General features: G+C 38.3%; 1 protein-coding gene and 1 non-coding gene across 2 annotated transcripts; one reads left to right on the plus strand and one right to left on the minus strand.

Annotated features, from left to right (window-relative positions):
• Positions 1-1748: 1748 nt before the first annotated feature.
• Positions 1749-2183, minus strand: LOC140036336 (uncharacterized). Its single transcript, XM_072077702.1, has one exon. The coding sequence runs from the start codon at positions 2181-2183 to the stop codon at positions 1749-1751; it is 435 nt and encodes a 144-aa protein (XP_071933803.1).
• Positions 2184-27071: 24888 nt separating this feature from the next.
• On the plus strand, positions 27072-27178 carry LOC140037430 (small nucleolar RNA R71). Its single transcript, XR_011841334.1, has one exon. It is a non-coding gene; the product is annotated as a small nucleolar RNA R71 (small nucleolar RNA).
• Positions 27179-72089: the final 44911 nt, after the last annotated feature.

The following is a 72089-nucleotide window of genomic DNA, read 5'->3' on the forward strand; positions in this document are numbered from 1 at the left end:
GGTTTCTCCAGGAGCACCAATGATGCTTAGGACCTTGCTCTGGCTGACCCCAGAAAAAATTTGCCATTATGCGTTCAAGGTCCCTGATCACCCCTGTGGGCGGATCCATTACTACCACCACGTGCGTAGGTATGGCGGAGAGAACGTGCTTAATTAGTATTAGCCGACCTCCCTGTGAGAGAAGCTTCTTCTACCAGCCAACCAGCTGTGCAACAAATTTATCGATTAGAAATTGGAAGAACTCCTTTTTTCGACGCCCTGCATATAGATTACACCCCAAGTAGGTGAAAGGGAAGGAACCATGCCTGAAATTAGTCAGCTGCTGTATTCTACGGATGTGGCCCGCACTACACCGTCTGGACACAACGAAAAAGCTCTTTTGATTGTTGACCCGTTGGCCCGCTCCCGTTTGATAGAGTGTTAAGAACCGGACCAGATTCCCCACGGATCGCCTATCCCCACGAGCAAAGATCACAATGTCATCAGCAAAAGCTAAGTGTGTGACCCCAATGCACCCTCTCTGCAGTGAGAAAGGGGCCACCCTACCATCCACCACTCGTGCATTCAATCCCCTACTAAGAGGTTTAGACGCAAGAATGAAAAGAATAGGGGATAAGGTATCCCCTTGCTTAATCCCCCGTGTTGCTTGGAAAAAACCCTTGGCCCTGCCATTCACCAATACAGAAAACTAGCTTTGAGAGAGGGTATTCAAAATGAGCAAAATGAATCTGTAATCAAAACCAAACTTCTGAAGGAGCCGCCTCAGAAACCACCAGGATACTCTATCATATGCTTTCATCATGTCCAACTTGAAGATGCAGTTATGCCCCCGGGTTTTCTTGTTAATGGATGCTACCATTTCTTGGGCCAAGAGGACATTTTCAGCGATATCACGACCAGGATAGAATGCGGATTGCTCCGGAGAGATAATGTCTGGGAGAATAGCCCGCAATCTATTAGCAAGCACTTTCGTAAAAACTTTGTTAACGAAAGTGCAAAGGCTAATGGGCCGAAAGTCAGCAAATGTAGCTGGGTTTGACTTCTTCGAAATCAGCACAATCAGGGTACTAGCGATTCCCCTCGGGATCGGGGTTCCGGCCAAAAAATCCCGAGTCGCTGCCAAAACATCAAGGCCTACAATGTCCCAGCAGTGGCAGAAAAATAGTCTAGTGTAGCCATCCGCACCCGGGGCGCTATCCTTATCCAGATCATAAACAACCCTTTTTACCTCCTCCATTGTAACATCCCTTAGTAAAACCCCATTCTAGTCCGCCGACACAAACTCCGGTATGTGGACCAGCAGCTCCTCGACATCCCTGACCTCCTCCGCTGTCAGAAGCCGCTGGAAGAAGCTGACTGCTTGCTGACCAATCTGTTCATCATCCTCAAGCCACGTCCCCCCCATCATCCTTAATGCGGTGTATGGCAAACCTCGAGCGTTTCTCTCTAACTAAAGTATGGAAATACCGTGTGTTGGAGTCACCATCTCTCACCCAGCATAAGCGCGCCTTCTGGCGCCAATAGTCCTCTTGGACACGTAAGCTCTGTAACAAGTGACCCTGTGCGTGGTGTAGGTCAGTCCTCGCCTCATCCGTTAGATTAGCTTCATACATAATCTCTTTTTGTTGCACCTCAAGCTCGCGTTGCAGGACAGCCTGAAAGATGTCCCCAAATTGTTGTTTGCTCCATTGTCTTAAACATGCCTTTAGACGCTTTAACTTGAAAGCCAACCGATACATACCATACCCCTATGTGGGCAAATCCCAGCTACTCTGCACTGTTGATAAAAGCTCTGGGTTCGGAACCCAGAACGATTGGAACTTGAAGGGCTTTGGAATGCTAGCATCTGCAGATCGTAGGCTCACTAGCAAGGGTGAGTGGTCGGAGGCGGCGCGATTGAGATGCTGGACAGAGGTATTCGGCAAGAACTCGAGCCAGTGTTGGTTGATTAACACCCTGTCTAATCGCTTCCAAATCCTGGTACCTGCTCTAACACCTGACCACGTGTAAGCACTTTCAGAGTAGGGAAGCTCCTGGAGATGGCAGCCAGATATTGCACCATTGAAATCCGAAATCGCTCCAAGATCTTGGGCCGCCCGGCCCGTATACTCAGCCAGCGTACTGATGATGTTAAAATCCCCCCTACCAGCCACGGCCGTGTGATCGAGCCAGCGAGAGAGCATAGCTCAGACCATAATACTAGCCTTTCGGCCCTGGTACACTTGGCATAAATGAACGACGCATTAACAGTCTCAGTCCAGGAGTCGTGACCCGCCATAACGTGGAGGATTTGCTCCGAGTTGTACAAAACATTAAAATGAAAACCAGAGCGCCAAAACACCCAGATCTTATTCGATGAGTTGAGCAAACAAAAATCAAATGATAACTTCGTACACAAGACTTCTATATTACTAGCTTCTGCCATAGGTTCCAAAAGCACTAAAATAGCAATGTGATGGAGGAGGAGTAAAGCTCGCAAACGACGTACTGAAGATTTGTTCGTCGCTCCACGAATGTTCCAAATGAGGACATTATTCATTAGAAAGAGGGTGAGGTGGTACCTCGATGGCTTTAGAAGCTTGTCGTGTCAAAATCTGTCGGGTTCGAGGGATATACACCTTCCGCTTCCTCGATTTCCTTGGTAGTACCATGGTGAAGCCGTCCTCATCTCGTTCAGCCGTTGGAGGTGGCATATGCGGCTCCAAGGCCATGCTAAACTGTAGGAGGGAGACGGCCAGCGTCGCCCTATCTAGTGCGGCCTCGGGCTGGCCTTCTCCATCTGAGAGTGATCCATAGGAGGGTTCCTTCTCCTGTGCACCCAAATCAACAAATGTATCGTCACAAATACTCCCTAAGGCTGGTGGGTTTGCAAGAATCTTTAAAAGTGCCTCTTCAGCAGCTGGGTCAGTATTCCTGCCATCACCATCCTGCTCCTGCTCGCTCAGACACGTAGCAGTGGAGGTTGGTGCAACGTTAGTCGTCAGCAAGGCTGGGGCGGCGTCGATCGTTGGTAGGAGAACAGGCTCGGACTCTGGATGCAGCGCCACACTCCTCCGCTGGCTGTCAGCCACGTTCCTCTCCTCTGGGGCTTGGGAAACCACAGCCCCGACAACGTCCCGTCAAGTCGGACCGCCCCTATTCCCTCGCCTGTTCTGCCGACAATCCAGACTGGAGTGTCCCTGGCGATTGCAAGTCGAGCAGTACGATGGTAAGTTCTCGTACGCTACCCATTGCCAGAAGCCATGGGTGCCTGCTCCAATCTGGATGCGACCAGGCAACTCCTTGGAAACATCAAGATCAATGCAGATACAGGCAACACTGGGTCGGGACAGATTTGCAGTCGCAGCGTCAACTTGTAAGAGGCTGCCAATAGCAGTGGCGATTGAAAACAGCGATGCTTTGTCAAAAAAATGGACGGGTAGATGTTCCAAAGCAACCCAGACAGGCACATGCGTGGATTCACTTGTAACCTTAAGGTCTGGTGACCATTTAAAAGTGCGCATGGGAAAGTCAGCGATGTTCCACAGTCCCTTCGTCCAACATCACAGATAATCCTCCTCCGAACAAAACCTTATGAGGATATGCTGTTGATCCAGAAGACCAATGGTGAAACTGGAAGTGAAGCCAATCGTGGAGAAAGCCTTACGGAAGGTATCAAGGTTCGGTCTTCCATGGGAGAACTTCCCCACAATAGTGAATCTGAAGGGTGTAGCCAGCTTCGCAATGTCCTCCTCCGAGAACATGACGGCTGGTTTCCCCTTGAACTGAGCAGCAGGTCTGACCTTGTTAGGGGATGGCGCCGGCTGATGCTGAAGAACGGCAGCAAAGGAACGTCCATCCCTTCCTCCTGGTGGCTGGTGGCCAGCCATTGGTGAAAGCCCTAACCTTCCCAAAATAGCAAAGCTGAGAAAGGAATCTCAAGTCCTAATTTCTTTTTTAATCGAACTTTTCTATACTAAAGAATTTTGTTTCAATCACTTAACTATGTAAAACCAAGTTAAGAGAAGAAATTTCATCAAACATGCAAAATATAGGCATAATTTTTCTCCACTTTACATAATATATTTTCCTATAAATACAACATTTATAATCACATAATAGCCATTTCCAAGTTACATGAGCAACAAAGTGCTTAAGTCACATATATTTATCTTAAAAGTAGAAGAAATTTGAGTTACTAATGATATGAAACTTGTTACCCTTTGGATAAAATTGAAAGATTTTGAAACATATTGGGGCAATTTTGTAACTTTGGATAAGATTTTGAAAAAATTTTGACAGAGTTTTCCCTTAAAATTGGACGAAACTCCCTGCCGGCAACCCCAAATTAACAACAATTAAGTGCAATTCATATTCCAAACATCAAGTCCAAACAATGAACACAAAAATACTACAAGTACCACACATTTCCTCCCCCACACTTAAAATACATATTGTCCTCAATATGTAAGGAAAGAAAAACAACAAAAGATAGAAAAAAATACTCCCTAGTGCAATGGCTGAGATCCAGACCAACCATGAATCACAAACCTTCGCCAAAACATAAACATCTACTAACACTGTCTAAAAGATGAAATGTAAAAGGAAAAGGGAAAGATTAAAAGCGATAAAAAAAATTAGGAAACAACAATAAGAGCTATCCTAGAGGTGTAGCTTCAATCATCATCTTCATCTTCATCGCCGTCATGAGGTGGAGGAATGCCTAGGTGATACTCAATTCTCTCCAAGCGAGTGTCTATTTTTCCAAACTAATACTCAATATCGTCCAAGCAAGTAAAAAGCCGCTGCTAATTCGATTATTATGGGGGAGGAGGAGGTGCAACAGTAGAAGGATTGGCTTCCTCTCGGCCATAATGTGCATTTTGTCTCCGTTCTTCGGCAGGCTGAGGAATGTTCTCTGTACCAATACCCATACGACGAAGGGAAGAAACTGATAACTCGATTCAAGGCTTAACAAATTCCCGAGATACCTCCTGCAAGTTAACGTCTAGACTCTCGAACACCAAAGAGAGCTGACGAGGAAATGCCAATTTGAACGAAGCAGTCTGCCACCTCACCATAGACCTTATGTAGCTAATGATGATGTTCGGCAATAGAATTCGAGTGTAGGAGGATTCCTGATTATGAAACATGTAATCAAGAAAATATATATCACTTTTTCGGACCTCCGTATGGCCCGTCTTTTTGGGTATGACATTGTGTGCATCATATAGATAATGAGACGATGGCGATGTTCGAAGACACTTGTCACCATTGTCTCCTTCCTTGAAGACCTAAAAGGTTGGTACTCAAAATCAAACCTATTCATGGCATGCGATGGATCCCACCGCCTATTGGATGCGACGAAACCCTTCTTTAGATCAATTGCCTGACCTTGGTTGCTACATCCCAAAATAGCAGCTAAGCGTTCTCGTGATAAAACAATTCGGCACCTACACATCCATGACTCCACCAACTCGCCACTGTGATGTGTTTTGTTGTCAATATTGGTGTAGAACTTGAGTACCAAGTCAGGGTAGTAGTGAGTCGGCAATGTGAGAATTGGCGCCCAATCAAGTTGGTTAAACGCCTTCAAGATATGATAACCCACCTCAATTTCCGGTCTTACATGCATCTCAAAGAGAAACTCTAAATTAGCATGCGCTTCATACCACTGTTGATTCCTAAGACTTGTGAACTTGGCACTATCAAAAACGGTAGCTTCGGCACTCCGAGAAGTGCCCTCCCCTTGTTGTGTCCTCACCGATTAGGGTGATGGTAACCTCTCTTTTTCACTTTTTTCAATATCCTCATTCACCTCCATTTCGTCACTACTAGAAGACGAATAGACAACTTGCTTTTTCCTTGCCATAGTACCTAAGAAAAGAGATTCAATTATCTACATGCACTAACACATACTTCATAATTTTGGCGATAACGAATCCCAATTTACGCAACTAACCACAAAAACATATCTCTATGTCATAAGAAATCAAATAAACATACTTAAACGACCACTATTATGACATACAAGAAATGACATAAAAAATATCAAAAATTGTTAAAATCACCAATTTATCAGAATAGGTAACAAATATATTCCAATTAATCAAATTATCAATAAGTTATAGCAGTCTATAATTAGCAACAATAATGCACAGTTAGCTATAAATATGTTAAACAAAATCATCCTAATAACTCACAAAATTTATCAAATCACTCTCTATACACAATGCACATGCTAAAACATCATCAACTAACCATTTTGAATCATAATCATCTATCACAAACGGCTCAACAACATTCCTAACTAATTTTCTATTTTTAGCCAAATATAGCAAATTAAAAATTTAAAGAACTAATAATCCATCAATTTGCTACATTTGAACGTGTAAACATGTTTAAACAACCTAAATAATCATAATGGAGGTAAAAAACATCATCAAAAGTTTGAAATTAGAAGATGTCAGAAAATTTAGGAAATTGAAAAATACCAACTTCTAAAATACAAAGATTTGATGAAGAAACTTATCTCAATCACGAAGAATGATGTTTGGAGATGATGATTATGCAAAAAACCCTATGAAAATCACTTCAATTGACCTCCAATTGATGACTTTAAAAACTACAAATCGTAGCCCCAAATTTCTTAAAAATCGATTTTGAGTTTTTTTTTTTTGGATTTCAGTCAGTTAAAAAAACTTTGTGAGGGCTAAATGATGATGGTGCGATGACCCCACCCCCCCAGGGCGTATCCAAGGGTTTGGTGGATCGTCTGCCCGACTCTCGCCAGGACTCACTCACTAACGTTCTTGAATAGCCTTTAAAGCCTTGAAGTTAACATAAAAGTTCCATTTCCAACCAGTAATTCAAACTTAATTTACAATCCAAAAGTAAAGCATAGGATAATATTTCCAAATATTCCAAATACGTCTCATCTACAAAGATACAAGTACATGAAAGTTATGCACCCTAGTTCATGTTTACTTGCTCCGGCCTCCACTCCTGTAAGGAAAACAAACTAATAGAATGAGCTAAAAACTCAATGAGGTTCCCAAACAAGCAATCAAGCGGGCAAACACAGAAACATTTACATTTAGCACTTTGCACACTTGGCACAGTAATAAGCAGTCATTCAAAATCAATCATTCATTCATTGAAAGGATACGTGCTCACTTGGAGCCATTCATTCAAGTCATTCATTCATTCGTTCGCCAACCATTTTCCTTATCCCTCCAACATTAGAAAACATTTGCAAGTGAAAACTCCTTCAGTGTTCATGCCATTCATTCATTGATTTCATGGCATTGAATTCACAGGCCAGTTCTCCACCAGATTTCGTGATAATACTCGAGTATACCAAATATTGTCCTAGGGTCACCAGCCACCCGACCGAGTCCGCTTCTGGCTGGAGTCGACTGGCAACGAAGGGCAAGGATCCAGTTTGATAAGTGACTAATTTACGTAATAATTGTATGACATTTTATTTTATTTTTAGTCACTTTGGTTACATTATTGGAAAAAAATGAATCATTTTGGCTATAATTAGTGAAAAATGCTTTTAAGTGATTAAATGAGGTTTTTATCACTTTTTACTTGGATTTTGTGCATTTTGATAGGTTTGACACATTTCATATTTCGGCTATAACTTGAGCTACAATGATCGGATTGAGATGATTCTTAAACCAATTTGAAGATAAGAGATTTATCTACAACTTTGATGAAGACATCTGAATCCAGTTTGAAGGTTTTCCAGGTCAAAAATCCGAATTACAGTAGCTAATTTCTATTGGTTGAAGCTGAAACAGGGCAGTGAGTAGTCAAGGGTATTTCGGTCATTCCTCAGCTTACACAGATCCAAATGAGGTGATTCTTGATGCATTGGAAAGCTAACTCAAAGGGCTACAAGTTTTATGTTTTGGTCAAGAGCTAAATCAGCTTTTATCATCAAGAAAAGTTTAGTTGAAGTTGACGTAAAATCGGAACAGAGCTCAAAATTGAACAAAAGTGCACCAAAATGTCACTGTAGCAATTCGGCCGGAACTTGGCCGGATTTGTGGCCGGATTTATGGCCGGATTGTGGTTAGAGAAGGCTGCTCTTTACGCAAAAAACTTATTTTCACCTCAACAAGTCACATGCACTGCCAGACATGTGAGAACTACTTTGCAGTTGTAAAAAGGTGGTGTAGGCCTCATTTTCTTGGCTTCTTTCATCTTTATATAGCCAAAACTTGCAAGATTGAAGGGAGAAGAGAGACATACAGAAGAGAACTTGGACTGTAAAAATATCGCTCTTCCATTTTTCTTAGTGTAGGATAGTAGTTTAGATAGTTCATTCAGTCTTGTTTATTAGCTAGGCAAAGATGAAGATGGAGGATGAAGAAGGCAAGGAGATGAACTCATGTGACAAGGGTTACATTCCTTCCAAACTCTTTATCTTTTGTACTTGATTCCAAGTTTAGTTAATATACAAGTTCTGGATTTTGTGTTTAATATGTATCTTTAAAGTTTATGCCTTGGGTTTGGTTGAACTTTCTATGATTGTTAGTGTTTATTATTTGGTTATTTGATTGCTATTATTTGAGCAAGTTATTTAGCACTTTGGCCCTTTAAATCATGATTAATCTGGTACCATTAATTGTGATTATCTAAGGTGTTGTTTCTGCAATGAAAATTGAGATTTAACACTGGTTCAAGAAGTGCTAAACATAGGGAGTACACTCACGAAAGTAGAGGTGCACCTATATGGTTTTAGTGATTAATTTCATGTAATTTCATTGAAGAAATGAACTTGTAGCTAATTTCATAACCATGAGAATAAGTATGGATTAGTTATGAGTATAGTTGATTCACTACGAAAGTAGGTTTCACATGTTTAAGGAAATTACACCATAACTAGCCTAGATAGTAGTATTCAATGATCCAAAAATGGCAATTGCATGAGTAGTTAGGGATACCATAACCTAAGGAGCTTTCATTTGATATTTTCTTGCATAAGTTCAGTAGGTTTTACTTGTTATAATTCATTAATAGTCTAAATAATAGAGAAGCTTTATTAGTGCCGGTAATTGCAATCTTCCTTGTGGGATCGACCCTTAATACCCTATACTCGCTCACGATTCGTATACTTGCGATAAATCGCGTGTGGGGTATTTAGGAGTTTATAAATGTAAAACTTGATTAGGATGAGCTTAAATGTTATATGTATACCCTACGCCCGTCAAGTTTTTGGCGCCGTTGCCGGGGAAGATTTGGCAATATCGGTGTAAAGAGCAACTTTATTAGTTTAGACATTTTATTAGTTATAGTGTGAATGATATTTTCTGTTATTTTAGTGTTTTATGAGTGTATGTGTTTTATCACCTATTTTTCTTACTAATTTTTCTTTTAAGTTGTTTAAAAGTAATTTTAAGTAATGAGGAGGGTAGGTCAATTTGGAGGACAATGCTTGAAAAATGGAAGTTTGGCAATGGATAGTTACCAAGTGCAAAGCTCCTTCAACAGAGGTAACCAAGAATTTACTGAATGTATGTCTTTTGAAGATGGTTTAAGTTGCTTAAAGACTAAATTTGATGTTATGATGTTACAAGTTCAAATGAACACAATTATGCATGAAATTGAGTAAGGGAGGAATATCAATTCTTATATACAAGCACAAAATGTGGATTATTATGATGAATTAGAGCATTACAATCCCTGTTTTGATCGATATAGTGCTAATTGGAGCAATTCTCCTGCTTATGGTTGGGATAATCAATGTACTTATAGTGATTATTCATATTTTTATGATTACCAACCTGAAAGTGTCCAATATGAATCAAAACCATCTTGGGAGTTGGCAATAGAGAAGTTAGCTAATGCACCTCTACCTTGGGAGTTAGAAAGTGAACCAATAGCTAATGATTCTAATGCATCTTGGGAGCTAGCTATAGAAAATTTTTCTAATCAATTTGATTTAGCAATAGAAAAGCTAGCAAATGCAACTTCCGACCGTTTTGATAGGATTGAGGAAAGAATAGATGAATTAGCTTCTCACTTTGGTAGAATACATGAGCAATTGAATGCATTGTGTGAAGTTATTTCTTCTAATAATTTGCAAAAAGATCCTAGCATGAATAGTGGGAATGTTGTATGTGAAAATGGGTTGCATTTTGATCAAAATGATGATTCTAACTTGTGTTTCAATGAGGAAATGTCCATTTCACATAATAATATCTTTGGACCTAACTTTGAATCTCAAGAGGTGAGCTTTAATGACTCATTTTTCACTCCTCTTGAGGAGTGTATAAAAAGTACAGGTTTTAAAGGTATTCCTGCCCAAGATACTCTCATGGCATTTCCTTTGGTGAATTCTCAAGTGATGCATATTCAAGGTAATATCTATGAAACACTTGGAATAGGTAAGTCACTTTCATTTCTCACATCATTAGATCATGTGGCTTTTGCTATAAAGTCACCTTTTAATGATCCACTACGGCCTAAAATGGTGGATTACTCGTTAACTAAACCTTCTTGAAAAATGAGGTGATATAATCAAGCTAATGACTAAAAAGAAGCGCTTGTTGGGAGGCAACCCAACGATTTCTTGTTTTTAGTAGTTTTTAAGTAGTTTAAACTAGTGTTTTTGTGTGTCTTATAGGTGGCAATGGCAATGGTTTATCCAAATTGTTCAAGTGCAAAAGAGATTAGAAGGAAGCAAAAAGGGAGTTTTCATATTCATTTGATGCCTTTCATATATTTAAAGTGCTTTATGATAAGGTTATATTAATGCATGGTTTCATGTTTCGAAAGGCAATTGGTTGAAAAAGAGCATGTTTCACGTTTAAAGTGCAATTTTTCTTGAAGAAAATGAAACAAGTGGAAAATAGGGTGAGTTAAAAACTTGGTTGAATGGAAAATGGAAGGAAAAACTGCAGAAATAAAAAAATTTCTGTAGCAAATCCGGCCTGAAATCCGGCCACAAACTGGTCGGATACTTGGCCGGATTAACAGGGGAACAAAACACGGATTTTTGAGGCTACTGCCTTGAATCCGGCCGGATATGTAGAAAATATTAAAAAAAAAGTTTGTTTGCCGGATATCCGTGCACGGATTCCCCAATTTTCTTCTTCCTCTCTTCTTCAACCTTCACACACACTCACACCTAAAACTCCTAAAATCCATCTTTTCACTCTCAAATCTCCAAACTAAATACACCAAAGCACTCCCCTTTCTCTTAAGAGTTGATTCCATAGTTTAAATTCTTTCAAAAATAAGTTCTAATTCAGATTTGAGCAACTCAAGAACAAGGGTTTCATATTTTTGAACTCTCTATTTGAGGCCGAATTGGAGTGAAATTTTTAGGGGTTTCTTCACCATTTGCATCCATAATCATCAACAAACAAGTTTGAGGTAACAAATCTTCACCAAATGTTGTTATTTGAATTTTGCCATTTATCACTTTTTCTAATTTTTGGGCAATTTCGAATTTTTTTTTTCATTTTGTGAAGTTTGGAGCTTTACATTGTGCTTATTGAGCTTATTGATGATTATTGGTGATGTTTAACTCAAGGGTTTGTGATTATTTGGTGAATTTAGCAATTTTTAGCTAATTTTGAGGATTAATTTGATTTGATACTTATTAGCTAAATTCTTGAGCTAATTGGATTAAAGAAAAATGTAGGAGATTAATGGATTGCTCTAGGATATTTACATGCTAAATTTATGCTTAATTAGCTCATTCTTTGATTTTTGGCATGTTTATTCTAGAAATTTTGGTGAAAGGTGAATTAATGATTTTTTTAAGTCTAAAACTCATGGTTAAGGTGTTTTTTAGCATTTCATTAGGCTTATTTAGATCATTAAGTTGGGAGTGAGTTGTGTGATTATATAATTGCTTCCTCCAATTATTTGGACATTATATGCTTAAATGTTTTATTTGGGAAAATGATAGAGCACTTGTTGTTGATAATCAATTTTGATACTTACTGATCGTATTAATTCTACTTGTTAAGTAAGTAAGTTGATAAGTTGTCTCTTTAAAGATAAAGATAAACGTGAACAAGTGTTTGTTATCATTATTTAACAATGTACCTATTAAATGAAGTTAATGTTTAATAATTTTAATTAGGTACAATGGCTCGCACTAAGAAAGGTGCGGTGAAATCTCCTCCTCCCAATAGGAAAGGAGAAGCTTCAATGTCCAGACCACCGTGCATGAAAAGAAAAGCAAGTAGACGTCTAGCGCTTGAGGACGAGCCATCATCCGAAAAGGAGACTCAACAATAAGAGGAACAAAAGGCACAAGAGGACCAAGAGGAGCAAGTCTCATATGATAAGTCGCGCTTCACCTCCGCCGAAAATGTAGCATGGTATAATTCTAGGAGGGGAGCTAAGGTATTGGTGGAGAAAGATGTCACTCCGGATGTTGAGGAGGTCAACCATCTCAAGGCATCGTTTGCCAAATTGGGATGGGAAAACTTCTTTAACATCCCAAACTTCTATTATGAGGAGCTTGTCCGAGAATTTTATGCAAATGTGGAGGACAAGAAGGTTTTTCACTATGACACGAAAGTGATTACTTGTACAGTGTGAGGGAGAAAAGTTCGAGTCCATAGAGCTGATTTGGAGCGCTATCTTCCTGTTTCGGATGTGGGGTATAAGGTAGATTTGAAGAAAGCTTTCAAACCCAATGATTTGGACTCTTGGAACATGCTAGAGGCACTTGTACGCTTGGAGGTTGAGTACAAGGCTACTCAGAAGACCGGGCGGTATTCAGTATTGACTTCATCATTTTCGGAATCGCAACGTCTTCTAATTTACCTGTTTGCCTCCAACATTATTCCGGGGGCAAGTGGAACCAATGAATTGCGCACAAGTGATATCTATTTCTTGGATAAAATGGAGCATGGCTTAGGAAACATCCAAGGCATTCCATTGGGAAGCATTATCACCAACCACATGTGGGCTGTGGTTCGCAGTAACGACATCAAACATGCTTTCTCATATCCTCGGTTCTTGACCTTTGAGTTTCAAAGGGTTGGAGTGAATTTTTCTAATGCTATCCCTACAAGTTTCAAGAAAAAGGATGTCTTTGCACTGGATTTTTGCAGGTTTATTTTGAAGAGTAAAGACGTAGGTGGTCCTTCGACTCAAGGAGGTGCTCAGGGAGACATTAGGCATGAGGAGGAAACTGAAATTGAACAAATTGAAGAAGCTCAAGGGGTTGAGACAACCACCCCACTAGTCTCAACTGAGCCGTCTTCCTCACGTCGTCCATCCTCACCTCAAGACACTCGGTCGTTTCTGAAGAAGATAATGGATAAGCTGCTTTGCGTTGAGGCTGAGGTGAAAAAAAGTCGACAAGAGAACAAACGGAACTCCGAACGTCTTCGTCGCATTGAGACCAAGCTGGGTATTGAAGCTCCTCCAACTCCACCCTCTTCACCTGACCAAGCGACTACTTGAGGAAGTGCTCGTCACCACTTGACATTGCCGCTAGTCTTTTCTTTTATTTTCCGTAGTGCTTGTGATGTTTACTTTTTAGTGATTTTCTTTATTTTTTTTGTGTGAACTAATCCAAGTGATCTTCATCTCTGTTGTGGTGCTAGTGATTCAGACTTCTTAAGCTTGGAAATTCATCACTTGGCCATGGATTTGGATAGCGCAAATTCATATGAGTAGTATTTTCTTTACTCTTTATTTATTTTCCTTTTCTCACATTGAGGACAATGTGACGTTTAAGTGTGGGGGAGGAAATATTTGAATTTGCATTTTAAATGCTATGTGATGATATTTTGTGGATATAAATGCTTAGAAATGTTGGAATTGTGTTTGAATTATTTGCCATGTGGATAAATTGCTTAAATTTGGGTATGTTGGCAGAGAGTTTTGTCCATTTATAGGGGGAAACTCTGTCAAAATTTTTCTAAAATCTTTTCCAATATTTCATTATGGCTAAAAACTTCTTCAATTTTTTTTCATTTTTATTTCAAAAAGGGCTAAATTGTTCCAACCTTAAGTGTTTGATTCTTCCAATTGTTGAAACTTTATGTGTATTTTGGAAGGTTTAGTCCTCATTTAACTTGGAAATGATTATTATGCAATTAGAATTTTTGCATTTTAGAAAGTATATTTGGTAAAGTGAGGAAAATTATGTCTATAAATTTTACATGTTTAATGAGATTTCTTCTCTTTACTTAATTTTGCAAGTAAGTGATTGATATAGTCGATAAAGGTTATACTCCTCCTTTGATTATTTCTATATATTTTTCTATGAGGGAAAAAAAAGAAAAGAAAAAAAAAGAGAGAAAAAATAAAAAAAAAAGAAAAGAAAAGAAAGTAAATAAAAATTGTTCTACTCCAATGATTCTTGTACCAAGTAACCGGGGGTTGGCATCTACAAATGTCAACTTTCGCGTAAAAAGGTATTTGAATTAAGAGTATGCATAGCAACTTGAATAAGTGAAATGTTGAGTAACCAGGGATTTTCACCTAAAAGTATCGATTTTCGCGTCAAAAGGCATTCTCACTATTTAAGTAAAATTAGTGTGAATAAATCCCTCTTAGTTGTAAAATTTTGAGAAAAAGATGATTATAGGAGGAGGAAGGCTATAAATCGACTATGTGATTTGCTTATTTGTGAAATTAGGTTAGGGTGAGAGATTAAGTTTAACTTGTTGAATTTAGGGCATAATTATCTTTCCTTTACTTGATATTATGAGTATTTAGTGTAAATTGAACAGTTATATAATGATTATTTGCCAAGTCATGAGGAATTAAATTTGAAAAAGTGCATATATTGTTTCACTTCTTGTAGTTGATTATGTATGGATTGCTTGAGGACAAGCAATGATTTAAGTGTGGGGGAGTTTGATAAGTGACTAATTTACGTAATAATTGTCCGACATTTTATATTATTTTTAGTAACTTTGGTTACATTATTGGAAGAAAATGAATCATTTTGGCTATAATTAGTGAAAAATACTTTTAAGTGATTAAATGAGGTTTTTAACACTTTTTACTTGGATTTTGTGCATTTTGACAGTTTTGACACATTTTCATATTTCGGCTATAATTTGAGCTACAATGATCGGATTGAGATGATTCTTAAACCAATTTGAAGATAAGAGATAGATCTACAACTTTGGTGAAGACATCTGAATCCAGTTTGAAGGTTTTCCAGGTCAAAAGGCCGAATTACAGTTGCTAATTTCTATTGGTCGAAGCTGAAATAGGGCAGTGAGTAGTCAAGGGTATTTCGATCATTTCTTAGCCTACACAGATCCAAATGAGGTGATTTTTGATGCATTAGAAAGATAACTCAAAGGGCTACAAGTTTTATGTTTTGGTCAAGAGCTAAATCAGCTTTTATCATCAAGAAAAGTTCAGTTGAAGTTGACGCTAAATCGGAGCAGAACTGGAAATTGAACAAAAGTGCACCAAAATGTCACTGTAGCAATCCGACCAGAACTTGGCCGGATTTGTGGCCGGATTGTGGTCAGAGAAGGTTGCTCTTTATGCGGAAAACTTATTTTCACCTCCAACAAGTCACATGCAATGCCAGATTTGTGAGAACTACTTTGCAGCTGTAAAAGGGTGGTGTAGGCCTCATTTTCTTGACTTCTTTCATCTTTATATAGCCAAAACTTGCAAGATTGAAGGGAGAAGAGAGACATACGGAAGAGAACTTGGACTGCAAAAATGTAACTCTTCCATTTTTCTTACTGTAGGATAGTAGTTTAGACAGTTCATCCAGTCTTGTTTATTAGCTAGGCAAAGATGAAGATGGAGGATGAAGAAGGCAAGGAGATGAACTCATGTGACAAGGGTTACATTCCTTCCAAACTCTTTATCTTTTGTACTTGATTCCAAGTTTAGTTAATAGACAAGTTCTGGATTTTGTGTTTAATATGTATCTTTAAAGTTTATGCCTTGGGTTTGGTTGAACTTTCTATGATTGTTAGTGTTTATTATTTGGTTATTTGATTGCTATTATTTGAGCAAGTTATTTAGCACTTTGGCCCTTTAAATCATGATTAATCTGGTACCATTAATTGTGATTATCTAAGGTGTTGTTTCTGCAATAAAAATTGAGATTTAACACTGGTTCAAGAAGTGCTAAACATAGGGAGTACACTCACGAAAGTAGAGGTGCACCTATGTGGTTTTAGTGATTAATTTCATATAATTTCATTGAAGAAATGAACTTGTAGCTAATTTCAGTAACATGAGAATAGGTATGGATTAGTTATGAGTATAGTTGATTCACTACGAAAGTAGGTTTCACATGTTTAAGGAAATTATACAATAACTAGTCTGGATAGTAGTACTCAATGATCCAAAAATGGCAATTGCATGAGTAGTTAGGGATACCATAACCTAAGGACCTTTCATTTGATATTTCTTGCATAAGTTCAGTAGGTTTTACTTGTTATAATTCATTAATAGTCTAAATAATAGAGAAGCTTTAGTAGTGCCGGTAATTGCAATATTCCTTGTGGGATCGACCCTTAATACCCTATACTCGCTCACAATTCGTATACTTGCGATAAATCGCGTGTGGGGTATTTAGGAGTTTGTAAATGTAAAACTTGATTAGGATGAGCTTAAATGTTATATGTATACCCTACGCCCATCACAGTTCAGCCAAAAGGCTTACATTCATGCACAAGTAGCATTCAATCATTGAAAATTCACTTTTGCGTGGGTCGAGTGCGATAAAGTACACACTCGCCCATCGAAAATCCATTTAGCAATCATTGGGAAGTATTTAACATTTAGACAACATTCACAACATTCCACATAGTCATTTAAAGCATACACATGCAAGAAACACTCACCACGTCACAAGTTCAATTGTTCGTCTCGTGTGCACTTCCGACCTCACTTTCATGTCCTAAAATCACATTTATAAAGTACCATGAGATCCACTATGCCAAGTCACATTATTCCAAAAGAAAAATCAAGCTCAAAATGGCTCAACAACTCCAACTTGAAGTTGGAAATGAAAGTAAGGACAGTTTTAAAAAAACAAAATTTTTTTTCAGTTTTGCGCGATGCTATTTGAAAAATCATATCTTAAGTTTCTTAAGTCCAAAATTTATAAACTTTATACCATTAGAAAATAGATTCAAAGTTTACAATTTCTAAGAAGATACCTTTGTAAGATTCTGTCCACAAGTCAGTCAAAATCCAATCTCAAGTGGCTGCTTTATCCAATAGAAAGACAGAGCAGATATAGAAATTCAGTCAAATTTGAAAAATCATAGATATTCATAAGAATTGAGAAAAATTCTGAAATTTTCACGGTAGAAAGTGCTCTGAATCTAGTTTCAAATGCAAAAAAAGAACTCCATTTTGATTTTTCTACACTAAGATATGACAGATTTCTCAAGACTACACAGAGTCTCCTGCGGAAAATTTCCAACCATGATTTTTGGTCAAAATGTGAGGTTTAAGCCACTTAAAATGCATGATTTTAATCAAAGTCCAGCACACACTTGTAGGCTAAAGTAGTATAGAGTATTTTGAGCAAAACTAAGCCTAGAATCATGATAAAAATTTCGAAATCAAGGCTTCAACTTCAGCCCTTCCATTCGGTCAGCAACCAGAAATTTTACTTCCAAGTTTTCCAACTTTCCTCCAACTAATTGTCCCAAGTTCAACCAACCATACTTAGAAATTCCATAAAGTTTCATCTCCAATATAACTATAGACACATATGTAGCCATAATAACAAAAAGAAACCACCATAATCATACCATAATCATGGGCATAATCAAACCCTGGAACTCAAGTATTAAAGATAAGCATCATCAACTTGAAAACTACCAAGATTCACCACCAAATCATATTTTTATCCAACAATCAACCCTATTTTCAACATAAGACAAATAAAGAAAGTTAATCTAGCATTTTACCTCTTTTGCTTTCCAACCACCAAATCTTCTCCTTTCCAAGCTTAAGCCAAGATGGAGGAAAAACCCTAAATTATCTCCTTCCTTTTCCCTCAAAATTCAAATAAGATTGAAGCTAAATGGAGTGAAGCTTTTCTTTCTTTTCTTTCCCCTAGCTCTCGGCCCTCTTTCTTTTCTCTCTTCTTGTTTATGTTTGTTATTTTTTTTAAGGTAAGAAAGGAAAGATAAAGTGGTAAGAAAGCTTTGGTCAAAGACAAATAAAGAAGCTTAGCTCTTATATGGTGACACATGTCACCTTCTAGTACTTTCTTATTGCACTAAACTCTCCTTTTTTCAAAAGTTCCTTTCACACCCCACTAAAAAAGAAAAAGTTCATTTTTACCTCACATACTAATTTTTTTTACATGTAAAATTTAATATAAGCATTAAGAAAAAATCATTATCAAATCAATAAATAAACAAGTAGACAACTAAATAAATGAAGTACCATGCAGTTAGACTAGATAAATTTGCAAAATTTATAGGTTCTCACACTCTCTCCCCCTTAAGAAAATTTCGTCCTCAAAATATTTTTTTTTATACCTTCCATTGTTTCAGATGACTCTGGAGCCTGTTGCTTGTCTATGGCATATACCCGCGCTGGCACTCTTGGTCTATTTCCTCTTTCTTTAGTTTGTTTAGGGGTGGTCTATCCATTTGTTGAGCAGCATTATTTCCTCGTTGCTGATTCCTCGGGCAGTTGTTAATTTGATGGTCTGCACTCCTACAAATCAAGCACTTTCGCCCCTTCCTCCAGCAATCCTCCTTAATGTGATTCGTCTTCCCACAGTATCCACAGGCTAAGCGAGGAGCCAGCTTTTAGCCTTCTCGAGAAATTCCTTCTTGTCCTATTTGACTTCCTTTTGTAGAACCTTCTTCTAGGGTTCCTAATATCCATGGTGGGTAAGGTGAAAGATTCGTTCTTCTTACTTTGAAAGGCGTTACATTTTTCCTAGATTCCTCAGATGTACTACTAGGTGTACTCAAAATTTCTAAAAATTATGCAATCTACCAGAAAACTCAAAATACATTCTAGATCATTCTTTTGCCAAATTTATCATCGCATGCACATGTAAAATGATCGAAACATGCATTTGACCCCTTTTTAACGGATCGAAAACACCTTTAACGCAAATCGAGGGGTTGAGTTCCTTGATCAAATTTCGCCATTGCCACCTCAAATGGCCATCTTTGCTTCCGTTTGCCAAACCTATAATATAAAAACAACAATCTAACTCAAATACACGCATTGAACACAAAATCATACCAAATTAACATATATAACTTAAACATTGGGTTATCTCCTAACTAGCGCTTTTGTTTATAGTCGTTGGCTCGACTCAAAAGGTTTGGTTCATTGAGTTGAAAAAGAGTCACCCAAAGGACACATGATTTCTTTGGGGACGATTTCATCCGCCAAGTAGGGTTTTAATCATTTTTCGTTGACCTTGAACCGCTCATTTTTTGCATTAACTACTTCAACGGCCCTATAAGGAAAAATTTGAGTGACTTCAAATGGTCCTGACTACCTTGATTTGAGTTTTTCGGGAAACAATTTAAGGCACGAATTGTATAAGAGAACTTTTTGCCCCACCTCAAATTGTTTGGGTATAAGATGTTATCATGCCAATATTTCACTTTATCTTTATACATTTTGGCATTCTCATAAGTATGCAGCCGGTATTTCTTGAGTTCTTAACTCAAGTAGTCTCCTCCCACCTGCAAGATTAAAATCCATATTAATTGCTTTAATAGTCCAATATGCCTTATGTTCAATTTCTACAGGTAAATAACAAGTTTTTCCATATACTAATCGATACGGCGGCATCCCCAAAGGTGTCTTAAATGCCGTTTGATAAGTCCACAATGCATCGTTGAGTCTTCTTGTCCAATCTTTTCTCGAGTTGTTCACCGTTTTCTCCAAGATGAGCTTGATCTCTCGATTGGCCAATTCCGTTTGTCCGTTTGCTTGTGGATGGTATGGAAGTGATGTGTTATGCCTACAACTATACTTAAGCAACAAAGAATCAAGTTGTTTATTATAAAAGTACTTTCCTTCATCACTTACTATGACCCTAAGGATACCGAATCTACTAAAGATGTTATTTTTAAGAAACCGAAGTTGTGAGGACCCGAATTTTATTTATTTATTATTCATTTTTATTTTATTTTACTGGCTTATTTATTTAATTATTTATTCATTTCCTCCAATTAATTTATTTCATTCATTTTAATTGCATTTGCATGGTACATTGCCTCATTTTATATTTTTAACATGTTTTCTCTTAAAGTTATTTTTTTCGATCGCTTGATTAGTGAATATTAGTGAATACTCATTTTTCGAGACAATATTTGGTCTGAGAGAGCAGTGGTCTTGGAGAATTAAAAATGATCAATTGTAGACTAAGAAAATCTAACTGAAGGATTAGAAGTGAGTGAGAGCACTAATGGGCCACTATTCAAGTGTTGACTTTTTTGCACCAAAAGTTAGCTTAATGTCCCATCTTTCTTTCCTTTAAATCACATCACCAAAATCACACAAAGCCTTCTTCCTTTCTCTTCCTCTTGGTCGATTCTCCCTCTCCCTCATTTAGTCAAGAAAGTTTCCTTTTTTCCTCTTCATTTTGCTCCCAAAAACTTGCTCCATCTCTACTCATATTTTTGGACCATCCTCAAGCTTAGTAGGAGATTTGAAGAAGGAGAGATTCTTGGTGGTTTAGAGCTTGATTCCTTGTGATTTTGCTTACTACTCTTGGAGGAAAGGTAACTCTCAAAGCTCTCATTTTTCTTCCATCTTATGGTTAGTTTTAGTTAGTTTTAACTAGTTAAACTTGGGTTGTTGATGGGTTCCATGAACGTTGACTTTAGGTAGATGTCTTGAAGAAGATTCTTAGGTAGTGGTCTTGAGGATTTTTTGTTTGTTTGGTTGTTGTTTTAGTGATTTATAACTTGGTTTTGGTGTGAAAAGTTGGAGAGAAAATTCGAAGAGAAGGAAGGAGCCATGCTGTATAATTTTTACTGGATCATTTCCCTTGTTTTAATTTCGAATTTTGTGGCCAAAATGCTTGCTACATGTTGGGTTATGTGTGTGTAAATTATCTCCCAAAAATCATTTCATTTGGATGAGTTAAAGTTAGGTTAAAGGGAGGAAATCAAACCTAGAAATTTCTGATCAGTATGGCCAACCAGTGTGCATTCAACAGCATATAATTTTTCGTATAGGAGTTGAAATAAAGTGCCGTTTGCGGCATATGAAACTAGACTCCGAGAGCTTTCTAACGGTATAAAATACACCTACAAGTTCGTTTTCTATGAGCCGCAATGAACTGGCAAAGTTGACTATTTTTCCTCACTATTTTAACTGAGAAACAAGCACAACTGCAGTTTGTAGCTCGTTTTCACTCATCTTACAAAACAAATTTGAAGACAGTTTCTTGTAGATATTATTATTTTGAATCTAGTTTTTAACGCCATAAACCACACTAATTTTGGACCGTGTAGCCTTAGTTATGACCTGATTTCGAAACTGTGTCGAATGTTCCAAGGCTGGAATTTGGTGAATCAGGTTTCAAAAATCAGCCTTAGAAAAACTATTGTATTTTAGTGTAGAAAAATCCAAATTGAGTTCCATTTGTTGCATTTGAAACTAGATTTGGAGTTCTTTCTGTGGTGTAAATTTCAGGGACTAGTTTGATTTCTATGAATTTTGCTAAAATTTCAAATTTCACTGGAATTCAAGACTGTTTTGCCCTGTTCTTATTGAAGCAGTGATTTGGAGCTAAGATTTGATCGATTTCTGATTTGAATATGGAAAATGTGTTTTCTAGAGAGTTTTAGGTCATTGAATATATTTTTCTAACAGTATAAGATTTACAAATTTTGGACTTATTAAACTTAAGTTATGATTTTTCAAAAAATGCTATCCAAACTGAATTTTCCTTATAAAGAGGCAAAACTCCAAAGACACTTGAAAATATTTTCTAGATTTCAAGCCTAACTTTGTTGGTTATTTCCGCCTCATTTCATACTTGGAAAATGAATTTCACGCCCTAGTCTTATGCCTTTGGTTTCCATCCCCTAGTCTTATGCCCTTGGTCGAATACCTAAATAATCGTGATTGTATATGTCTCAGGTGGTCACGTGGACACCGAGGAGCTTATCTGACCTCTTGCTTTTACTTTTGCTTTGCCCTTGACTTTTGGTGAGTGTCGAGTGCATGTTTCATGTTACTATGCTTGAAATAATATTTGTACAAGTGCTATATGATTTGTGAACTTGCTGAGGCGAGGGTGTACTTTATTGCTCTCGTCCTCTCTCTCTTGATTAATTGATACTTGTTACATAAATGTTGTGACTTGCACTTGTACTCGAACTTGTTTAATTCGTGAGCACTGAGCGGCAGCATACACCACACCCTATTCGGGTAGGAGGTACCTCTCATACTGACTCAGTGTTATGATCGATTCTAAGTTGATTGGAGCGTTGTTTCATCGACCAATTATACTTGGGGGGATGCCCCAACCCATTGGCTAACCTCATAACTCGAACCGGCAAGGGCTTGGTCGAGACGTTTGATGAACCATGGAAAATTTTATAGCTTGATCTTTTACGATCTTGCTTGGCATACTCGATTAATATTGCCACCTCATGACTTGTTTGGTTCCGGATCCGAGAGGGTGTTATGCTGGATGGAGGAAGTAAGTGGAGCGTTACGGTCATGTTACTACTTGAGTTGACGGAGAGTCAACCTCAGATGGCTTGAATTGATCGAGACATGGAAATAGCTCCTGAGAGCTCTTATATCGTTCTACTTGTGTTTTATTTCCTATTTGAGCGCTTATTTGAAATTTCATGTTAAGCCGCTTTTAAGTGTGATATTTGATTTAATTTGTGCCACTTGCTTGCTTGTTTGATTTTCTTGGTCTCACTGAGCGTTAGCTTATTCCTTTAAGTTTGTTTTCTTGGTTAAAGCTAGTGAATCTTTTGGATGATATTGGAGACATTGGAAGAGTAAACTTTATTATATTTGGATTTTGGATTGTAATTGTAAATAGTAGCCCTAGAAGAATTTGGATTGTATATTTGTAGTATTTCTTTAATCCTAAGTCTATGATTGACTTGTGGATCGCTATTAAATTTGAATGAGTGCATGAGTCGTGACAAGAGTTGGGCAGATATTCCGCTGATACCCTAGGTTTCGCCTTAGGGAGAGATGGGGGTGTCACAGAAGTACTACCTTAGTATCATTAGTAGATGAAACAATTGTCTCCACCCATTTAGACACATAATCTACAGCTACTAAGATGTACTTATTATTAAAAGAACTAGGAAATGGTCCCATAAAATCCATATACCATACATCAAATAACTCTATTTCTAAGAAAATAGTTAAGGGCATTTCATTTTTTCTAGAAATATTTCCGGTTCTTTGATAGGCATCATAGCTTTTAACATATTTTCGAGCATCTCGGTACATGGTAGGCCAATAAAATCTCGATTGCCACACCTTGGCCACGGTCTTAGAGGTACTGAAATGACCACTCGTTTTCAAATTATGACAATGATAAAGAATATCACATACCTCCTCCTCGGAAATACATTTTCTTACCATACCATCGGTACAATGCTTATAGAGTAATGGTTCCTCTCAAAAATAGTTTTTAACATCATGCAAAAATTTCTTCCTTTGGTGAAAATTGAAACCCCTTGGAGTTACTCCACTTACCAAAAAGTTAGCAAAATCCGCATATCATGGAGACTTGATTAGTGCTAGAACAAATTCGTCTGAAAAATTCTCCTTAATTGAAAATGATCATTGGTAGGGATATACTCTAATCGCGATAAATGATCCACCACAAGGTTCTCCGATCCCTTTTTTTTAATTTCTAAATCAAATTCCTGTAATAAGAGAATCTAACGAATTAGACGCGATTTTGCATCTTTTTATGGAACAATTATTTAAGAGCTGAATGGTCCATATAAATGATAACTTAGTAGGATCTAAATTTATCTAAGACAAATATCACCGTAAAAAGCTCTTTCTCCGTGGTCGCATAGTTAATTTATACTTCATTGAACACGTTACTTGCATAATAAATCACAAGCAACCTTCCTTCCTTCCGTTGACCTAACACAGTTCCAATTGCATAATCGCTTGCATCACATATCAATTCAAATGCTAGAGACCAATCCGATGAAGTTATAATCGGTGTTGAGGTCAACTCCTTTTTCAACTTATCAAAAGCCATTATATATTTATCATCAAAATGAAATGGGGTATCTTTGCACAATAAATCACATAACGGTTTAGCTATCTAGGAAAAATCCTTAATGAAACGTCTATAAAAACCCTCATGTCCCAGAAAACTTCTAATCCCTTTGACATTGTTTGGATGTGGCTTTCGCTTGATCACTTTTATTTTGACTTTGTCCACCTCAATTCCTCTTGAGGAAATCTTGTGCCCTAAGACTATTCTTTCTTGGACCATAAAATAACACTTCTCCTAATTCAACATAAGGTTCATCTCTTCACATCTCTGCAAAATCAAGTCCAAATTATAAAGACAATGGTCAAATGATGAACCGTATACTAAAAAATCATCCACAAAAATCTCCATAATTTTCTCAATATAATCAGAAAAAATTGCCATCATGCAGCGTTGGAATGTGGCAGGGGCATTGCAAAGGCTAAATAGCATCTTTCTAAAAGCAAATGTGCCATAAAGGCAAGCAAAGATGGTATTTTCTTGATCTTTAGGAGTTATTGCTATTTGGTTATAACCTGAAATCCGTCAAGGAAGCAATAAAATTCATAACCAGCAATACGTTCCAATAATTGATCAAGAAAAGGTAAGAGAAAGTGATATTTTCTAGTGGCTGCATTTAGGTTTCTATAGTCTATACACACTCTCCATCCTACCACAAGTCTAGAGAGAATAAGTTCATCATTTTTTCCCTTAACTATGGTAGTTCCACCTTTTTTTAGGACAACATGAATTGGACTAATCCATACATTATCTGAGATAGGGAAGATTATAGCTGCATCTAACCACTTGACAATTTTTAATCTTACCACCTCTTTCATATTCGTATTAAGCTTTCTTTTCAATTCAACCACTAGTTTGCAATTATCTTCCAAAAGAATGCGATGCATGCATATACAAGGGCTAATTCCTTGAATGTCAGAGATGGTCCATCCGATAGTTTTCTTGTGCTTCCTTAAAACTCTTAGCAACTTATTAACTTGCTTTTCTTCCAAGAAAGCACTGACAATCACTAGTAGAGTCTCATTTTCACTAAAAAAACTCATACTTCAAATAGCTAGGAAGTGGCTTAAGTTCAAACCTTGGAGCTTCTATCTCCGAAGGTGGTGGAAGTCCCTTTCTTTGTCCAAGATTCTCGTACATTTGCCCTTTCCTATAAGGAGGTTGTGCATTTAAATATTGGACCAATGCTTCAATTTCTTCATCATTTTTCTCCTGCATCCCTATACTTATTAAACAAAGCTCAAGAGAATCGAAATCAAGATTGATTCGATTCAACTCTTGGGTTAGCATTTCTATAGTGCCAATTGAACAAGCATGATCAGTAAAAGAAAGATACTTTTCCATTTCATTTAAGTTAAATACTAACTCTTCTTCACCTATTTGAAACTTGAGTTTGCTATTTTTGACATCAATAATAGTACCTGCAGTTGCTAAAAATGATCTACTTAGAATAATTGGCATAGACATATCTTCCTCCATATCTAATACTACAAAATCCACAGGAATGATGAATTTTTGAACTTTAATCAACACATTTTTCAAAACTCCTAATGGATACCTAATAAACCGATCGGCTAACTGCAAAGTAATATTAGTGCGTTTTAGCTCATGCAACCCTAATTGTCTAGCCACCGTTAAAGGAATTAATGATACACTTGTATCAAGATCACATAATGCTTTAGAAAATTCAATGTTACTGATGGTGCAGGGTATAGAAAAACTCTCCGGATCCTTCAATTTTGGTGACAACTTGTTTTGTATAATGGAGCTACACTCCTTCATTAATGCTATAGTTCCACGATCCTCCAATTTCCTTTTTCATTTCATGATCTCCTTGAGAAACTTGACATATGAAGCAATCTGCAAAATAGCATCAGTGAAAGGAATATTAATAAACAATTGTTTGAAAATTTTGACAAACTTTTCAAAATCTTTGTCAAGTTTATTTGGTTTGAGTCGTTGAGGAAATGGAATTGCTAGAGGTATCAAAATGGTAGTGGAGGATATAGGTTGTTCTTTTTTCGATTTTCCTTTACTACTTTCCCCTACGCTTACCTCTTGTTCCATTAGCTCATCTCCTTGTCTCGCACTTTCATTGTTCCCTCTATTTTCTACCACCGGAGGATCCTCTAGTCGTTTACCACTACGAAGAGTAATGGCCTTGACGTGTTCCCTCGGATTCACCTCCGTTTTACTAGGTAATTCCCCTTGATTTCGATTGTTAATAGAATTGGCAATTTGATAAATCTAGACCTCTACATTTCTATATATTTCAGTCAATTGGTCCAACCACCCCTCTAGCCGTTCAAATCTCTCCGAAGTGCCCTTAGTTAACTTTTTCACCGCTATCTCCCAATCCGGTTTAGTATTCGTCTGTGGTTGCCTTGATTGGAATCTCGGTAGATTAATCGGCCTTTGTAGATTGCCTTGATCTTTCCACCCAAAATTTGGATGATTTCTCCACCCTGGATTGTAGGTATTTGAGTATGGGTTGTTTTGAACATTCCTATTGTAATTATTGATAAATTGAGCCTGCTCAAGATCAACACATTCGTTAGTATCATGTTCACCTCCACATATAGAACAACAAACTACATGTATATTAGATGAACTTGCACCACATTTGGTTTGTCTATTCAACACCTTCATCATACTGCTCACTTAAGTACTAAGCATATTGATGGTATCAATTTCAATCATACCTGCTTGACATCTTGGATTACCTCTTTCATTAGCCCATTGATAATTGTTTGCCGCCATTTTCTCTATCAAATCTTGAGTTCCTTGAGGTGATTTTGCCATCAAAACTTCACCTGTGGCTGCATTGATAATAGTTTTAGTAGAAAAGGATAAACCATTATAGAAGATTTGTATAATTAGCCAATTGGGAAGTCCATGGTGTGGGCATTTCCGAAACAAATCTCTAAACCTTTCCCATGCTTCATATAATGACTCACCATCCAATTGACTAAAACTAGTAATATCCATTCTAAATTTAGCCGTTTTACCCGGTGAGAAGTATTTATAAAAAAATGCTCTAAACAAATCATCCCAAGTAGTTAAAGTGTTAGGGGCATGAGAATGTAACCAAATTTTAGCCTTATCTCTCAATGAAAATGGAAACAACCTTAGCCTTATAGCATCCTCACTAACTCCATTCATTTTGATTGTATCACATATCTTCAAAAAATGTGGCTGTGTGTATTTGGATCCTTTGTGGCATTACCTCCAAATTGAAATTGTTGTACCATTTGGATTAATGATAGTTTAATCTCAAAATTATTAGCGTTTACCGCTGGCCGTGCTATTGTTTGAGATCCTTGGGTTCTCGGTAGAGCAAAATCCCTAAGAGCTTGCCTATTTGCTTCGTTTTCCACCATTTCTTCTTCAAAAGGTAGCTCTATCGCGATTCCCTCTATTTGTTGCCGAACCTCTTCTTCTTCTTGTTGTGGTGTATGCCTTCTTTGTCTACGTAGTGTTCTTTTAATTTCTAGATCAAAAGGTGCTACTACCAGTAAAGTCCGGTGCATACACTACAAACGAAAATAAAGAGATTATGTAAATTAATTCACAGAACTACTAGAAATTCTAACTTAACTAGAAACAAAGTTTAACCAACTAATATAGAAAATGTCCAAATTAATAAAGCTTGTTAAACCCTAATATTGCTGCTCCCCGGCAATGGCACCAAAAACTTGACAGGTTTTTGATACAAGTACAAGTTTAATTCCGAATTATACCCGTTTTACTGCAGCATACAAGTCAATCTAGTATTTTAGGGTATATATCGTGTCGATCGCACAGAGAACAACTTTGCAAGTACTAGGTCCTTATTTACTCTATTATTTAGACTAATGATCAATATAAGTAAGAGAAGTTGTAATTACTACTATCTAACTAATCTTAACTAGATATTTACAAGGTAACAATGGAGAAAATTCACTAAATACTTGAGTTTAGGGACATAGATTCCACTTATGGCATAAAAGATACAAATAAATAGATTTACCTCTTGCTACAACCCTTGTTTAACTAGGAATTCATTTTCAATATTACCAAGTCTCATTCTTATGATAAAATGGCCTAAAATAGACTAGTTTTCCCGATTCTCATAGTGAATAACTAGATCTACTCTTGTTTCCTTCATGAAATGCAAGTTAATCCACTTAAGTGTATCTCTATTCTCATGAGAATACTACTCAAGTTTATTTATATTGTTCTATCATTATTACCAACTTTCATTGAATAATAACAACTATAAACTTACTATTGGTGATCAAGCAACAACAAGTGATAAGCATGCATAAATAGACAAGTTAATATAAGGTGTAACAAGTGTAAATCATATTCACTTCATATCAAGTAGCCATAAGTTTCATCTGCTTCCTAGATCTAGGAATTTAGCTACTCATAAAATATATAACAAGAAAGAACATGGTTTCATATGAATACATATTGAATCACAAGTAAAAGATAGATAAAAAGAGTTTAGCCAATATTAGTGAAGAAGCTCCCAATGATCTTCTATTTCTTCAATAAAATGAGTTGTACAATGAAATATCCTATTGTTTTCACAAAAGTTCTAACTAGAGATAACAAAACAAGACTAAATAATAATCTCTAATGCTAAAATCTGATGAGAACTATTGCTAATATGTCCTATTCTCCCTCTTCTAATGATTCTAACATCTCTAGTGTTAAGAGAGTCAAAAAGTGGTTTTTAGACAAGACATAAAGCTCCCTTTTTCTTCCAAAAGGTTCCTTGAACATGTGCAGCCGAAATTCTTGTCTGGAGTAGATCTGGAAGTAGTGTGAAAGCAGAGCAAGTGGCAGAGCAAATTACAGAAATCAGGCTACAATACGTGACTTTGGAATACGCGACTTCAACTCACGTATTGCGAAGTCGCGTATTCACTTTTGTAAATTTGGTATCACTTCAACTGCTATTTTCTCAATGATGGAGGCTGAACTAGCTCTTGAGAAAACATGAAAGTTGTAACCCTTTGAATTAGCTTTCCAACACTTGAAGACACATCCAATTTGGAGCTCTGTAAACCGAGATATGACCAAATACCATCAATAGGTCAGAACTCTGTTTCAACTTTCGACCATGCACATGCACTTCTGTATTTCGAATTTTTGATAATGAGAAGGACTGAACTGGACTTTAATGTCTTCATACCAAATGTAGATCTATATCTTAACTTAAAATGGTTTAAGAATCACCTCAATCCGATGATTGTAACTCAAGATATTGCCAAAATACCACAAGGTATCAAAACTGCCTTCGCTTGCATTTCTTCCTTTGAATATTTTGCACTTCATATCTTCTTTAAACCTCTTCGAATCATCAATAATCATCCAATTCTCTTCTCAATTCATGTCATTTGATGATTGAATCATTTAACCTACAAAACATGAAGTTTTCACCATTAAAATCCACAGAAATCCAATGTTTTTCACTTAAACCACAAAATGTATATTTTTACCAAAACCCTAGTTAATTAGTTATAAAAATAAATAAAATATACCAAAACTAACTAATAAAACACACTAAAAATACGTGAATTATACTCTTATCAGATTCCATATTCCCGTCTTCAGTTTTATCATCAAGTAGAACCTCAGTCCACATATTTAACAATACTATGCACTAATGCCTCATGGGTTATGATTTGGTCTAATGGCTGAGTTTAAAACTCTAGAATTTAGGGATCTTGGATTTTAATTCCTCTTTCTTCTCCCCGTTTCTTAAATCCCATTCCTCCGTTGCTAAGAAATTTTTTGCAAAAATGGATTAGGACTGGAGTCTGTAACATGCCTAGGTGCTGGCGGTAAGATATCCAGTTGTTGATTTCACAATTGATGCAACATTACATGCACTTCTAGTTTACTTGCACGCAAAGTTGGTTTGTGCCCCATGTCACTAGGGATTAAAATAGTACCCCGAAAAAAATAAAAGAACTAAGGAGCATACATATATTAGAGGGAACAATTGGGGGGAAAAAGAAGAAAGAAGTTGAAACGATAATGATTACATATGCTTATACACTATTTTGATTTTGTATACACAAAAGGAAGCGAAAGCCCCCCTCTGTTCACTCAATGACTCGTGAACCCGGTTGTCTCCATTCTCGAAAAGATTAGAAGAATGGACAAGAACTTATTAGCTGGTATCAGTTGAATGGTATGGAAGAAATTATAAATTTCAAGCTAACCATTTGACTTGTTAAATATGTGTCCAAATGGATATCATGTATGGTATGTGTACCTAATTAAACGTGATTTAAAGCAAAGATAAACCACTCAAAATGAATATTTGTTTTCCCTTACCAAAATTTTTGGAGCAAATATTTTATACCATCACATCAATATTTTTTATTGGTTGTGATGTTTACTTCATTGTTAGAAAAGTATTCAATTTTGTCTTATTTGAAAGTTTGCCATGTTGCTTCCTTTTGGACCTCAAGTGAGATACAGCTAAACTGAATACATTGTCCATGCGCTTTTGGGGACATGGACTCTGATTAATTTGTTTTATCGACACCCCATGTATGTTTTCCGTTCTCATTCGTTGAACCTAGCAGTACGGGGAAAAGTAAAAGAAGAAAAAAAAATTCATTCTTTTCCATTGTTCCTTTTTTTTTCCTATTTTTAATTTTTTTTGTCAAGGAATAGCAATTGTATGAGTTATCATTAGCTGTTTCCAAGACGTGGTTGTATAATTTTTGTGAGTTAACCCTGTTTGGATTGCTATTTTCTAGAACTTTTGTAGAAAAATGTATTATATTGATTTGATGTATACGAAATTAAAAAAATGATGGAAACATGTGTTCATGAAAGACGTATAAATTTTTTGATAAAACACTGCAATCCAAGTACCAGATTTTTATCAAGACCCGCACCTTGAGAAAAATTTTCATGTGAAATTTGTCATACAAGTGGCACACGTTCTATAGTTATATGCGATTGATAACTTGAAGGTGACTTGGATTTTTATACCCCATAAAATGGTGAGTGGTGATGCAAAAGTTTTTGTTTATTATGACTTAACTTTAGGATAAGTTTTGCAGGAAGGATATGCCAAAGAAACAAATTAATACGAACCTTTTGCAAGCTCTGTAAAATCTGTCCATATGTCTGGGAAATTCATATAGGGCAAGTAACGTGATTCCAATTAAATGCACATCACTTAATTTGCCAGTTGAAGTCATTTTCAGGAAATCAATTTGAATGGGGTAACTTTATACTCTTTCCCGTATCGAGCAACTGAAAAAGAGCAGACCAAGCAAAGTTTACTGAGCAATTAAAATGCATGTCAAGCAAAGTTGCAAATGACTTTAGTGTGCAAATTTACCCTTTTGGTAGCCGAAATGAACAGATCAATCAGCACGAGTGTGAAACCCACGACTGTTGGCACCAATTTTTATTATTTTATTTTCTCAACTAATTAAAAAGATAAAGTTGCTATGCAAAAAAAAAAAGGAAAATAAAATAAAATAACTGTAGGATTGGGATAAGGGGGCTAATAAAGTAAAACTCTTACCCAAGCCACCTACTAGTAAGTAGTGCCAGGTTTAGGGTTTTATTAAAAACCTAGACAGAAAAATAAACCCTTTCTTTCGTCTGTCTCCCTAGAGCAAGAGCCGTCAGAGAGGAGAGAAGGAGAAGCAGGTGACACCGTCAATCGATCCGACGACTAGGCACCTAAACCTGTAAGTCTCCGTTCACTCAAGAAAACCCTCTTGCAAGTTTTAGTTGTGGTATTAATGGTTCTAGGAATTTACGGGCATGTATTGTCGCTATATAGATATAAGTATATATGTTTTGGTAAGTTTCGTATCTGGGTTAATAGGAATAGGGGGGTTGATTTTTACCTTGGGATTATAGGGTGATTGAATCTGTTTAGAAAAAAAAAAAAAAAAAGAGAAGACCGCCACTGCTCTATCTGGGCTAGGCGTTGCAGAAGCAACGCCGCACAGGAAAGAATTCCAAGGGACAAGAAAGAAAAAAAAAATGAGGGGTCGCCAGCACTTGCTGGCGACAATAGAGTAGAAATCATGGTTGGCCTTTCGGCCAACCAATTGAAGGTTTGGGTCGCCAGACCCTCTGGCAACCATGTGACCCACCCGAGGAAAAATAAAAATAAAAAATAATAATAATAAGAAAATATATATATGTATATAAAAATAAATAAATAAGTAGAAAGGGAGGCAATTTAAACTTGGACCGAACTATAGTATAAAAATTTAGTAAATGTTTAGTAAATGAATTTTAAATATAATTAGTCCATTTTTATGGTATATCGTGAATATTAAAATTCAAGACCCAATTTAAGGCAATGGTTAGAATTGAAGGGTTGGCCATGTAAACATTATACTTAATTAATTACGTCTAAGATGCATAAAGGAAAATCTAAAACATCTTTATCTAGCTTTATTTGGTTAATGTAGACAAAGTGGGTTAAGTTCTAAATAGTTAAACGAAACATGTAAATAATAATAATAATAATGATAATAATAATAATAATAACAATAATAGTGGATAATCATGAACTATAAATAAATATAGTAAGATAGTAGTCAGGATAATAAACAGGATTATGAATAATTATTTTCTTGTGAATTAGGAAACTCTACAAAATGAACACTTTCCAAATTAAGAAACTTTCTAAAAATAGAAACTTTTCAAATTAGGAAACTTTTTAAAAATAGAAACTTTCCAAATTAGGAAACTTTCCAAAAAATAGAAATCGTCCAATTTGAGGGAAATGCTAGTAGGGTCCATATAATAGTCTAGATATGAATCTTGTACTTACTTAGAGGTTGTATATTTATGCATCTATAGGAAGTAATGACTAATTAGGAAACCTATGCATTTGATAGGTACGGTATCAGTTTAAAAGATCTAAGGTAACTCTACTCGAGCAGCCAAACGAAGGTAGGTGGTACTTACCCTTCTGAGATTTCAAATGTGCAAAATGAAATGCTTGTTTTCAATCCTATTTTGTGGTGTTGACTCGAAAGGTGTTTGATTAAATACTTTACTTGGATATTTATGAAAGTTATATTTTACTATACAAAAATGGACCATGTGACTTATTTGAAATGTTTGGATATGTTCTTATATACAAAATGAGCTGAATCTTTTATGAAAGCAAAGATTTATGTATGTGATATGTGAAATGAATTTTGACAAGTAAAGCTGAGAGCAGTCATGGAATAGACGGTAGGGGCTATAGTCCTGTCTAACCGTTATGGTAGCCTGGTATAAAGCCCAGCCGATTGGCAAGGTCATGGTAGCCAATGTTTTAAAACCCGGACCGTCAAGCGAACTGGTGAAGTGAAAGGGTCGAGGTTCAACCGGTCGGACCGGTTCAACCCGGTTCAATAAATAAATAAATAATATATATATATATATATATATATATCCTAATTTACATCTCCTGTTAGTGATTTGGCACTGCTAAGATGGAAATCCAGATTCTAAAGTAATTCTACTCTAGATTTGGCACTGCAAAGATTCTGAAGTAATTCTACCCTAGGATAGAATTTATATTCTAACATTCTTGGTTACACCTGGCAGCTTTTGGTTGCTTCTCTAGTATTCAGACTCCTTGTACATGTTTGGTAGTAGACATCAGTCTTAATATGTAGACATAATAGTTTTCCAACTGTAGGTTGTGCATAATTTAATGAGCTCTAATTAGTCAACAACAGATTTGGTTGTTTACCTTTCAGAAACAGGAGGTCACGGAATGATTTAGTAGCAAGAACCTAGCAAGGGACATATATTATTTAATAAGTGGAGTAGCATTTGAGCTTCTGTGAAATACACTAATGGTGGATTGTAGAAAAGATGATTTGAAGAATATAAACCAAAAGGACAGAAACCGGATATGTATAAACATTTTGTCTTATAGACAGAAGCAGAAAAAGATTTGGCTAAAGAAAGAAAAGAACCTTGCTGTACAGAAAATCAAATTCTGTTTCATAATAGAATCTTTGTGTCACTGCACTTTGGTTAATAAAGTTTTCTAATTATAGGATTAAGTGTTTACCTATAACAGCTAAAGATTGAAAGACTGGAAACTATGATAAATGGTAGTATGAGATTATTATTGAAAGAGTCATGGTTATTATATCTAGGGTTAATACCACTTTGTCCCCCCAAACTTTGGACGATTACCCACTTCAGTCCCTAAACTTCAAAATGGGACACTTAAGTCCTTAAACTTATAAATACCTCCCACTTAAGAAAAATTGTTAACAAATCCTGAATGTCGTTGGTGGTCGAAATGTCCCATTTTATAAGGGTTTAAGAATTTAAGTGTCTCATTTTATAAGTTTAGGGACTTAAGTGGGAGGTATTTATAAGTTTAGGGACTTAAGTGTCCCATTTTGAAGTTTAGGGACTGCAGTGGGTAATCGTCCAAAGTTTGGGGGGACAAAGTGAAATTAACCCTTATATCTATGTTAACCTGTTATATTAACCTGACAAGACAAACAAGAAGATTTGTTCAACAACTGAAAAACATGTTTTGGAAGCTTCTGTCAAATTCTCACTTCACTTCACCAAGTAACCAAACGTGTCAAAAATTCATCCCAATTCGCCAAACGGAAGTACTTGAAGCAAGGGAAACTTTCTACATGCTTCAATATCAAATTATAATACAACTCCACAATGACATGGTTATCAATTACTGAATTAAGTGACAAAAGGGACCATATGATAGGCTGTCCAACTGAAAGACCGAGGATTTTTTTTTCTTTTTTTTAATCCAGTTTTCAGATAATACCAAAAGAAAAAAACTTTTATTGAGGCCGTTGGTGGAATTTAGCAGTGAAGTACTGGGAATTTAGCAGTTTAGTACCAACATCTGATACCTGACCACCAATTAATTGACATTTTTGATTGTCGGCCAAAAACATGAACAGGGAGTCTACCTCCCAATTAAGTTCCGGTTTCACCAGTGGCGCAACTCAACAACAGGGCAACCAAATTATCTACCGAGTCAAAAAAAAATGAAAATTGCAGGACAAACAAACTGACAGCTTATCTAATTTGAGGACAAACAAAAAAAAATTGATTTAGGATGATCAGCTTATAATATAATCATTTAGCCGCTGCTGCAATGACAAGTTAATAAGGATCATATGCCCAAAAATTACAGCAGTACATATACATTATACAGAGGGCCGAGGGGACGGAAGGGCAACCAAAACCCAGTAATCAACAACGAAAGGAAAAAAAAAGGGAAAAAAGATAAACAAACCTGGTATCAGCTGAGATGGGTAGCAGCTGAGAAATGAAGCGGCGAAGGCTATGAACCGGCGAAGATGAATTGAGTTGAAGCGAAACCGGCGAAGGGGACGGAAGAGGGCCGAGGGGACGGAAGGCTGTGAACCGGCGAAGGCTACAAACCCAGTAACCAAACGTGAAGCGGCGAAGATGAAAGGGAAAAAAAGGGAAAAAGGGACAACCAAAACCCAGCTGAGATGAATTGATGGGTAGCAGCTGAGAAATGAGAATCGAAACAAATGAATTGAGCTGAAGCGACGAAGCGAAGAGTGTCGTGAAGGCTGAAGACTGAAGACTGAAGAAGTGAAGATTAGGTTCAGACAATTGCGGTCAAAATTGAAAATTCGGTCAAAAATTGGAGAACCGCGGTTCACGGGTTGAACCGATTTTTAACGGGTTTACGATTTTTTACAATTTTGACCGGTTCTTGGTCCAGGTCAACAAAGGCTATGAACCGGACCGGACACATGCCCGGTTCGTGGTGGAGCCGGTCGAACCGTCCGGTCCGGTCCGGGTTTGAAAACATTGATGGTAGCCTGGTATAAAACCCAGCCGATTGACTGATTGACAAAGTCATGGTAGCCTGGTATAAGTGTGAGAGCCCGTAATTTTTGTTTTTAAAGTACTAAATTTTATTTTTCTTTTAATTGCACGTTTTTCCACATTTTATTGATTTGAAAAATTGTGAAAATAATTTTTATGAGTAAATAGAGTTTTTAGGTGATTTTTCTAGTATCGGATAGTTTTTGAAAAATTTAGAACGTATAACGGACGTGAGACTTGCTAATGCGAAAAGTTCAGAAAAAATTCGGCCAGTTAGATTAAGTTTTGGATACTGGGTTTAATTTACCGGGTGTTATGAGATATTTAGAGGTACCAAGTGCATAGGTGTGAGAAAGACAAAAACAAGTTAGGCATGAATTAATGAGAGGGACATGTGTCACCATATGATTAAATCTTGTTTTGACTTACTATTCAACCTTTTACCAATTACTAAATAAAACCAAAAATTGACCAAATGTTCTTCCATTTTTCTTCAAGCTTGGCCGAATTTCTCTCTAGGAAAGGAAGAAAGAAAACCTCTTCAACTTCTTGATTCTCTCTTGCTCAAATCCAAGAATTCAACCATCTAAACTTGTTTTTGTTCCATAGAAACACTTAAGGGAGTGATAGTGAGTTGTTTTCTGGAGTTATTTGGAAAGCTAAGAGGACCAATAACTCTCTCTCTCTTGTTTCTAAGGTAAGTTGTGAAGAACCACTTTCCTTCCTTGATTGATGCTTAAATCATGCTTAGTGGTAGTATGCGATGCCATTTTATGGATTATATTTTGAGTTGTGGTTGAATTGATGAACTTTTATATTTTTTGGGGATTTTTCTGTTTTAATATAAGCATGATTGTGTGGCTATCTATGATGATTGGAAATGGTCTATAATGACTTAAAGAGGTGGGAAAAGTGATTAATTGCAACCAATTTCTGTTTTGGAAGAAAATTGAAAAACCTAGGGTTCTTAAGGGAGCATTCTGTCCGAATTTTTAGGTCCTAGATAGAGGCCGAATTGGCCTTAGCTCAAAACATGAAAGTTGTAGGGAATGACATTTTAGAGATGCCTACAAAATTTCAGGTCAACCTGGTTTGTATAACGTGAACTACCTAATTTTTTTGCTACATGTTTGGTACCTCATTGGGCGTAAGCTCACCCCCTCCTCGTTATCTTTGTTTTCCTTACAGGAACCTCTTTTGGAAATCATGATTTTGAGAAGCGAGTTGAGCTAGTTAGAAAATCTTTTGTTCTTTTGTATAGCTCCTCGAGAATGAGCAAACCCTAAATGTATTTCGTTTCACTGGTTCCATTTGAATTGTAAACCTAGTGACATGTATATATGAAAGCGTTTTCTCCATGTTTAAGCTTGGCGGTCTTCAATCGCTCATTTCTTTTGGGTTCTCTCGCGTAATATCGGATTTGCGTGATTCGACTCCGTAGTCCTGGCGAGAGCTGGGCAGGCGGTCCGCTGAACCCTTTGGTTCGCCTTAGGGTGAGGTGGGGCTGTCACAATAAAGCTCAGCCGATTGACAAGGTCATGGTAGCCTGGTATAATGCCCAGCCGATTGACCGATTGACAAAGTCATGGTAGCCTGGTATAAAGCCCAGCTGATTGACAAGATCAGGGTAGCTTGGTATAAAATCCGGCCGATTGACCCATGTAAGAAATGAGACCAATCGGTAGTCATGAAATCTATTGGTCGCCCACCTAGAAGGGGTAAAATCTCTAGGTTGAGTACTCAGTAGCCGGTCATTGCATGTACTTGTTATGAGCTGAACTGAAAGAAACTTTATGAACAGATATGAAATGATTTATGAACTGCTTTGAAATGATCTATGAACGGATATGCGACGTTTTATGGGATGATTCATGAATGGATATGAAGAGACTTATGAATTGTTACAAAGTGATTTATGACGTTGCGATTTCTCGTGTATGGTTATCAATAAAGTGCTTTTAAATTCCTTGTCATTCTTTACAACTGATTGTTTTATAAATGTCGTTGCTTTCAAAAATATAGAGGTGATTTATGTGCAAAGAATTTGATATATATTTATAAAGTTACGAGTACATGGTCCAACAGAGGGGTAAATATTACCTACTGAGCGATGTGTCGCTCAACCCACTTTTTACCATTTTTGCAGATTCTGAAGAGTATGAATTGGTTTACATAGAAGACCCTGAGGATGATTTTTATTAGTTTTAGATGAATAGAAGTTGGCAGGCTGGCTACGCCCAGTTGTTGGTTTTATTTACCTTTGTTTCCGCTGTTTCAATTGGAGAATAAATGTACGAACGTCATAATTATTCGTAGACATCCTTGTTATTCTTGGTTTTGATGATCACAAAGGTCATTGAAATGTTTCTTTAACTCTCTTCAAATATAAGTGTTTTTTGCCTATCAAAGAATCAGGTACGAATATGTCAAGAAATGAAAATCAACCAAAAGAAGAAGCAAAAACAGGACACTCATGTCGGACGTCCTAAGGAATTGGTCGGACGTCCGAAAGGATGAAGATCATTAAGAAGAAGATTCTGTCGGACGCTCGTGAGGAAGCATCGGACGTCCGGATGGATCGGACGTACTCCTCGGCCGCACATCGAACGTGTCGGACGTCCTAAAAATTCCACAAAATGTTGATGACTCTCTGCCAAGACTCTGTCGGACGCTCGTAAGGAAGCATCGGACGTCCTGAAGGATGGACGCATGCTTCGGACGCACATCAATCTCATCGGACGTCCTAAAAATTCCACGAAGATTTGATAACTCTCTGGACGACGTTCGGACACAGAAGCTCGGACGATAAAATACCATCGGACGTCCGAACAACAACTTGACTGATTTTTGGACGATGGGATCGGACGATGACTAAGACGTCGGACGTCCGACAGCTCCAACGGCTAGCTGACTCTTCATCTGCCTTCTATCCGTTGGAAGTATTAATGAAGCTCATTTTTGGCTCCCTTTAAATACAAACGATTCTGATTCAGGAAAGGACTTTTGCACACTTTGTTTACAAGATCTCAAGAGATATTTTAGTTAGAAAATAGTCTCCAAAGCAAGATTTGTTCTCCAAGTGGTGTGAATTTCTTGTGAGCTTTTCTCTTGTGGTTGAAAGTTTCATTAGTGTAGCTTTGTTAAGGGTTATCTGAGTGATTGTAAAACTTCTTAGCTTGACTAAGTGAGGCTTAGGGCAAGGAGGAAGTGCTCCCTCCATTGTACATCTAGTTGATCATCTTTCATCAAAGAGAAGTTGCTCAACCTAGTGATTGGTCTTCAAGTTTGAGGAAAGCTTGGTAGACAATCGGTTTGATATTCTATCTTATTCTTTTTGTTTAATAAAATTCTCATTGCTTATCTATACTTGTTTTTCAAATCAATATTGCTCTCTTCTTCTAATCTACTTGATTGATTATTACTAGAAAAGAAGGTAAATTTTTATTAAGCAAAAATTGCATAAATTTGATTAAGATTTTAATCAACCTAATTCACCCCCCCTCTTAGGTTGTCTTTGGGCCTTACAATTGGTATCAGAGCTTGGTCTCCTAGAGATTAAGCTCTAACGGCTTGGAGTAAAGATGACAACCAGTCATGCTATGTTTGTTGAGGGGCAATCTGTTACTAGGCCTCCCATGTTCAGTGGCTCCAATTATGTTAGCTGGAAAGAAAGGATGATTATCTTTTTGCAATCTATTGATATTGAGCTATGGTTTATTGTGAGTGAAGTACCGCATGAAGCTAACTTTCTTGATGCAGATACAAGGTTGCTTCGGCCAAAAAGAAGAGCTGAAATGAATGCTCAAGATAGGACTAATCTCACATTGAATGCCAAAGCCATGAATGTTCTTTATAGTGCCTTAGATTCAAATGAATCAATTAGAGTAAAAGGCTGTAAATCGGCCAAAGAAATGTGGCATAAGCTAAGAGAAATCCATGAGGGTGGTGACAACGTGAGAGAACAGAAAAAGGCTATCTTGGTCACAAAGTATGAATCATTTAAAATTGAACCTCTTGAGGATATTGACAAAATGTATTGCAGGTTCAATGACTTGATCAAAGATCTCAAGGTGTTGGGCAAAGAGTACACCTTGGGAGAGAAGAACAGGAAAATTCTCAATGCATTGGGCAAAGAATGGGAAAATAAAGTGACTGCAATAGAGGAGGCTAAGGATTTAAATTCTGTACCTATTGAATCTCTCATTAACTCACTAACCTCTTATGAGTTGAAACTGAAATCTAAAGTGCAGGAGGAAGAGGATGCTAGAGCAAAGAGAAATATTGCTCTGAAGACTACTCAAAGTGAAGATGATCCAGCTCACTTGGATGATGAAGACTCAGATGGTGATGATAATGATCTTGCTCTCATCACAAGAGGCTTCAAGAGAATCTTGAATAAAATGAAGTTTAGAAAGGGAGGTCCTAACAATCAATTTCAAAATTATTCATCAAATGCAAGGAACAAAGGAAAACAAGAATTCAACAAGAAGCTAGTGGATAAATGCTATGAATGTGGACAGCCTGGACACTATGCAAACGAATGCCCCATGAAGAAAATAAAAGATGGGAAAGCTGATCGAAAGCCAAGATTCAACAACTTCCAGATTACTTGGAATGAATGCAACTCTGAAGGGGAAGTTGAAGAAGAGGAAGAATCAGCTCAAATGGCCTTCATGGCTATTGGAGATAATGAGGTAACTTCCATACACTCTCAATCTGAAAGTGATGATGAAGAAGATGATGATCTTGAATCCTTTGTTGAAAAACTGCATAATGCCTTGAAGGAATCTTATGATAAAAACAAGCAGCTAAAACAGAAAATTGCTTTTCTCATTCATGAAAATACAAGTCTTCTTCAACAAAATAAACAACTAAAGACTGACAATGATTGTCTTGTAAGAGCCGGATTTAATGTTCAAAATGAACTTGATAGAAAGACAAATATTTGTAAAATGCTGAAGGAAAGACATGGTGATTTGAAGAAAAGAATGGACAACTTGGATGAGACTTTGAAAGCAAGAAAACAAGATTTTCTCAAAAAGAACATGTCATCTACCTTTCTTACTGCTCATCAAAGAACATTAGCACGCAACAAAAATGCACATGGTTTCACAACATATAGAAGAAATGGATTGAGATATGTCAAACCAGTACATGTTAAGGACTCTTCCATTATGTGTGATTTTTTTTGTCAAAAAGGGCATTTGAAAGGAGATTGCTATGTGAAAAGAAATCTGAACAAAGGGATGAAATGCATATGGTTAGTGAGATACAATGCTAACTATTGTGGACCCAAAAATTAAAAAGGGTACCAAATATTTTCTCTTTTCAGGAAAAAGGCTCAAACAAGTCCAAATGGTTTATTGATAGTGGCTGCTCAAGGCATATGACCGGTGATCCCTCTTTGTTCATAAAGCTAAAATCAAAATCAAGTGGAAAGGTGACATTCGGTGATGATGTGAAAGCTAAGACAATTGGAATAGGTGATGTTGGTAAGGATGGTGAAACTTTTGTTCATAATGTGCTCTTAGTTGATAATTTAGGTTATAACTTGCTTAGTGTTAGTCAATTGTGTGATAAAGACTTGAATGTGTTGTTTAAAAAGCATGAATGCATTGTGCTTGATTCCAAATATAATGTTGTGTTCAAAGGTAAGAGGTTTAACGACATATATATTGTGGTTCTTGATAAAATTGATTCTTCTAGCTTCAAATGTCTTAAAGCTTCAAATGAAGATCCTTGGTTGTGGCATAGGAGACTTTGTCATTTTAACATGGATTTACTAAAGGAAATTTCGAAAAAGGAGCTGGTTAGAGGCTTGCCAAAAATCTGTTTTGAAAAGGATAAAATTTGTGATGCTTGTCAATTTGGAAAGAAAATAAAAGTTTCTTTTAAACCAAAGAAGTGTGTTTCAACTTCTAAACCTTTAGAACTCTTGCATCTTGACTTATTTGGTCCTACTCAAATCACTAGCTTGGGAGGTAAGAAATACTGCTTTGTGATTGTGGATGATTATTCTAGATATACTTGGGTGATATTTCTTGCTCATAAGGATGATGCCTTCAAGAATTTCACTTCATTGTTTGCTAAAGTGCAAAATCTGCTTGGCTTAAAAATTGTTAGGATTAGAAGTGATAATGGAACGGAATTCAAGTATTGTGGTTTTCCAGATTTCTGTGATCATAATGGCATAACACATGAGTTTTCAATTGCGAGAACTCCACAACAAAATGGTGTTGTAGAAAGGAAAAATAGGACACTTCAAGAGGCTGCTAGAACTATGTTCAGTGAATGTAGCTTGCCAAAATACCTTTGGGTTGAAGCGATAAACACTGCATGTTATGTGATGAACAGAATCCTTTTGAGACCCATTTTGAATAAGACATCTTATGAACTGATTTTTGATAAAAAACCTACGGTTGGATATTTCAAAGTCTTTGGTTGTAAATGTTTTATTTTAAATTTAAAGGAACATCTTGGTAAGTTTGAGAAAAAATCTGATGAAGGAATATTTTTGGGTTATTGTGAGAACAAAAGAGGATATAGAGTCTTTAATAGAAGGACTCTTGTGATTGAAAAAGCCATTCACATAACATTTGATGAAACTAATGATGATAATTCCAAAAGTTCGTGTGAGGATGATGATGTAGGTGTTCGTGAAGGAATGGAAAAGCTGAAAATTGGTGATGAAGGAATATCTAAACCAGCAGCAATGGAAATGATGGATGAAGCTCATAATGATCAAGAAAAGGGTGATGAAGATGAGAATGATGATTCAGTCAAAGACCTTCCCAATGCTTGGAAATTTAGCCAAAATCATCCAAGAGAGCTTATAATTGGTGATCCATCCGAAAAGGTAAAGACTCGTTCTTCATCTAGAAAATTGATAGACAATTTTGCTTTAGTTTCTCTTTTTGAACCCAAAAATATCAATGATGCTTTAAAGGATGATAACTGGATCTTGGCTATGCAAGAGGAACTTAATCAATTTGAGAAAAATAAGGTTTGGACACTAGTTGATAGACCTCAAAATCAACCTATCATTGGCACAAAGTGGATATTCAGAAATAAATTGGATGATAAAGGTGTTGTTGTAAGAAATAAAGCCAGATTAGTTGCTAAAGGATATGCACAAGAAGAAGGAATTGATTTTTATGAAACATTTGCTCCCGTAGCGAGATTAGAATCTATTAGAATGCTTCTTGCTTTTGCTTGTTTCAAAGGTTTCAAATTGTTTCAAATGGATGTGAAAAGTGCCTTTTTAAATGGTTTTATTGATCAAGAAGTATATGTGGATCAACCCCCTGGTTTTGAAAATACAAAATTTCCAAGTCATGTGTTTAAACTATCTAAAGCATTATATGGTTTAAAACAGGCTCCAAGAGCTTGGTATGAAAGATTAAGTGGTTTCTTGATTGAAAATGGTTTCAAAAGAGGTATTGTGGACACTACACTTTTTACTAAGCAAGTGTTAAATGACCTTCTTATTGTGCAAATATATGTTGATGATATTATTTTTGGTGTTACTAATGAGTATCTATGCAAGGATTTTTCCACCACTATGCAAAGTGAATTTGAAATGAGTATGATGGGAGAATTAAATTTCTTCCTTGGACTTCAAATACATCAAACCCTTGAGGGAATTTTTATAAATCAAGCAAAATATACCAAGAAATTGCTGAAAAAGTTTGGCATGGAAGACTCAAAGCAAGTTGGAACTCCAATGTGCACTTCTACAAAACTTGACAAAGATGAAGAAGGTAATCATGTGGATGAAAAGCACTATAGAGGTATGATCGGAAGCTTACTCTATTTAACCGCAAGTAGACCTGATATTATGTTTGCTGTTTGCTTGTGTGCTAGATTTCAATCTTGTCCAAAAGAATCACATTTAAATGCTGTTAAAAGAATTTTTAGGTATTTGAAAGGAACATTAGACTATGGTCTTTGGTAGGCTAGATCTTGTGAATTTGCATTATATGGATATTCGGATGCGGATTTTGGTGGTTGTCGTGTGGACAGAAAAAGTACTAGTGGAACTTGTCACTTTCTTGGTAATTGCTTAGTTTCTTGGTTTAGCAAAAAGCAAAATGCAATATCTTTGTCTACAACCGAAGCGGAATATATTGCCGCTAGTGCATGTTGTGCTCAACTTTTATGGATGAAGCATACATTGAATGATTTTGGATTGTTATATGACTGCATGCCTATATTCTGTGATAATACTAGTGCTATTAATTTGACCAAAAATCCAATTCAACATTCTAGGACAAAGCATATAGATATAAAGCACCACTTTATTCGAGATCTTGTTCAAAAAGGTGAAATTTGTGTAAATTATGTTTGTTCTAAATATCAATTTGCTGATATTTTTACCAAAGCTTTGCCATTAGATCAGTTCACTCATCTAAGATCAAAATTGGGAATAATCGAAAAATCATCTTAAAATTTCTCAAAGTCTTCGGACGTCCGAAAGAAGATGAACGGACGTCCGATAATGTTCGTCAGCTATTTTTTCCAGAAAACACCTGTTCGGACGAAGATGTCGGACGCACGACTTCGTTCGGCCGTCCGACAGTGCAACGGCTCACTTTTTAAAATAACTTTCTCCCTAATTTGCTTCAAACTCTTTTTCTTCTATTTCCTCTCGGACGACAACTCTCTCATTTCTCACTCTCAAATTCATACCATTCTGAAGCTCTCATTCCCAAATTGACTCAAACAAAACTTTTCCTGGTTGATTGCGATTCATTTCTCCTGATCATTTCACCGAATCGCTTAACAATTCATAAATTCCCAAATTTTCCTCAAAACCCTACTTTCTCATAACCGCTCTGTCAAATCTTGTTCAAGGCCTTTTTGTCCCAAAATTTCTGTGCGGTTCACTTCCCTACTACTGTGTGCATCATTTGCATCCTTCATTCCACACATTTCGCACAATGGTGAATCTAAGAGGAGGAAAGGTTACTGCCGGACGCAAGCATCCACTCAGGGATGAGGAGGAGGATCTTCCTACGGTCAAACGTTCATCCAAACGCTTCAAGAGAGGAGCCGTAAAAGGTCAAATGTCAAGGCCTACTCCACAACCCACCTCTCAACCTAAATCTGGACAGGGAACCTCTTCTCAACCGCCTCCAAAATCAGCCACACTCCCTACATTCTTTGATGATGCGGCAAAAGACAAACACTCCTGGATATCCCAGAAAGGTGTCATCCCTCAACGAATTGTAAACTCTTCTGAATTTCGCCACATAGGTTTAGAATCCATTCTGAGTCTATTTGCTTTCCAGAAATGGTCACATCTCGTTTCTATGCCCAATGTTTATTACCCTGAAATGCTGTATCAATTCTTTGCTAATCTTAGGAAAGGCACTGATCAGACTGAGATTATGTCCAGGGTTAATGGGGTAGACTTAGTCTTTGATTCTGAAATTGTGAATGATATTTTAAAAACTACTATTGAACCTGGATGCAAGGACAAAATTGCAAATTTCTTTTCCTATGAAAAGCACCCTACTGCTGATAATCATTTTGATGGGGCTAAAATGTTAACTTATTTTAAAAGAAGTTTTTCCTCCCCTGCTGATGCTAAACTGAATGATCTTGCTCCTGTGAATCTAATTGCCTTTTCAATCATTTCAAACTTGCTTGTACCCACTGATGGCCATAGAACTGATGCAAACAAAATGGAGTTGTATCTCTTTTACTGTTTTCGAGAAAAAATTCGTATTGATTTTGGTTTTGTCATGTGCAAGTTTTTACTTCGCTATGCTACTGATTCTCGCAGAAAATTATCTTATGGAAAGTTTCTTCAAAAGATTTTTGAGTTTTACAAAGTTCCAATTCTAGGTGTTTGTCCCAAAGAAGCATCTTCTTATGCCTTTACCAAAGGATATTTTGAAAGGAAAAATCTTATTTTTAAAGATAATCTGTGGGCTTATAAGGGGGCATCATCTAGTGAACAGAGGTCTAAGACTACACATGATCCTTCATCTGTTTCACTCACTCCCATTCATCCCAGGAAGTCTGCCACTAAAGCAGCTTCCTCCTCCAATGATGAAGTGATTGAGTTCCTTCGTGAACTCAAACAGCATGTTCTTCTTCTAGAACATGGTCTAATGCTCACCATGTCCTCTGAGCAACAAACAGCCTTCCTAGACAAAAAGAACCTTCTTTTTCCCCCACCTGTGGTTGAGGAAGTTTCCCATGACAAAGAACCACACCCCACTGATCCAAGCTCATCAATTCCAGACCCTGGTTCATCAACTCCTGTGACTCCTCATGGCCCTTCCACATCAGATAAAGGCAAGGCACCAGTTGAAGAGGCTGCTGCAGATGATGAAGAAACTGAAGAGGAGGACCTCTCCCAATATCAGCTCTCTCGAAGAACACCTGGATCCACATAGTTCACCATTTAGGACATTTGCATTTTGTTTATTTCATGTGTTTGTGGTGTTCAACAATGGATATGTAGATGAATTCAACATTTGGTTATGATTATGTTTATGTTTCTTTTGGTACTGTTTGATAGATGTTTAAGTATTTTGAATGATGATTGTGTGGATGTAATGAATTTTGTGGATGATTGTGTGGATGTTTAAGTATTTTTTAATGATGTTTGTGGATGAGATGGATGTGATTGATTGCCCTTTTGTGATGACAAAAAGGGGGAGAGGACTGGATTGATTGATGATTGATGATTGATTGATTGATGATTTGATCAAATTTGGATTGGCTGATGGATTGAATTGGTAAAATGTTGGATGTTGGCTGCTTAATTGTCATATTTTGGATAATTGTTTAATTCAGTTGGGCAGCCAAGTGAGGGGGAGTTTTTCAAAATTTTTTTATGATTCACTAAGTAAGGGGGAGTTCTTGTCTATTGAGAAAGGGGGAGTTTTTATTGCAATCATCAAATCTCATTTCAAACCTTTGTTTTGTCATCATCAAAAAGGGGGAGAATGTTATTCTTGGTTTTGATGATCACAAAGGTCTTTGAAATGTTTGTTTAACTCTCTTCAAATATAAGTGTTTTTTGCCTATCAAAGAATCAGGTACGAATATGTCAAGAAATGAAAATCAACCAAAAGAAGAAGCAAAAACAGGACACTCATGTCGGACGTCCTAAGGAATTGGTCGGACGTCCGAAAGGATGAAGATCATTAAGAAGAAGATTCTGTCGGACGCTCGTGAGGAAGCATCGGACGTCCGGATGGATCGGACGTACTCCTCGGACGCACATCGAACGTGTCGGACGTCCTAAAAATTCCACAAAATGTTGATGACTCTCTGCCAAGACTCTGTCGGACGCTCGTAAGGAAGCATCGGACGTCCTGAAGGATCGGACGCATGCTTCGGACGCACATCAATCTCATCGGACGTCCTAAAAATTCCACGAAGATTTGATAACTCTCTGGACGACGTTCGGATACAGAAGCTCGGACGATAAAATACCATCGGACGTCCGAACAACAACTTGACTGATTTTCGGACGATGGGATCGGACGATGACTAAGACGTCGGACGTCCGACAGCTCCAACGGCTAGCTGACTCTTCATCTGCCTTCTATCCGTTAGAAGTATTAATGAAGCTCATTTTTGGCTCCCTTTAAATACAAACGATTCTGATTCAGAAAAGGACTTTTGCACACTTTGTTTACAAGATCTCAAGAGATATTTTAGCTAGAAAATAGTCTCCAAAGCAAGATTTGTTCTCCAAGTGGTGTGAATTTCTTGTGAGCTTTTCTCTTGTGGTTGAAAGTTTCATTAGTGTAGCTTTGTTAAGGGTTATCTGAGTGATTGTAAAACTTCTTAGTTTGACTAAGTGAGGCTTAGGGCAAGGAGGAAGTGCTCCCTCCATTGTACATTTAGTTGATCATCTTTCATCAAAGAGAAGTTGCTCAACCTAGTGATTGGTCTTCAAGTTTGAGGAAAGCTTGGTAGACAATCGGTTTGATATTCTATCTTATTCTTTTTGTTTAATAAAATTCTCATTGCTTATCTATACTTGTTTTTCAAATCAATATTGCTCTCTTCTTCTAATCTACTTGATTGATTATTACTAGAAAAGAAGGTAAATTTTTATTAAGCAAAAATTGCATAAATTTGATTAAGATTTTAATCAACCTAATTCACCCCCCCTCTTAGGTTGTCTTTGGGCCTTACAATTTATATGTAATTCGTACCGCACTTTATTTAGTTAAATTGTTTAGTACTGTCGAAGTTATATTAGGTAATGTAGCCTTGTATTCCTGAGTGGGACTTGAGAGTACGGCGGGTGTCATGTGACGGGCACGTGCGCGCTCGGGGCGTGACAACGAGTCTATACAGAAAGAAGAAAAGAAGAAAGGTTAATTGAATCCAGGCCACCATAGTTTGAACTTTCAAGTCTCAAAACTCAAAAGTGAAACTAAAATTATTAAGTTCACGAACAATGGGTTTTTCTAATGGATGCTCTATGGATACTCGTTAACACATCTAATATTCACCTAACCTCTATTATCTATGTGCACATACTAACAATTATTACTATCCCTTGCATTTATATATTTTTTATATTTAATCTTACTTATTCTTCCTGAAATTTATTTATTTTTTCTAATTAATTTTATATTTCTAAAAATATGACATCTAAAATGTATTTTAACATTAAGTAAAAGTGTGACGGCCCCACCTCCCCCTAAGGCGAACCAGAGGGTTCGGCGGGTCGCCTGCCCAGCTCTCGCCGGGACTCAGTCGTTCACTACAATCCTCAAATGAATTACAATATAAACCTCAAATATACATCACATGGTCCACAAATATACATCCAAATCTCCAATAATTACATGTCACAATTGCAGCGGAAACAATTCCAAACAATTCCCAACTATACACAAAAATGATTCCAAATCCAAATTGTACAAAACATAGGCCATCCAATCACGTGCACAAGTACTACAAGCCCTTCCTTCGCCTTGAGCCCTGTGGAGGGGAATAAAATATTTTTGGAGTGAGCTAGAAGCTCAGCGAGTAACCAGCAAAATCATTAAACAAATATATTTCACAATGTTGCATTTCGATCATTTCGATGATGTCATGATTCAGAGATCAAATGTACGTTTAGTGCTCTCGTGAGCCGGTGAAATCATAGCACTTGAACACCCAACGCTCAAATATTTCATTTAACATTAACTCACGAACTCACGAAAGTGGGAGCAACATCGGTGCTCCAGATAACCATGAACATGAACCATAAACAAGGTGGAGACGTTGGTGTCCAGCACAAGACTTTCCCAGAACTCATTGAAGCCAAATCATGTCATGAATTCACATGCAAGCACGCATGATATGCAATCGAATAATTAATGCAAGAAACATTTCACAAGTACTTTGGAAATAGTTTAGGGTCACTCACCTCTATGGCTCAGAAATCATCCATCATATATCATTGCCTTGCTCAAATCCAAGTCTTAGATCACAAACTCAAGGCAAACAAGTCCTTTAAAAGTTCGGACAGCACCTCCCCTGAATTTGCTTACTTTTCCAGCCATCACGGCTTCATTATATTTCTCATTCAAACCCAAAGGTACACACCCAACAACAAGTTCATCCAATAGGCATTCAGCAAGCTCCAAGTAGTACAAATACAAGTCAAGCTAGGGAAAAGTCCGGAAATGAAAGTTAAGCTCAAAACCATAAAAACAGTTTTGACGTCCTTTTGCGGTAATGGCACCAAAGGTACTACGAGTATCGGATGGGGGTCCAAGACCCACTGTTTCGAAGCTAAGAGACAGGGATACAATATTAGAGAAGGTCACTCAACCCAGTTTCGAGTGTAACCAGGTCAAAAATGCAAGATACTATACCAGAATCACAAAAACAGATTCACAGAACGCATTCTAGCGGAAACATCATAACTCAGGCTCTCCAAGTCCAACTACAGAAATTCAAAAACCAACTGAAAGATAAGAAACAGGGATAAATTTCATCAGAAGGCCTCAACAACCAATTCGGAAGTAATTCCAGCCAAAACAACCAATTACAGGCGCAGTTCTCAATTTCGGGTAAAACCAGAACAGCAATAGTAATTTCGACCTATCTCATTCTAAACTACTCCGATTGACCTGAAATTTTGTAGACACCTTTAAAATGTCATTCCCTACAACTTTCATGTTTTGAGCTAAGGTCAATTCGGCCTCTATCTAGGACCTAAAAATTCGGACAGAATGCTCCCTTAAGAACCCTAGGTTTTTCAATTTTCTTCCAAAACAGAAATTGGTTGCAATTAATTACTTTTCCCACCTCCTTAAGTCATTATAGACCATTTCCAATCATCATAGATAGCCACACAATCATGCTTATATTAAAACAGAAAAATCCCCAAAAATAATAAAACTTCATCATTCAACCAAAACTCAAGATTTAATCCATAAAATTGCATCTCATACAACCTCTAAGCATGATTTAAGCATCAATTAAGGGAGGAGGGTGGTTCTTCACAACTTACCTTGAACACAAGAGAGAGAGAGCTATTGGTCACCTTAACTTTCCAAACAACTCCACCAAACAACTCACAAACACTAAGTGAAGAGGTTTTATGGAGTAAAACTAAAATTAAACGGTTAAAAGTGAAGATTAAGCAAGCTTGGAGCAAGGAAATTGGAGAGCTTTTCTTCCCTTATTGCTTGAAGGTGGTCAGCCATATGAAGCTTAGAAATGAAGATATTTTGGGTCATTTTTGGTTATTTAAGTCAATGGTAAGAAAGGTCTTAAGGTAAGCCCAATCAAATGGTGACACTTGTCACCTTTAGGTTTAAAACTTATCTTTTTGTCTCTCCAATACAAATATCTTAACACTTTGTAAAATAATATCACTTAATACAAAAATCCAACAAGTTGTCAAAAATATAATGCATTTACCGCACTTGCGGGTCCCACGTCCAAAATACGCTCTTAATTTCTCAAAAACTAACCGATACTAGAAAAATCATTTTAAAACTATCTTTGCTCATAAACTTTATCTGGGGAATTTTTCTAATAAAGAAAATGTAGAAAAGGCGGGCGATTAAATAAAATAACCCTAGAAAATTCAAAAATTTTCGGGTTCTCACTCTCATACTTTTCGGGGCGTCACAAAAAGATACCATCAAAGCATCAATATTCATGCACGTAAAGGTCATAAGATTTTTCATCTTTGGCCAAGTCAGCCATTACACAGATATTTTTGAGTTTCGCAAACTCAAGTACTTCGATAAAGGGAGGGATGAGTTGAATGACGTAAGGAGAGAGTATAAAAGAAAGGTTTGGATTCGAGACATATAACGTGCACTAAAAATATTTAAAAACATAATAAAAAAAGAAGTACTTCGATGAGAGCTGGTGGCTGGAGCTCCCTACTGGACTTGATTTCAGTACTCCAGAGCTTGAATCGGTGCAATGCTGTGCAAGCAAGAAAACTCAAAAAAGTTTGGGGTGACTTTATGCTTGAAGTTAGTTAACATTGTGTTGTCATACAATTGCCGTCCCCAGCTTTGTTCAAAAGTCACCATTTTTTTGATAATGATACCACGTCAATGGAGAACCTATCATGGCACAAGTAGAATGAATTAAAGCATACCATTTGCCAAGTTGTTGCGGCTGAATTGATAAGGACTTGATATTTGTGTTGGGATTATTTGAATTTAAAGTCTTGCCACCAACCTTAAACTTCAGCGTTGTTGATAAAAACAATTCTAAACCCTTGTTTGATAACCCAATTTAGTACTTAAATTTAATAAATTCAGATTTTAACATGTTCATATGTATTTGATAATCAAAAATTGAACATTTGAATTAATTAAGTGGCACTGAATTTTCTGAGAAAAATTGTTCGTAAAAATAAGTGATACGCTATTCACTTATCACTTAATATAATATACACTTAAATGTATCATATTTAGTACTTAACAATTCAATAACCTAATGTATTCAGATATCAAATTTCATATTTCATATTTCATAATTCAATTTTATTAAACTCACCCTAAGTCATGATAGTCATCTAGTACGTTGATAGTATTATGCTTGGACCTTATAATGAAGTGAGTCATTCCTTTTTAACATTTTCTTATGAAAATATATAGTACTACCATGTATATGTAGTATTCTGTATGTGACTCTATTTGAATAGCCGGTGCCCGACAAATCAAGCTTGCACCCCAACTTTGACTATTTGCATTTATCAAAAAGTAATTGCATTTTAATAAAACTTTCCAATATGTTGTCACCATTTGTGGAAATTCATTCGCTGAATTTGGGTACCTTCACATAAATGGGACGGAATAGAAAATGCCAAGAACTTGTTTAACTCATATTGAGTATTAAATGCGACAAGTGGGTATAACTACGTAACTCTATATGAATATGAATAAGTATAATAACTAGAGTATCCTTGGTGTGACGTACCAAATGAAACGTTGTAATTAGAAATATAGAATATTTAAACACTAAAAGGGATAAAGACCACATACATATATATATATATCTTTTAAAATCAAATTAACTAATAGAATTTCTTTGACATGTTTTTGAACATTTTCTTTAATTTGTTTTACTTGTTCTTGATGCCCTATTGAACGTCAACCTCTCACTACAAGACAGAAAAAAGTGATTAGCAATAAACTTTGCACTCCAGCATAAAATTTTGCGTCAAGCTTGACAAAGATATTTTGGAAAACAAAGGCCCGATTGCCAAATGAGATTTTTGGATATCTGTCTAAAACTTTATCGTAACATACTGTAAAATTTGTAGAAAAACTTCTTGAAATATGTAAAAACTTTCCTTTTTTTCCCTTTTGTTTTTCCTTTCTTTTTCTTTCTTTTTTCTCCTTTTCTTGAAATTGTCGGCATCTTTTTTCTGTCTCTCCCTCCCTCTCCTCTCCTTCCCTTCTCCTTCTTCCTCCCTCCTTCTTATCCCTCCTCCCTTCCTATCCTCTTCCCCTCCCTTCTCCCTCTCTTCCCACTCTCCCCCACCACCTTCTTCCTCTCCCTAATGCGCGACCAAATCACGCATGTGGGAAGGGGAGGGTGGTAGGAGAAGGGAGAGGGAGGGAGGAGGTGGCGGGGTGTGAGAACCCGTAATTTTTCTCATTTTCTAGGTTTTATTCGGGTTACTGGCATGTTTTCTGCATTTTCTTTATTCAAAAAGTTTCTAGATAATTTGTTTATGAGTAAATATAGTTTTTGGTGAGTTTTCTAGTATTGGTTAGGTTTTAAGAAATTCAGAGCGTATACCGGACGTGGGACCCGCTAGTGTGGAAAGTTCGGAAAAATTCGGCCAACTAGGTTAAGTTTTGGATACTGGGTTTAAATTATCGGGTGCTAAGAGATAATTAGAGGTTACCCAAGTGGATTAGTGTGAGAGGAAACAAAGTGATAGCTATGCATTTAATGAAGTGACAAGTGTCACTTAGAGATTGGTTGTGCTTTATAACTACTATTCACCTTTTACCATTTGACCAAATAAATCAAAAAAATTACCAAAAATTCACCATTTTTCTTCCTCTTCTTGGCCGGCCACTTCAAGCAAAAAGAAAGGGAAAAGCTCTTCAAACACTTGCTTCCATCTTGCTCAAATTCAACAAATCAACCATTTGATCTTGCATTTGTTCCATAAAACCCCTTCACTTAGTGATTGTGAGGTGTTTAGTGGAGTTGTTTGGAAGGCTAAGGTGATTAGTTGCTCTCTCTCTTGTATTTCTAAGGTGAGTAGTGAAGGACCCCTCTCCTCCATCTAATGATGTTTAATTCATGAGTTGTGGTAGTTTAAGATGTAATTTTATGGATTATATCTTGATTTTGGTTGAATTGGTGAAGTTTTATAATTATTGGTGATTTTTCTGTTTTCATATGATTATTATTATGGGGTCATGTATGATGATTGGAAATGATATTTAAGGAAGCTAGAAGGTGGAAAAAGTGGTTAATTGCAGGAAATTTCTGTTTTGGAAGAAAGTTGGAAAGTTAGGGTTTCATGTTCTTACATTCTGTCCGGTACTGTAGCTCATAGTTAGAGGCCAAATTGGCCTAACAGAAAAGTTGTAGGGAATGATATTTTAGAGATTCCTGCAAAATTTCAGGTCAATCGGAGCAACGTAGCTTGTGAAAAGACTGAATTACCCCTGCTGCCCTGTTTCTACCCGAATTTGATAATTGCGTCTGTAATTGGGTAATTTGGTTGCGAATGCTTCTGATTTGGTTGTTGGTGCCTTCTGATGAATTGTAGCCTTGTATCTTATCTTTCGGATGGCTTTGGAATCACTTGATTTGGACTTAGGTAACCTGACTTATGATGTTTGAACCAGAATGCGGTTTGTGAACCTGTTTTTGCGGTTCTGGTGTAGTATATTGCATTTTTGACCTGGTTACACTCGAAAATGGACTGAGTGACCTTCTACAACATTGTATCCCTATCTCTTAGCTTCGAAATGGTGTATCTTGTACCTCCATCCGATAATTGTAGTGCCAATGGTGCCAAAACCGCAAAATGACGTCAAAAACTATTTTTTTGGATTAGAGGTTAAATTCCATTTCCGGATTTCCCTGGTTTACTCTAGTGCTTATACATTCTACTGGAACCTTATTTTGGTGGTATGTAGATTTGGTTATGACTTGTAATCGAGTCTTATTATGCCTATTTGAATATTTTAGGACGTGACGGTGGTCCAAGACGCTCATTGAGCGGAAGTTGATGAAATCTCATTTGCTTGCTTGGTGAGTGTACCACTCACTTGTTGTTTACAATGTGGCTTTGGTATATGTGAACTTGATGCCTTGAAGGCTTATTTGCTCCGTTGAACGTAATTGAGTGAGGGTGTACTTGATCGCCCTCACCCATTTGGTATCTCGTATGACTGTCTACTGTTTTACTGTAATGATTGAATGAGACATGAAATACTGAATTGGTTCATGAATTTGGTGTCGCTTGGACGAGTATCCAACGACCATTACTGATACGACTGAGCTCAACCCCATTGGTAGTCGATTGGATCGAGCCGGCGAGGGCTTGGCCGTGAAACTTGACGAGCCATGGGGACTGTTATATGGAATCTTGTAGTAGTGAGACTCTTGATTCCGGTATACTCGAGTATTACCAAATTGCTACTATTTGGAGTTCGGGCCCGGTAGGGGTATGTTGGGTGGAAGGAATGGAAGTAAAGTGGAGCCTACGGTTGGTTACTCCTAAACATTGACGGAGGGTCAATGAGATTCGATCAAGAATGCAAACGAGGAAAATGGCTCTTGAGAGCCGCCTGTATCCTTTTATCACCACTATTGATGTATGCCTTTACTTACTTATGATGTATTGGAATGAAAAGCTTGATGCTTATATGAACTTGGTTGCTTGAGTGGTATTATCTCACTGGGCGTAAGCTCACTCTATTCCCTTTTGTTTTCCTTACAGGAAAATAAATACTTTTGGACTGGATTTGATAGTTGGTTGCCGAATTGAGCTAGATGGACATATCTTTTGTATAGCTCCTTGATTGAAACCCTAAGTGTACTTTTGGGTCCGTTTCTCTTTTGATTTGAAAAACCGTACACGTATCCACTTTTGAATAACTTTTGTATGCCACTTTGGATTGTATATGCTTAAGTTCAACATGTAAATATTTGCTTGACGTTTGGTTGGGTTTTGACGTGTCAGTTACTATTTATGGCCGACTCCGGTTTCAATTTTTTTTATTTTGACATTTTGACTTGTTTACGCGCGTTTGCATGTTCCGGAACGTATTAGATCGCTCCAAACTGAACCGTTAGTCCTGGCGAGAGCTGGGCAGGCAGTCCGCTAACCCCTTTGGTTCGCCTTAGGGGAAGGTGGGGCTGTCACAGGTGGTATCAGAGCCAGGTTTGCGTGGTCTCTGCGCGGAGTGAGCTTGGGCCAAGTGGTGTTATGGTCCTGCTTTCGTGCATGCGTCTAAAGGTATAAGTGCTCTTTCGAGCATAAGCTATGAACCGTGCATGTCATAAGTGTAAAGATCTTTATCATGGGACTTGAGGAAGTTAGGTACGTATGTCGGGTAGGAATCTTTAATATGGATGATTTACGCTTGGGACCGGCCGGCTCGAGTTGGGAATTATCTTATTTTAGATTCTTGGACCTGAGTACTAAAGGGTGGAGAGCGCTAGAATGAGAGTCGGTATCTTGATTGAATTTGAGGCAAGTCTTGATGGCAAAGGTCAAGGTACGAAAGGTCTTTACATTTGACCTAGTAATTAGACCGATTGAGAGGATTGGAGAGGAAAGTGTTATCATGGACGGATCTCATGCTCGTCTGGCTAGATCTCACACCTAAGACTTGTTTTCTTTTACTATGACCTCTGCACTCAACTTAGGGAAGCACGTGAGCGCGAGACTAAGCGAGCTCGAAAGGTTAAGGTTCGAGCCGCATCGATCCTAAACCTCTGCGCCGACGTGGTCGAGGGAGTGAGCGACGAGGACTCGTGCGCGGGGCCTGAGGCTGGGGTTGGATCCACCCCGTCGGGTGGGTCTACTAGGCCGTCAACGGACTAGGTCGCGACTCCTAGGATTTTTGGGATAGTTTTGTTTTCTGTATATAGGGCGGATAAGGAGAAGAGCCTTAGCTAATCGTTTTGTACGTTTGGGTTAGCTACGTGTATATTTCTTTTGATGGGGCCTTTCACTCGTGGATTGTCCATGTTTGTACTTGACTTGACTGGTTGTTGATATGTGTGTTGTTTGCCTTGTTTGGAATGTATATATATGTTTGTAAAAGGTTTTGGGTTTTACTTACATGCATTGTTCTTCTATTGGCTTAGTACATTTGCCTAGACCAATTAGAGTTCATGGAAGGTACACGTAGTGGACGGGGACGTGGGCGCAGAAATAAACAACCCACACCGGACAGGGGTATTGGGGAAACCTCATCTGGACCAAATCCTGACCCCAACGTGCAAATAGCTGCCGCTATGCAGCAAATGACCAACTTGCTGGCACAAGTGGTGCAGCAACAGGGCCAAAACCCAAACCCTAATCCTGGAAACCCTGGCAACCACGTCGAGAGCGAAGACAGAGCTCTCGAACGATTTCAAAAGTTTGCTCCACCCAAGTTCATTGGGGGGCCCGATCCGGATGTCGCCGAAAGGTGGCTCGAGAATATGGTCGATATTTTTGCGGCCTTGCACTACACCGAAGAACGACAGGTGACTTTTGCCGTTTTTCAGTTGGAAGGGGCGGCCCGTTCCTGGTGGAACGTAATACGGCAAAAATGGGAACGGGAACAAACGCCCAGGACTTGGGTGAATTTCATAAGGGAATTCAACGCGAAATTCTTCCCGCCTCTAGTTCAGGAAAGGAAGGAAGATGAGTTCATCCGACTCCGCCAAGGGGCTCAATCTGTGGCGGAATACGAGAGTCAATTCACCCGCCTGTCCAAATTTGCGCCTGAGCTGATCTTGACCGAGCAACGGCGGATCAGGCGTTTTATCCAGGGCTTGAATGTCGAAATCCAGAAGGACCTCGCAGTGGCTCAAATCAATGCTTTTAGCGAGGTCGTGGAAAAGGCCCAACGGGTAGAGAGTGCTAGATTGCAAGTTCGGAACTTCCAGGCGAAAAAGCGAGGATTTCCTGGAAGTAGTTCGGGGCAGGGGGATGAGAGTACCTCTTCCAAGTTTGGGCGGGGAACGGGAGGAGAAAGGATGGCGGGAGTGTCACGAGGCGGCCAAGTGGGGAGAGGCCAGAGAGGAGGCTCGGCTTCTGCAGCACGCGGACCTTGCAGGTATTGCGGAAAGTCAAACCACTCGGAGGACAATTGCTGGAAGAAGGAGGGAAAATGTTTGCGCTGTGGAAGTGCAAACCATCAAATCGCTACTTGTCCAGTCCTATCACGAGATGGAAAGGGGAGTCAGCAATTGACGAGGACTACTTCCGAATCCGCCATGGTGGAGGGGACCAAACCTAAGGTAGCGGCTCGAGTGTATTCACTGGAGCCACAACAGGTCCCCGATTTTTCTGAAATTGAGGAAGGTACGATTTCGGCATTTCACCGAATTGCGAAAATCTTAGTAGATCCCGGTGTTACTCATTCATTTTTCAACCCCAATTTTATGTATGGAATAGATACAAAACCTGCTCGTCTACCCTACGACCTGAAAGTAGTACTTCTGTGGGGAAACATCGTTTGAGCACTGGTATGGTTTGTAAGGATTGCCGCGTTTGGGTAGGAGAGAAGGTTTGGGGTGTGTGTTGATGCAAAACCAGAATGTGAAATCTTTTGCCTTTAAGAAAATTGAAACCCCACGAACAAAAACTATCCAACCCATGATCTGGAGGTAGTCGCAGTTGTTTTCGCTCGGGAAAAGTGGAGAAATCATGGGATAGAAGAGACTACCTGGGAGATGGAAGAGGAGATGCAAAAAAAGAAATACCCTGAACTTTTCGTGGGTTAAGGTGAGAAATTTCGAGGGAGAAATTCTTTTAAGGGGGAGAGAGTGTGAGAACCCGTAATTTTTCCCATTTTCTAGGTTTTGTTCGGGTTACTGGCATGTTTTCTGTATTTTCTTTATTCAAAAAGTTTCTAGATAATTTGTTTATGAGTAAATATAGTTTTTGGTGAGTTTTCTAGTATTGGTTAGGTTTTAATAAATTCAGAGCGTATACCGGACGTGGGACCCGTTAGTGCAGAAAGGTCGGAAAATTTCGGCCAACTAGGTTACGTTTTGGATACTGGGTTTAAATTATCGGGTGCTAAGTGATAATTAGAGGTTACCCAAGTGGATTGGTGTGAGAGGAAACAAAGTGATAGCTATGCATTTAATGAAGTGACAAGTGTCACTTAGAGATTGGTTGTGCTTTATAACTACTATTCACCTTTTACCATTTGACCAAATAAATCAAAAAAATTACCAAAAATTCACCATTTTTCTTCCTCTTCTTGGCCGGCCACTTCAAGCAAAAAGAAAGGGAAAAGCTCTTCAAACACTTGCTTCCATCTTGCTCAAATTCAACAAATCAACCATTTGATCTTGCATTTGTTCCATAAAACCCCTTCACTTAGTGATTGTGAGGTGTTTAGTGGAGTTGTTTGGAAGGCTAAGGTGATTAGTTGCTCTCTCTCTTGTATTGCTAAGGTGAGTAGTGAAGGACCCCTCTCCTCCATCTAATGATGTTTAATTCATGAGTTGTGGTAGTTTAAGATGTAATTTTATGGATTATATCTTGATTTTGGTTGAATTGGTGAAGTTTTATAATTATTGGTGATTTTTCTGTTTTCATATGATTATTATTATGGGGTCATGTATGATGATTGGAAATGATATTTAAGGAAGCTAGAAGGTGGAAAAAGTGGTTAATTGCAGGAAATTTCTGTTTTGGAAGAAAGTTGGAAAGTTAGGGTTTCATGTTCTTACATTCTATCCGGTACTGTAGTTCATAGTTAGAGGCCGAATTAGCCTTGGGTTACAACATGAAAGTTGTAGGGAATGATATTTTAGAGATTCCTACAAAATTACAGGTCAATCGGAGCAACGTATCTTGTGAAAAGACTGAATTACCACTGCTGCCCTGTTTCTACCCGAATTTGATAATTGCGTCTGTAATTGGGTAATTTGGTTGGGAATGCTTCTGATTTGGTTATTGGTGCCTTCTGATGAATTGTAGCCTTGTATCTTATATTTCGGATGGCTTTGAAATCACTTCATTTGGACTTAGGTAGCCTGACTTATGATGTTTGAACCAGAATGCGGTTTGTGAACCTGTTTTTGCGGTTCTGGTGTAGTATATTGCATTTTTGACCTGGTTACACTCGAAAATGGACTGAGTGACCTTCTACAACATTGTATCCCTATCTCTTAGCTTCGAAACGGTGTATCTTACACCTCCATCCAATAATTTTAGTGCCAATGGTGCCAAAACCGTAAAATGACGTCAAAAACTATTTTTTTGGATTAGAGCTTAAATTCCATTTCCGGATTTCCCTGGTTTACTCTAGTGCTTATACATTCTAGTGGAACCTTATTTTGGTGGTATGTGGTCATATGATTATTATTATGGGGTCATGTATGATGATTGGAAATGATATTTAAGGAAGCTAGAAGGTGGAAAAAGTGGTTAATTGCAGGAAATTTCTGTTTTGGAAGAAAGTTGGAAAGTTAGGGTTTCATGTTCTTACATTCTATCCGGTACTGTAGTTCATAGTTAGAGGCCGAATTAGCCTTGGGTTACAACATGAAAGTTGTAGGGAATGATATTTTAGAGATTCCTACAAAATTACAGGTCAATCGGAGCAACGTATCTTGTGAAAAGACTGAATTACCACTGCTGCCCTGTTTCTACCCGAATTTGATAATTGCGTCTGTAATTGGGTAATTTGGTTGGGAATGCTTCTGATTTGGTTATTGGTGCCTTCTGATGAATTGTAGCCTTGTATCTTATATTTCGGATGGCTTTGAAATCACTTCATTTGGACTTAGGTAGCCTGACTTATGATGTTTGAACCAGAATGCGGTTTGTGAACCTGTTTTTGCGGTTCTGGTGTAGTATATTGCATTTTTGACCTGGTTACACTCGAAAATGGACTGAGTGACCTTCTACAACATTGTATCCCTATCTCTTAGCTTCGAAACGGTGTATCTTACACCTCCATCCAATAATTTTAGTGCCAATGGTGCCAAAACCGTAAAATGACGTCAAAAACTATTTTTTTGGATTAGAGCTTAAATTCCATTTCCGGATTTCCCTGGTTTACTCTAGTGCTTATACATTCTAGTGGAACCTTATTTTGGTGGTATGTGGGTTTGGTTATGACTTGTAATCGAGTCTTATTATGCCTAGTTGAATGTTTTAGGACGTGACGGTGGTCCAAGACGCTCATTGAGCGGAAGTTGATGAAATCGCATTTGCTTGCTTCGTGAGTGTACCACTCACTTGTTGTTTACAATGTGGCTTTGTTATATGTGAACTTGATGCCTTGAAGGATTATTTGCTCCGTTGAACGTAATTGAGTGAGGGTGTACTTGATCGCCCTCACCCATTTGGTATCTCGTATGACTGTCTACTGTTTTACAGTAATGATTGAATGAGACATGAAATACTGAATTGGTTCATGAATTTGGTGTCGCTTGGACGAGTATCCAACGACCATTACTGATACGACTGAGCTCAACCCCATTGGTAGTCGATTGGATCGAGCCGGCGAGGGCTTGGTCGTGAAACTTGACGAGCCAAGGGGACTGTTATATGGAATCTTGTAGTAGTGAGACTCTTGATTCCGGTATACTCGAGTATTACCAAATTGCAACTATTTGGAGTTCGGGCCCGGTAGGGGTATGTTGGATGGAAGGAATGGAAGTAAAGTGGAGCCTACGGTTGGTTACTCTTAAACATTGACGGAGGGTCAATGAGATTCGATCAAGAACGCAAACGAGGAAAAGGGCTCTTGAGAGCCGCCTGTATCCTTTTATCACCACTATTGATGTATGCCTTTACTTACTTATGATGTATTGGAATGAAAAGCTTGATGCTTATATGAACTTGGTTGCTTGAGTGGTATTATCTCACTGGGCGTAAGCTCACTCTATTCCCTTTTGTTTTCCTTACAGGAAAATAAATACTTTTGGACTGGATTTGATAGTTGGTTGCCGAATTGAGCTAGATGGACATATCTTTTGTATAGCTCCTTGATTGAAACCCTAAGTGTACTTTTGGGTCCGTTTCTCTTTTGATTTGAAAAACCGTACACGTATCCACTTTTGAATAACTTTTGTATGCCACTTTGGATTGTATATGCTTAAATTCAACATGTAAATATTTGCTTGATGTTTGGTTGGGTTTTGACGTGTCGGTTACTATTCATGGCCGACTCCGGTTTCAATTTTTTTTATTTTGACATTTTGACTTGTTTACGCGCGTTTGCATGTTCCGGAACGTATTAGATCGCTCCAAACTGAACTGTTAGTCCTGGCGAGAGCTGGGCAGGCAGTCCGCTAACCCCTTTGGTTCGCCTTAGGGGAAGGTGGGGCTGTCACAGGTGGTATCAGAGCCAGGTTTGCGTGGTCTCTGCGCGGAGTGAGCTTGGGCCAAGTGGTGTTATGGTCCTGCTTTCGTGCATGCGTCTAAAGGTATAAGTGCTCTTTCGAGCATAAGCTATGAACCGTGCATGTCATAAGTGTAAAGATCTTTATCATGGGACTTGAGGAAGTTAGGTACGTATGTCGGGTAGGAATCTTTAATATGGATGATTTACGCTTGGGACCGGCCGGCTCGAGTTGGGAATTATCTTATTTTAGATTCTTGGACCTGAGTACTAAAGGGTGGAGAGCGCTAGAATGAGAGTCGGTATCTTGATTGAATTTGAGGCAAGTCTTGATGGCAAAGGTCAAGGTACGAAAGGTCTTTACATTTGACCTAGTAATTAGACCGATTGAGAGGATTGGAGAGGAAAGTGTTATCATGGACGGATCTCATGCTCGTCTGGCTAGATCTCACACCTAAGACTTGTTTTCTTTTACTATGACCTCTGCACTCAACTTAGGGAAGCACGTGAGCGCGAGACTAAGCGAGCTCGAAAGGTTAAGGTTCGAGCCGCATCGATCCTAAACCTCTGCGCCGACGTGGTCGAGGGAGTGAGCTACGAGGACTCGTGTGCGGGGCCTGAGGCTGGGGTTGGATCCACCCCGTCGGGTGGGTCTACTAGGCCATCAACGGACTAGGTCGCGACTCCTAGGATTTTTGGGATAGTTTTGTTTTCTGTATATAGGGCGGATAAGGAGAAGAGCCTTAGCTAATCGTTTTGTACGTTTGGGTTAGCTACGTGTATATTTCTTTTGATGGGGCCTTTCACTCGTGGATTGTCCATGTTTGTACTTGACTTGACTGGTTGTTGATATGTGTGTTGTTTGCCTTGTTTGGAATGTATATATATGTTTGTAAAAGGTTTTGGGTTTTACTTACATGCATTGTTCTTCTATTGGTTTAGTACATTTGTCTAGACCTAGTAGAGTTCATGGAAGGTACACGTAGTGGACGGGGACGTGGGCGCGGAAATAGACAACCCACACCGGACAGGGGTATTGGGGAAACCTCATCTGGACCAAATCCTGACCCCAACGTGCAAATAGCTGCCGCTATGCAGCAAATGACCAACTTGCTGGCACAAGTGGTGCAGCAACAGGGCCAAAACCCAAACCCTAATCCTGGAAACCCTGGCAACCACGTCGAGAGCGAAGACAGAGCTCTCGAACGATTTCAAAAGTTTGCTCCACCCAAGTTCATTGGGGGGCCCGATCCGGATGTCGCCGAAAGGTGGCTCGAGAATATGGTCGATATTTTTGCGGCCTTGCACTACACCGAAGAACGGCAGGTGACTTTTGCGGTTTTTCAGTTGGAAGGGGCGGCCCGTTCCTGGTGGAACGTAATACGGCAAAAATGGGAACGGGAACAAACGCCCAGGACTTGGGTGACTTTCATAAGGGAATTCAACACGAAATTCTTCCCGCCTCTAGTTCAGGAAAGGAAGGAAGACGAGTTCATCCGACTCCGCCAAGGGGCTCAATCTGTGGCGGAATACGAGAGTCAATTCACCCGCCTTTCCAAATTTGCGCCTGAGCTGATCTTGACCGACCAACGGCGGATCAGGCATTTTATCCAGGGCTTGAATGTCGAAATCCAGAAGGACCTCGCAGTGGCTCAAATCAATGCTTTGAGCGAGGTCGTGGAAAAGGCCCAACGGGTAGAGAGTGCTAGATTGCAAGTTCGGAACTTCCAGGCGAAAAAGCGAGGATTTCCTGGAAGTAGTTCGGGGCAGGGGGATGAGAGTACCCCTTCCAAGTTTGGGCGGGGAACGAGAGGAGAAAGGATGCCGGGAGTGTCACGAGGCGGCCAAGTGGGGAGAGGCCAGAGAGGAGGCTCGGCTTCTGCAGCACGCGGACCTTGCAGGTATTGCGGAAAGTCAAACCACTCGGAGGACAATTGCTGGAAGAAGGAGGGAAAATGTTTGCGCTGTGGAAGTGCAAACCATCAAATCGCTACTTGTCCAGTCCTATCACGAGATGGAAAGGGGAGTCAGCAATTGACGAGGACTACTTCCGAACCCGCCATGGTGGATGGGACCAAACCTAAGGTAGCGGCTCGAGTGTATTCACTGGAGCCACAACAGGTCCCCGATTTTTCTGAAATTGAGGAAGGTACGATTTCGGTAATTCACCGAATTGCAAAAATCTTAGTAGATCCCGGTGTTACTCATTCATTTGTCAACCCCAATTTTATGTATGGAATAGATACAAAACCTGCTCGTCTACCCTACGACCTGAAAGTAGTACTTTTGTGGGGAAACATCGTTTGAGCACTAGTATGATTTGTAAGGATTGCCGCGTTTGGGTAGGAGAGAAGGTTTGGGGTGTGTGTTGACGCAAAACCAGAATGTGAAATCTTTTGCCTTTAAGAAATTGAAACCCCACGAACAAAAACTATCCAACCCACGATCTGGAGGTAGTCGCAGTTGTTTTCGCTTGGGAAAAGTGGAGAAATCATGGGATAGAAGAGACTACCTGGGAGATGGAAGAGGAGATGCAAAAAAAGAAATACCCTGAACTTTTCGTGGGTTAAGGTGTGACAGCCCCACCTTCCCCTAAGGCGAACCAAAGGGGTTATCGGACTGCCTGCCCAGCTCTCGCCAGGACTAACGGTGCAGTTAGAGCGATCTATTGCGTTCCGGAACTTATAACGCGCGTAAACAAGGCAAAAGGGTAAAATAACCCAAAATAAAAAAAATGAAATTCGGAGTCGGCCTAAATAGTAACCGACCCGTCAGAACGCAACCAAATATCAAACAAACATTCATATCTTGAACTTTAGCAATTACAATCCAAAGTGACATACAAAAGTTTCCAAAAGTTAATAAATACACGGTTTGCCAAATGGAAAGTGAAAACGGCCCTAAAGATACATTTAGGGTTTCACTTCAAATACAATACAAAAGAGATATACATCTAGTTCATTCGGCAACCATCTATCAAGATTCATTCCAAAAAGAGTCATATTCCTGTAAGGAAAACAAAAGGAACGGTGTGAGCTAATTGCCCAGTGAGATACTATCACTTACGCAACCAAGTGCATATATGCATCAAACTTTCATTCAATATAGTAAAATAAGCAAAGGTACACGTCAAATATGGTGATAAAAGGAAACAGATGGCTCTCAAGAGCCCTTTCCTCGTTTGCATTTCTTGATCGAACGTCATTGACTCTCCGTCAATGTTCAAAAGTAACCAACCGTAGACTCCACTTTACTCCCACTCCTTCCACCTAACATACCCCTACCGGGCCCGAAATCCAAACACTTGCACTTTGGTATTACTCGAGTATGCCGGAATCGAGAGTCTCGCATACTACAAGATTCCATATAACTTTACCCAAGGTTCATTAATTGGCACGACCAAGCCCTCGCCGGCTCGATTCAATCAACTACCAATGGGGTTGAGCTCAATGATAACATTTGTAGTCGTTGGATACTCGTCCAATCAATTCACTTTCATTTCATTTCATGTAACATTTCATGTAACATTCCAATAACATGACAACAATGATATAAGGCATATAAGTGAGAGTGATAAAGTACACTTTCACTTCAATCAATTCACTTCAAGCAATTTACATTCAAAGCCATATAGTAACATACAAGTGAGTAGTACTCACCAAGGTCAGTGCATATACCTCCCAAAAGAGAGCTTTAATCACCAAGAAACCCTAAAATAATCCAAGGAAAACAATTGAAGGTTCCACTTTCAAAATCGAGTATACAGAATGCACATGTGAGGCTCGACTACCAGTCGTATGCCTCGCCAAATAATTACTTAAGCAAGGGTGCAAAACATGATTTTTGGTAACGAAATAGGTAACATGAAGACCTAGGCTCAAACAACCCAAAAGCCCTTCGTTCAAATCACAAGTAAATCCAACTAGCCTTCAAGAAAAATTTCGACAGCATATCCCTTGTTTTTACCTATTTTCCAGCCATCATGGCTTCATTATGTCCTCAAATCAGTCCCAACATCTCGTACAAAATAATCTCATTCCCAAAAGCCGTTCACTAGGCTTAATGGCATTCAAGTACCAAATTTAGCTAGGAAATGACCGGATATGGAAGTCAAGCCCTAAACTAGTCAAATAAATACAAGAAGACTCGATTATAAGTCATAAACCAATTCTACATACTACCAAAATAGGGTCCCCTAAGCATACACAAACAATAGAGGAAACCAGAAAATTCGGAAATGCAATTAGCTTTGGCCCTGAAAAAAATAGTTTTTGTCCTCATTTTACGGTAATGGCACCAATTTGACTATGATTATCGGATGAGGGTGTAAGACCCACCATTTCGAAGCTAAAACAGAGGGTTACAACATCACAGAAGGTCACTCAACCCAGTTTTGAGTGCAAACAGGTCAAAAATGCAAGATACTACATCAAAAACGTAAAACAGATTCACTAAAATGCATTCTAGCGGAAACATCATAACTCAGGCTCTCCAAGTCCAAATCCATAAATTCCAAAACCAGCTGAAAGCTAAGAAACAGGTCTAAATTTCATCATAAGGCCTCAACAACCAATTCGGAAGCAATTCCAGCCAAAAAGACCAATTACAGGCGCAGTTCTTACATTCGGGTAAAACCGGAACAGCAATAGTAATTTCGACTTATCTCATTCTACACTACTCCGATTGACCTGAAATTTTGTAGGCACCTCTAAAATATCATTCCCTAAAACTTTCATGTTTTAAGCCAAGGAGAATTCGGCCTCTAACTAGGACCTAAAAATTCGGGCAGAATGCTCCCTCAAGGACCCTAATTTTCTGAAATTTCTTCCAAACCAGAAATTGGTTACAATTAATCACTTTTTCCACCTCCTAGAGTCATTATATACCATTTCTAATCATCATAGATAGCCACACAATCATGCTTATACTAAAACAGAAAAATCCCCAAAAATAATAAAACTTCATCATTTCAACCACAAATCAAGAAATAATCCATAAACTTGCATCTCATACTACCACTAAGCATGATTTAAGCATCAATTAAAGGAGGAGGGTGGTTCTTCACAACTTACCTTAGAAACAAGAGAGAGAGAGCTATTGGTCACCTTAACTTTCCAAAAAACTTCACACAACAACTCACCAACACTTCCTTAAGTGGTTTTATGGAGCAAAACCAAGGTTGGATGGTTGGTTTTGGTGATTTGGAACAAGATTGAAGTGTTTTCTTCCTTGTGCTTGGAGTAAGAGAGAGAGAAAGAGAGAAAGAGAGGGCCGGCCACCATGGAGGATTTTTTGATGATTTTTGGGTCATTTTTTTGTTTATTTAAGTCAAATGGTAAGACCATGAATAGTGGTCTTAAGGTTGGACCACTCAAATGGTGACACTTGTCACCTTTTATTAAATGCTCACCTACCTTGTCTCTCTTATATCAATCCACTTAGCACCCTCTACTTATCTCTTAACACCCGGTAAATTAATTCCAGTATTCAAAAGTTAACCTAGTTGACCGAATTTTTCCAAACTTTTCGCACTAGTGGGTCCCACGTCCGATATACGCTCTTAATTTCTCAAAACCTATTTGATACTAGAAAAATAATCTAAAAACTATATCTGCTCATAAAAATTATCTAGAAAATTTTCCGGATACAAAAAGTGCAGAAAACAAGCCATTGAATATAATAAAACCCTAAAATGAAATTACGGGCTCCCACATAAGGTGAGAAATTTCGAGGGCGAAATTCTTTTAAGGGGGAGAGAGTGTGAGAACCCGTAATTTTTCCCATTTTCTAGGTTTTATTCGGGTTACTGGCATGTTTTCTGTATTTTCTTTATTCAAAAAGTTTCTAGATAATTTGTTTATGAGTAAATATAGTTTTTGGTGAGTTTTCTAGTATTGGTTAGGTTTTAATAAATTCAGAGCGTATACCGGACGTGGGACCCGCTAGTGCCGAAAGTTCGGAAAAATTCGGCCAACTAGGTTAAGTTTTGGATATTGGGTTTAAATTATCGGGTGCTAAGAGATAATTAGAGGTTACCAAAGTGGATTGGTGTGAGAGGAAACAAAGTGATAGCTATGCATTTAATGAAGTGACAAGTGTCACTTAGAGATTGGTTGTGCTTTATGACTACTATTCACCTTTTACCATTTGACCAAATAAATCAAAAAAATTACCAAAAATTCACCATTTTTCTTCCTCTTCTTGGCCGGCCACTTCAAGCAAAAAGAAAGGGAAAAGCTCTTCAAACACTTGCTTCCATCTTGCTCAAATTCAACAAATCAACCATTTGATCTTGCATTTGTTCCATAAAACCCCTTCACTTAGTGATTGTGAGGTGTTTAGTGGAGTTGTTTGGAAGGCTAAGGTGATTAGTTGCTCTCTCTCTTGTATTGCTAAGGTGAGTAGTGAAGGACCCCTCTCCTCCATCTAATGATGTTTAATTCATGAGTTGTGGTAGTTTAAGATGTAATTTTATGGATTATATCTTGATTTTGGTTGAATTGGTGAAGTTTTATAATTATTGGTGATTTTTCTGTTTTCATATGATTATTATTATGGGGTCATGTATGATGATTGGAAATGATATTTAAGGAAGCTAGAAGGTGGAAAAAGTGGTTAATTGCAGGAAATTTCTGTTTTGGAAGAAAGTTTGAAAGTTAGGGTTTCATGTTCTTACATTCTCTCCGGTACTATAGTTCATAGTTAGAGGCCGAATTGGCCTTGGGTTACAACATTAAAGTTGTAGGGAATAATATTATAGAGATTTCTGCAAAATTACAGGTCAATCGGAGCAACGTAGCTTGTGAAAAGACTGAATTACCCCTGCTGCCCTGTTTCTACCCAAATTTGATAATTGCGTCTGTAATTGGGTAATTTGGTTGGGAATGCTTCTGATTTGGTTGTTGGTGCCTTCTGATGAATTGTAGCCTTGTATCTTATCTTTCGGATGGCTTTGAAATCACTTCATTTGGACTTAGGTAGCCTGACTTATGATGTTTGAACCAGAATGCGGTTTGTGAACCTGTTTTTGCGGTTCTGGTGTAGTATATTACATTTTTGACCTGGTTACACTCGAAAATGGACTGAGTGACCTTCTACAACATTTTATCCCTATCTCTTAGCTTCGAAACCGTGTATCTTGCACCTCCATCCAATAATTGTAGTGCCAATGGTGCCAAAACCGTAAAATGACGTCAAAAACTATTTTTTTGGATTAGAGCTTAAATTCCATTTCCGGATTTCCCTGGCTTACTCTAGTGCTTATACATTCTAGTGGAACCTTATTTTGGTGGTATGTGGATTTGGTTATGACTTGTAATCGAGTCTTATTATGCCTATTTGAATGTTTTAGGACGTGACGGTGGTCCAAGACGCTCATTGAGCGGAAGTTGATGAAATCGCATTTGCTTGCTTGGTGAGTGTACCACTCACTTGTTGTTTACAATGTGGCTTTGGTATATGTGAACTTGATGCCTTGAAGGCTTATTTGCTCCGTTGAACGTAATTGAGTGAGGGTGTACTTGATCGCCCTCACCCATTTGGTATCTCGTATGACTGTCTACTGTTTTACTGTAATGATTGAATGAGACATGAAATACTGAATTGGTTCATGAATTTGGTGTCGCTTGGACGAGTATCCAACGACCATTACTGATACGACTGAGCTCAACCCCATTGGTAGTCGATTGGATCGAGCCGGCGAGGGCTTGGTCGTGAAACTTGACGAGCCATGGGGACTGTTATATGGAATCTTGTAGTAGTGAGACTCTTGATTCCGGTATACTCGAGTATTACCAAATTGCTACTGTTTGGAGTTCGGGCCCGGTAGGGGTATGTTGGGTGGAAGGAATGGAAGTAAAGTGGAGCCTACGGTTGGTTACTCTTAAACATTGACGGAGGGTCAATGAGATTCGATCAAGAATGCAAACGAGGAAAAGGGCTCTTGAGAGCCGCCTGTATCCTTTTATCACCACTATTGATGTATGCCTTTACTTACTTATGATGTATTGGAATGAAAAGCTTGATGCTTATATGAACTTGGTTGCTTGAGTGGTATTATCTCACTGGGCGTAAGCTCACTCTATTCCCTTTTGTTGTCCTTACAGGAAAATAAATACTTTTGGACTGGATTTGATAGTTGGTTGCCGAATTGAGCTAGATGGACATATCTTTTGTATAGCTCCTTGATTGAAACCCTAAGTGTACTTTTGGGTCCGTTTCTCTTTTGATTTGACAAACCGTACACGTATCCACTTTTGAATAACTTTTGTATACCACTTTGGATTGTATATGCTTAAGTTCAACATGTAAATATTTGCTTGACGTTTGGTTTGGTTTTGACGTGTCGGTTACTATTCATGGCCGACTCCGGTTTCATTTTTTTTTTATTTTGACATTTTGACTTGTTTACGCGCGTTTGTATGTTCCGGAACGTATTAGATCGCTCTAAACTGAACCTTTAGTCCTGGCGAGAGCTGGGCAGGCAGTCCGCTAACCCCTTTGGTTCGCCTTAGGGGAAGGTGGGGCTGTCACAGGTGGTATCAGAGCCAGGTTTGCGTGGTCTCTGCGCGGAGTGAGCTTGGGCCAAGTGGTGTTATGGTCCTGCTTTCGTGCATGCGTCTAAAGGTATAAGTGCTCTTTCGAGCATAAGCTATGAACCGTGCATGTCATAAGTGTAAAGATCTTTATCATGGGACTTGAGGAAGTTAGGTACGTATGTCGGGTAGGAATCTTTAATATGGATGATTTACGCTTGGGACCGGCCGGCTCGAGTTGGGAATTATCTTATTTTAGATTCTTGGACCTGAGTACTAAAGGGTGGAGAGCGCTAGAATGAGAGTCGGTATCTTGATTGAATTTGAGGCAAGTCTTGATGGCAAAGGTCAAGGTACGAAAGGTCTTTACATTTGACCTAGTAATTAGACCGATTGAGAGGATTGGAGAGGAAAGTGTTATCATGGACGGATCTCATGCTCGTCTGGCTAGATCTCACACCTAAGACTTGTTTTCTTTTACTATGACCTCTGCACTCAACTTAGGGAAGCACGTGAGCGCGAGACTAAGCGAGCTCGAAAGGTTAAGGTTCGAGCCGCATCGATCCTAAACCTCTGCGCCGACGTGGTCGAGGGAGTGAGCTACGAGGACTCGTGTGCGGGGCCTGAGGCTGGGGTTGGATCCACCCCGTCGGGTGGGTCTACTAGGCCATCAACGGACTAGGTCGCGACTCCTAGGATTTTTGGGATAGTTTTGTTTTCTGTATATAGGGCGGATAAGGAGAAGAGCCTTAGCTAATCGTTTTGTACGTTTGGGTTAGCTACGTGTATATTTCTTTTGATGGGGCCTTTCACTCGTGGATTGTCCATGTTTGTACTTGACTTGACTGGTTGTTGATATGTGTGTTGTTTGCCTTGTTTGGAATGTATATATATGTTTGTAAAAGGTTTTGGGTTTTACTTACATGCATTGTTCTTCTATTGGTTTAGTACATTTGTCTAGACCTAGTAGAGTTCATGGAAGGTACGCGTAGTGGACGGGGACGTGGGCGCGGAAATAGACAACCCACACCGGACAGGGGTATTGGGGAAACCTCATCTGGACCAAATCCTGACCCTAACGTGCAAATAGCTGCCGCTATGCAGCAAATGACCAACTTGCTGGCACAAGTGGTGCAGCAACAGGGCCAAAACCCAAACCCTAATCCTGGAAACCCTGGCAACCACGTCGAGAGCGAAGACAGAGCTCTCGAACGATTTCAAAAGTTTGCTCCACCCAAGTTCATTGGGGGGCCCGATCCGGATGTCGCCGAAAGGTGGCTCGAGAATATGGTCGATATTTTTGCGGCCTTGCACTACACCGAAGAACGACAGGTGACTTTTGCCGTTTTTCAGTTGGAAGGGGCGGCCCGTTCCTGGTGGAACGTAATACGGCAAAAATGGGAACGGGAACAAACGCCCAGGACTTGGGTGAATTTCATAAGGGAATTCAACACGAAATTCTTCCCGCCTCTAGTTCAGGAAAGGAAGGAAGATGAGTTCATCCGACTCCGCCAAGGG

The sequence above is a fragment of the Coffea arabica genome, chromosome 2e (genome assembly GCF_036785885.1).
Source record: "Coffea arabica cultivar ET-39 chromosome 2e, Coffea Arabica ET-39 HiFi, whole genome shotgun sequence".
Classification (NCBI taxonomy): Eukaryota; Viridiplantae; Streptophyta; class Magnoliopsida; order Gentianales; family Rubiaceae; genus Coffea; species Coffea arabica.

Bases quoted from the DNA above. Each gene is read 5' to 3' on its own strand.
- LOC140036336 (XM_072077702.1), bottom strand. From the start codon at position 2,183: ATGCTCTCTCGCTGGCTCGATCACACGGCCGTGGCTGGTAGGGGGGAT.